The following is a 67938-nucleotide window of genomic DNA, read 5'->3' as shown; positions in this document are numbered from 1 at the left end:
CCCTCACTAGCACAAATCTCAAAGCATATTAGACGGCTTAAAATTTAAAAGTTTTTACCCCCTATTAACTGTCGCCAGTTGTATAGCAAATCCATTTTTTTTTAAACCTCCAAGGTAGATACTCGACGGACGTCATAAGATTTGCTTTCGTTTGTTTACTCACTGTTTACATGGTGCAGCATCGTGCTTGTCGATACTAGTAGATATTTGGGCGTACAACACGACAAAGAAGGTTCCGAGGCTTGGGAGGCTGGCCCCCGGCGTCCGAGGCCTTGAGGGTAGTAGGGTGGCTCCGGCGGTCTGCTTCGCTGTTCCATGGTTCTGAATTAAACGGGCCTCTGATGGGCGATGTCGCATATTTTTTGGGCCAGAATCCTAAGGCCTACTGTTGAAGTGGACGTGCGGGTTTGTTTAGGTGGGCTCGTTATCCACATACATGGGTTGGACCGTCCAAGTAAATCGATTCTTTTAGGAAAAAGTACACCGGAGGTCCCTCAACTTGTCATCGAGTTACAAAATCGTGCTCCAACCACAAAAGCAGATATAGCACATCAATCATTTTACAAAAATCAATCATTTTACAAAAAAACATTCACTTTAGGTCATTCGGTGGTTTTGACCACAGTTTTATTCTACGTGGCAGTTGAGTCAGCGTGGAACCCACGTGGGCTCCACATGTCAGCATGGCCACGTCGGGCTCATTCTCTGTTTTCCTCCTCCCCTCTCTCTCTCTCACATTCTTCTCTCTTCTCTGGGCAAGCCGACCGACGACTGGGGCGGAGGCCACCGGGGCGAGGCAGGAGAGCAGGAGGCGGCTGCGGCTGCGGCGGGCGTTGCGAGCCGGGGTGGAGAAGTCGCGGGCGCTCAACCACGCACTAGCAGGGCGGGGCCCAAGCTTGGGGAGATCCAGGCGAGGTTCCCGGTGATGGAGACGGCGTTGTGCCCGATCACGCCCCGCGGGACACACTCGAGGGCGCTGGGGAGTACATCAACCGCGCTGTGGGGCCGGCCGTCGCCGTGCGCGGCCTCGAGCCGCCGTTCCTCGCGGCCTCCGCCGTCGCCGACGACCTCCTCGGATACCTCGTCGTGTTGTCCCGCCTCGAGGAGGTGCTCCACTTCCTCTCCGACAACTGCGGCATCGCCTCCCAGTGGCTCAGCTTCGCCGAGTACCTCGGGGACCGCAGCCTCGCCGACCCCTGCTTCGTGTCCGACCTCGCCGAGGTGCTCTCTCACCTCAAGACCCCCTCCGCAAACCTGGACGGCGGCCTCCTCGTCGCTGCCTTGGACATTCTTGAGGACGAGTTCTGTCGCCTTCTCAAGGAACACTCAGCTTCGCTCGCCATGAAAGAACCCAACTATAGCCGGCCCCGCCTCCACCTTCGTGCCCACTGCCGCGGGCGTTCGGCCCCGCCTCCGCCTCCGCGCCCAACACCGCGGTGCCCGCCTGCACGGGGCCGCTTCACCGGCGGTGGCGACACAGCGCGACGACGCCATTCGCAACCGGCCGCCGCCCTCGCCTTCTCCTGCATCGCAGCTGCCGCCGTCACCTCCTCTCCCGCCTCACTCTAGCGGCATCCGCCCCAGCCGCCGTCCGGCTTGCCCAGAGAAGAGAGAAGGGTGAGAGAGAGAGAGGAGGAAGGGAGAGAATAAGGGAAAGAGAGGAGGCCGACGTGCCACGCTGATATGTGGGGTCCACGTGGGTCCCACACTAACTCAGCTACGTAACGAAAACGGGTCAAAACCACCGAAGGATCTAAAGTGAACGATTTTTATAAATTGAGGGATGTGCTATATCTAGTTTCACAGTTAGGGGACGATTTTGTAACTCAGATGACAAGTTGAGGGACCTTCGGTGTACTTTTTCCACTCTTTTAGCTTTATTAGGACTGTGTTCTTCCCTTTCTTTTTCAACTCATCTTCATTTTTTTTACGTGTATGTTTTTCAAATTACTAAACAGTGTGTTTTTTTCGCGCCGAGGTTGAAGAAGCTGGTGAGCAGGACCGAAACAAAGTTTGTTTCAAACTGGCAATGCCAACTATACCGTCCCATTACCACACTAATCTTTTAGGCCCTACTTGCCTGATGCATCTGCCGAATTTAAACCCCGGAAACGATATTATTTGCTGATGACGCTGGCGAAAATTCCCTTGTTTTAGGCATATAAAATGCAGAATTGCAGATACCGTGCAGTATATCCAATACCAGCTCGAACTTATTCGGCAAAAAGGGGTGCCCAGCATCGCAGTGCAATGGGCTGCGACAAAGCGGCAAACATAAAGCAACATCACAACCGTGCACAACCCCGAAGCAGTCAGGTGGTGTTTAGATCCAGGGACTTAACTTTAGTCCCTGTCTTTAGACACTAATTTAGAGTATTAAATATAGACTACTTACAAAACTAATTACATAAATAAAAGCTAATTCACAAGATAAATTTTTTAAGCCTAATTAATCTATAATTAGAGAATGTTTACTGTAGCATCACATAGGCTAATCATGGATTAATTAGGCTCATTAGATTTGTCTCGCAAATTAGTCCAAGATTATGGATGAGTTTTATTAATAGTCTACGTTTAATATTTATAATTAATTTTCAAACATCCGATATGATAGGGACTTAAAAATAGTTTCATCTAAACAGGGCCTCAGTCGTCTCTCCGGAATTTATTCTGGTGAAGTCACCAATCTATCGCAACGAAACAAGACGCGGTTGACCAATGATCAGCAATCAGCGGTTCAGCGTACGTTTCAGTTCAGCACTTTGGGCTTCCCGGCGAGCATGAAGGCCTTGAACACGAGCTTCCTCGCCACCGCCGGGTCTCCCCACTCCGCCTCCACCCCCTTCATCACGTCCTTGGTCACCGCCTCCAGGTCTACTCCCTTCTCCCTCGCCGTCGTCACGACGGAGCCGGTCTTCAGGAACCCGACGAGGTCGTCCAGCGTCATGTCCACCTCTATGTCGACGTCGGCCGGCTCGCCCTCGCGGCCCACGCCGACGGGCTCGAACGGGAACGGCAGGTCGCGGTACCTGTCCATGGCCAGCCTCGTCCTCGGGTCCATATACGGGCGCATGGCCGGGTACAGCTGGCCGTGCAGCTTGTCCTCGAACGGGTGGATCTCGTAGTTGTAGCCCCACACCGCGAGGACGCCGCCGGGCCTCTTGAGGACGCGGTTGGCCACGGCGTAGAAGAGCGGGATGTCGAACCAGTGGATGGAGGTCGCCACCACGACGAGGTCCAGCGAGCCCTCGCCGCCGACCATGGCGACGAGGTCGTCCTCGGAGAGGTCCACCGGGGTGTGCAGGTACCGCACCTTGGGGTGCGCGACGGCGTGGCGGATCTGCCCCTCGCTCGCGTCCGTCGCGACCACGCTGTCGTAGTGCTCCGCGATCTGAACGCACACGGAGAAACACTGATGATAAAGACGGTCGATCGCCGGCGAAATTTTTCGTTTTTTTTCAGAGTTCAGAAGATGATGAAGCGGCGAGAGTGGTTCAGAGATTGGGCGCTTACGCTGATGGAGGCCTGGCCGGTGCCGCAGCCGGCGTCCCAGGCGCGGTGGTGGCCGGCTGTGAGGGCGGCGAGCTTGGAGAACCAAGCGTCAGGGTACCGAGGCCGCTTCTTGGTGTACGTCTCCGACGGTCTCTCATACAGCCCAGCCATTCTTGCTCTCTGCTTCTTCTCTATAACCTCCACCGGACCACAGCTCCAGTCCTGGACTGTGAAGAGCGCGAATTGTTGGGGTGGATCTGGATGGAATTTATAGATCACCGAAGATGACAGATTCAGAGTCAAAGTCAAAATCAGCAGTTGTCATCTGATCCATCTCAGTGAACAACTTTGCATTTGCATTATCCACTAGTGTATTCTAGTGGCGGTTACACCATTTTTCTCCTCCTAATAGTACACCACCACATGCTGAAACTGCTGCAACAAAAATTATGCACAAGATAAAATAATTTTCAAAGGCAATCAGGAAAGTAGAAGCATGCTGCTAACAGGACAAGGAAAAATATGGGGTAAAAGGTAGGTAAAAACAGGCAATGCATCAAATCTGAAAGATGTGGATTGTAGAAAGATGAGGTAAAGACAGGAATAGCAATCTGAAACCTGTAGATTGAAAAATAGCCTGGGTCTTGCAAGTCAACCAGACGTGGGCAAGTTGCTTACTTCGATTTGTGGCTAAGATGGCCCTCCACATTAGTCCTGCGCTGAACTAACTGAACCCAAAAAGATGCTTCAGCAGCCGTATATGGGAAAACAATAAGATGCTTTATAACATGGATCATCTGCCAGATGAAGGCTTTTACGGTTAGGTCTTGATTACATCTTCACAGTAAAAACAGATATCTTTGGTTTCATCAGCATGGATATAAACATCTCTGCACAAATCAGAGTGTTGCAACCTACTATAATAACGCTACAACTTAGGAAATAGAGGATTCTGAATAACAAGACAACTATACAACAATAACATGGGAATTCCAGAGTCTGTGACTGGGAATTTTAGACTGGCACAGCATATGCAGGGACTGGAGGTGTGCCTCTGCCAACTTCAGCTGAGGTTTGGAGGTTTAGGTAAGTGCCTTGGTCACTACATGTAAATATTTAGCTTAGGTACAGCAATATTTAACCAAATACACTTAAGTATTTAACCGTGTCTTATTTGTTCTTTTAGATAAGGGTTAAGTCCGATTTATTTGTTAGCACTTGAAGACATGGTGACAGTAAAAAAGGCATGACATTAGATGATAACTATATAAGATAAAGAACCGCTCATTTTACATAATTACTCTTTTCAGCGATACCTGAATGTTATTCTTACATATTTGTAGTCTAGTGGGTGCAACAGTGCAAGCAATTCCTGCACTGGATCAAGTCCGCAGTATCCACAGACCACAGTCCACACTGCCTGACTTAGAGGTGCAACCGTGCAAGTCATCTGGGAACCTTCTGTGCCGTTAGAACACATCACCCTGTCTGCAAAATACCTGATTCTTTTCCAGGAGCAATCTGATAATGCAGCTTTGCATCTCCAGGAGTTCCCAAAGGTGCACCAGTGCAGGAACAGTTATCAACCATATAAAGCTCCCACTTCTTGATCCCACACTTATCTAAAGCAGATGCCAGTCTTGGGTCATCCAAATCTGGACAAGAGCCATCTGGGCTAACGAGCACTGCTCCAGTGTATGCTAGTCCAGCGGCCTGAGCGGCTCCGTGATAATGGAACAGACCCCAGCTGAAATCATCTGAAACATCAACGATTGTCCAAAACTCCTTTGAAACCACACCATTATCCAGCACACTGAAGTAAAATGTACCAGGGATGAGAGCTCTTCTTACTCGGTACTTTCTGCGCCTCCAAACCAGTTCCCCTTCCAGGGTTCTGACTTGAAAAATTGGCTCATACCAAAATGAACCTTTAGCTTTTCCCCTGTAAAATAATTGATACTGACATGGGAATTGATCATATGCTGGATTTTGTCCAGCTACAACTCTCCAACTCCATTCCAAGTTGTCCAACCATCCAACAAACATGTCTTCTGCAAGTTCATGGCTTAGCATTTGTTCTCTGAACATGGTTAGTGGGGGTACAGAGGGCTTACTGGGGATCTCGGCATTGAGATCAAGACAATTGTTCTTCTGCAAAACACATAAAGAAAAGGCCTCCAGATGCGGACTCTCATACGACGCAATGCAGCGATAGTTGCAAACTTGATCAGTTGGAGAACATGAATTTAAACACTGAAGGGCTTTCCTACAGTTGGGATCGAACAGACAATTCAGTATCTGAGGACCACAATTTCTTATCATACAGCTTAGGGTAGACAGACCTTTTGCCCTAAGGTTTTGCAGCATATCAACAGGTCTTATGTACGCATTAACCACAACAAGTAAGCAAAATCTAATGTCATCTGAATTATGCCTTTCCCAGGCATTAGATACAGCCTTAAGGACTTCAGCAGATTCCTTCATGCCACCTGTTTCTCCAATATTTGTTAGCTTGCAAAACATGTCCTGACGTCCAGTGTATTGAACATACCTGCCACCTAACTTGTTTTCTAAGGTTGGAGATGATTGAAAGCAGATTATATTGGGAATGTCCTCACTGTTATTTATAAGCCACTGAACAGTCTCCTGACTCGTTATTGCAACATTGACTAGCATATCACACTGTGCCAGCTCTTTCCTAAGTTCATCATGGCCAATTGACTTGTCTGTGAAGACAAGCATTTCAAATCCTTCGTCAACCCACTTCATCCTATTAGCCTAAAAAGACAGAAAAAACGAGATGCATGGTTACTGGCAGTAAATTTATGCAGAGAGATATTCTGCATATTCATATTAAGTACGACAATAAATCAGAGGACCTGTTTCTTGCTTTCTGAATGAACAAATGTGTCATCTTGTAATCCTCAGATGCACAAATAAGCTTGGACTCTACATGTTTTTCCTTATGTGCATGCTAACTCAAAAAACAAAAAGTTAAACAATTTCGATGATACTACTATATTAGATTGAGTTCACATGAGTGGCATCTTGGGTTTGATCGTCATCCACAAGACCACAAATGGGAAAACAAAGGAAACCAACTTACAACATATTTCCCATGAATGGCTCTGCAAGGGTTGCAGTTTTGTACACTATCACTAAATAAATGATGGCCAGGAAAGACTGAAATATATGTGCGGATTTTTTTTGGGTGATTCCACGCACATGCCCCTTTTCATAAGCCCACAGGTATGACACACAATTGTATTATGGAAATTATGTAAATCCTACACAAACCATGGTATCATATATGGACATATCAATCCACAAAACTTGAACAGAAATTCCACACTTGCATTGTATAGCGTCACATCTTACAGAATCTAAGATTGTGGCATCGATAGGTTTATTAAATCACAAGGCAAACAAGGTAAAATAAGCGATACAAAATTATAATCAAGTACTAAAACAAGGTAAAATAAGCGATACAAAATTATAATCAAGTACTAAGTACTAACACATTTTGGAGGTACCAGAAATTTAGAATGTTCGTGCCCATATAATCACATATACTTGAATACTTCTACAACTAGTTCTCCAAGTGAGCGTGCGAAATGGTTCTGTGTGAGTGTGCAATTGACCAATCGCGTATTTGCATGTGCTTTGCCGTTACAACATTCTATCTATAGAAGTTCTTCAGTTATCAGCATATTCCGAATCGGCTTATTGCAATACTGTCGAGTTCTCCTTTGCACTGCGACTCCGCACTAGCATTTGATAGCGGTGAATCGGTGCTAGGTTCAGAGCTCAGAGCGGAAGCATACCGTGTGGCGCATAACCTCCTCCCATGGCGTGTCCTTCAGCGGGCTGATGCTCCCGTCGCCTACTATGGAGACTATGCGGACGGCGCCCTTCCCGGTGATGGTTCCGCCGGCCCCGCCGCCAAGCTCGCCCGCGGCGGCGCGCGGTGGCCCGAGAGAGCGGACGCCGCCGGAGTAGCGGCGGGCGATGGTGCGCGAAGGGGCAGGCACGGAAGCGGTTTCATGGAGGTGGCGGCGAGTAGGTAGGAAGAGGCGAGTGGTGGCCGCCGCGGAGGCGGACGTGGTGGGCGTGGCTGCCATGGGAGTCTGGGAAGAGGAGGTGGACGAAGCGGCTGGACCTCGAGTCTCGAGCCTTCGAGAACCTTTCGACTCATCCCTACCGTTCGATCAGAAAATCGACGGTGGATACTAATCTCAGGGAAAAAAATTCTGGAAAACGTTTTTCTACACAAACAAAATACGAGTTATAAAAACTAGCTGGTGGCCCGCGCAATTGCGCGGCAAACCCCAAACAAAATTATATATTTTTAAGTATGATTTTACTTAAAAAATTTATTAAATAGCTATCTCATTGTCTTAAGACATTGAAAGGCCAAACCTTATCATCATCGTGTTTCTAAATATATAGTTTTTAAAAGTCACACCAGTTGCTATCCATTATGTCATCCTCTTCTTTATTTGCTTGCTCGATTATCACTATTTCTATTCATTCTTCTTGGAATCATTAAAAATTGGATTTTATAGTTTTAGAGTTTATTGTCATGTTGTGTTTCGTTTTTACAATTCCTAGATGTCCCGTCAAATGTTGCCATTATACACCTCTACGGCCAGTCCACTGTCTCTTCTCTTTATTATCATTGAGATTTTAAAAATCGAAAATAATTATCGTTTGGTTTATTTTTTACTTTCTAAAAGTCCTGCCAAACCATCAGCGGCTTTGCCATTATACTCCTATATGACTCGCCCGTTGCCTCCCTTTTTTATTGTCATTGAGATTTCAAAATCGAACATGATTATCATTGGTTTTTTTTACTTTTTAAATTGGACTTGTAGTTTCATTTTTTATAATTTTTAGAAATTCCATCAAACGATGCCACTATGCCCCTCTACAGCCCATCCGCCCCCTACTCATTATTGTCATTGTGATTCTAAAAATCGAACATAATTATCGTTGGAATTTATTTTTTATTTTCTAGAAGTCTCGTCAACCGTCGGCGGCTCTGCAACTATACTCTTATACACCCCGTCCGCTGCTTCTCTTTTTATTGTCATTGAGATTTTAAAAATCAAATATGATTATCAATGTGGTTTATTTTTTTTACTTTCTAGAAGTCCCGATAACCGTCTTACTCGTTTGCTTCACGGCCTGCCTGACATCCCTCCTTTTAATCGTCATTAGGATTCTATTTGGTGTTTTATTAACATTTTTTATATGTCGTATCAACCGCCAACACTCTACTCTGTTTTAGATGGTATTTTCTTTCAATAGTCTTTATTTTTATCACAAATTTTAGTTATTTATAAATTGTATTCCTAATTGAAATCTTATTTTTCTTTTTCTAATTTCAGAATTTTTTTTAAAAAAAATTAGTTAGTACCGTATTGTGTTATCTTAATGTTTTTATTTTTTATTTTCAATTTCAGTTGTTTTAAAAATTGTATTTCTACTTGAACTCTCTTTAATTTTTCTAATTTTAGATATTATTTTATTTTTTACTCTAAATTTTAATTAATCTCATATTGGGTTCTTATATGGATTATTCTTTCAATGTTGCTTATTTTTAATTCCGAATTTCAGCTAATTTTAAATTGTATTACTACTTGAGCTCTTCTTTTATTTTCTTTTACTAATTTCGGATTTATTTCTATTTTTATTCTGAATTTAATTAATCTCGTATTGAGTTCTTATATGGACTCTTCTTTTAATATTCCTTATTTTTAATTTTGAATTTCAGCTATTTTTAAATTGTATTCCTACTTGGAATCTCCTTTCCTTTTCTAATTTTGGATTTTATTTTATTTTTATTTCGAATTTTGATTAATCTCGTATTGTGTTCTTATATGGAAACTTCTTTCAATATTGCTTATTTTTAATTCCGAATTTCAGTTAATTTTAAATTGTATTCCTACTTGGACTCTCCTTTTATTTTCTTTTGCTAATTTTGGTTTTATTTTTATTTTTATTCTGAATTTTAATTAATCTCGTATTCGGTTCTTCTATGGACTATCTTTTAATATTCCTTATTTTTAGTTCCGAATTTTAGCTATTTTTAAATTGTATTCCTACTTGGACTCTCCTTTCCTTTTCTTATTTTGGATTTTATTTTATTTTTATTTTTATTTTTAATTAATCTCGTATTGGGTTCTTATATGGAAACTTCTTTTAATATTGCTTATTTTTAATTTCGAATTTCAACTATTTTAAAATTGTATTCCTACTTACACTCTCCTTTCCTTTAATAATTTTGGATTTTATTTTATTTTTATTTCGGATTTTGATTAATCTCGTATTGGGTTCTTATATGGAAATTTCTTTCAATATTGCTTATTTTTAATTCCGAATTTCAGCTATTTTAAAATTGTATTTCTACTTGGACTCTCCTTTTCTTTTTCTCCGATTAATGTGGGAATTTCTAACCCCCACAGCGAACGTGGTGTCTCCTTTCAAAGCTGTTTTAATAACATAATAGATAGATACCCGCGCAATTGCGCGGCTAGCACCGATATAAAATTATCTAATTTTTAATATAGTTTTACTTAAAATTTTGTTAAATAGATATCTCGTTGTCTTAAGACTTTGAAAAACCAAACCTTATCATCCCTGTGTTTCTAGTTTTATTTTTTAAAAAGTTATATCAGTTGCAAATCCTAAATTCTTTGTCACCCCTCATTTATTTGCTTTCTCGATCACCACTACGTCTATTTGTTCTCACTAAAAACCTCTAAAAATTAGACTTATAGTTTTTAGAGTTTATTGTCTCGTTTGGGTTTTGTTTTTATAATTTTCAGAAGTCTCATCAAATGCTGCCACTATACTACTCTACGGTCCATCCACTGCCTCTTCTCTTTATTTTCATTGGGATTTTAAAAATCAAACGTAATTACCATTTGGGTTCTTTTTTTACTTTCTAGAAGTTCCACCAAGCTGTCAGCACCTTTACCACTGTACACATGTACTGCTCGCCCGCTGCCCCCTCTTTATTGTCTTTGAGATTTTAAAATTCGAACATGATTATCATTGGGGTTTATTTTTTTACTTTTTAGAAGTCCCGTCAACCGTTGTAACCATGCTACTTAATGACCCATCCATCGTCCCTCCTTTTAATCATCATTGGGATTCTATTTGGGGTTTTGTTTATAGTTTTTAGATATTCCATCAACCGCCACCACTCTAATCCTTTACATGCATGTTGCTTCTCCTATATTTGTTGTCATTTGTCATAGTTTTATAATTTTTAGAAGTCATATCAAACCCTGTCACCATACTTCTCTTCGGCCTATCCACTGCCTCTTCTCTTTATTGTCATTGGGATTTTAAAAATCGAACATAATTATTATTTGGGTTCATATTTTACTTTCTATAAGTCCCGCCAACCGCCATGACCAGGCTGCTTAACGGCCCATCCATCGTCCCTCCTTTTAATCATCATTGGGATTCTATTTGAGGTTTTGTTAATAGTTTTTAGATGTCCTATCAATCGCCACCATTCTACTTCTTTATAAACTTGTTGCTTCTCCCCCTCTTTATTGTTGTTTGTTATCATTTGTGTTCTAGATGAAGTTTTTTAGAAGTCCATATTTTTCAGTCCGATATTTTATTTACAAATTATATTCCTACTTAAACTCTTATAATTATTTTTCTATTTTCAGTATTTATTTTTTTGTTATTTCAAATTTTAGTTAATCTCGTCACATGTTCTAGATGGTATCTTATTTCAATAGTTTTTATTTTTTTATGACGAATTTAAGTTATTTATAAATTTTATTCCTAGGTGAACTATTATTTTTTCTTTTTCTATTTTTGGAATTTATTTTAATTTTGATTTAGAATTTTGGTTAATATCGTATTATGTCTTATATGAATTATTTTTTAATGTTTTTTTATTTTCAATTTTATAGTTGTTTTATCCTACTCAAACTATCTTTTTTATTTCTCTAATTCCGGATTTTATTTTATTTTTATTCTGAATTTTAATTAATCTCGTACTGGATTCTTATATATACTCTTCTTTTAATATTCCTTATTTTTAATTCCGAATTCCAGTTATTTCTAGATTGTATTCCTATATGGACTCTTCTTTTTTCAATTTCAGATTTTATTTTATTTTTATTCCGAATTTTAATTAATCTCGTATTGGATTCTTATACGAACTCTATATTGCTTATTTGTAATTCCGAATTTCAGCTATTTTTAAATTGTATTTCTATTTGGACTCTTCTTTTTTTCTTCTCCGATTAATGTGGGAATTTCTAACCCCCATAACGAACGTGATGCTTTTTTTTCGAGCAGTTTTAATAATATAATAGATAGATAGATATCTTCGAAACTCCCGCCCGCCACCGAGCGGGATACGCAAAAATCTCCAAAATTTTCCCCAACCCGCGCGCCCCCAGTTTTCCTCTCCTCCGAATCCCAATCTCTCGCAGTTCGTTCGAGGAGCTGAGACGCTGCGACGGCCATGGCGACGAGTCTCTTCCTCGCGCTGCAGTGCGTCCAGTGCTCCACTATGCAGGTGCGCGTCCTCGCCCAAATCCCTCCCCCGAAAACCCCGCGAGTTTCTTCAATAGCTCACCCGGTTTCGTTCTTGCGGCTTCGGTTTGATTTCCCAGGTGAAGCCGCAGAAGAAGAGCAGCAACAAGTGGGTGTGCGTGGTGTGCAACCAGCGCCAGTCCGTGATGCGCGTCCACGCCCGCGGGCACCGCGCCGCCGACCTCCGCCGCTTCGTCCAGGAAGCCAACCTCTCGCGCGGCCGCGCCGCGCATGTGCCCGTGCCCGAGGAAGACTGGGTCCCTGCGGTGCCGGGGGAGCAGCGGGATGAGTTCCCGAAGGAGAGGAAGAGGCGGATGGACTGGTCCGACTATCTGGAAGATCCGGGGGAGTACGATGGCGGCGGCCACCACGAGGAAGCTCGAGATGAAGGTATGCGCGAAACCTGTTTGATGTGATGTCGCAATGTATGTGTATCACAGTATCAGTATGATATTGGGTAGCGTGTAAAATGATATGCTCATTAGGACCAATGGTAAGTTGATTTTGCTAGGGGCCTAGTGTTACTACTTAAAATCAACTTGCTTGCCGCATGGTTTAGTATCGTGTTTTCAAGCTTGGACGCAGTGAGTACGGGTAATGATACTTGTGGTTCAAGGCTTAACAAAGGCATTGCTGAACTAAAATTATAAGCACCTGTTTGTGAATAGTCTTGTATTTCATATTCCATGCATGAATATAAATGTTATTGGGGCAAGCTATACATTGCTTATGCAGCGCTAGCATGATCACAGGTCTGTTACGCAGTTACAATGGCTAGTACCTGAATGCTCGGCTATAAAAAAGTTGAATATCTGCATTATGTTTCAGGATGAGGTTGTATTATGTATAGCACTTCTAAGTCTTGAGTTAGTTCTCTTCATCTTTGTTTATCTGCACTTATCTGGGAAGGAATGACCAGTCTTTAATGCATGATCTAATTGTTTTCATACCTCAATTTACAAATAGATGTAGGGATTCAAGTAACAACTGAATTACCTGAAAAGAGGCCTAAAGTCACTTCCTTGAAGAGGGCCCCCAAAGCCCAATTGGGATTAGGTGGAAAGAGGCCCAAGACACCAGTCACTTCCACTTTACCCAAGAGGCAACCGATCGAAGAAGGTTCACTCCCATGTTCTGCAGCTCCTACTGCTGAAGGCACATTCAAATCCTAACACATATTGTACTTGTCATTAACAAAACATGTAAGTTAAACGGGTTGTATGTTTTCTGCAGCACAAAGATCAAAATGGAGCAATTATTTGGATACAAGTTTCTCTGAAGGGGGAAGTGGGTTTGAAGACTCTGAGCGACATTGCAGTGAACTGGAATGCTCCATTACTGATGTTGTGGTGGATGATGAGGTACACCCTGATTTTGTGTGATATATATGTGTCTTGTCTTGGTCTGTAGCATTTTATGCTTTGAATAGTGCAGTAGTTAGAAAAGATCTGATGTGCAGTTGGCAAAATATTATCATATAGGATGGGCACTTTATTATGCACTGAATCGCAACTTGCTATGTTAAAATTGAGGAGAAATTAAGATGCATGCTAACCTTTTGAAACAATGATGTTAACAGTGCATCTGCTTAACCTACTTTCAGAGTTCTCTGAACTTAGTCCTTTGAGTTTAAAATGTATATGTATAAGGTGACAGGCTTATGTCACAACAAGAGTTTCAGTTAGTTGTATACTCCACTTAACAATACCCCCACCCCTGTAATTTCAAAAAAATCCCTGGCAAAAAGAGAGAGGATGGGAAAACACAAGTGGTGACTCTTTTCTTCATTTTGGAACTCCACAAAGTTATCCTAAAAGGTACCCCGTATAAAATCTTCTGCAGTACTTCAACTGGAAGTAGGGATATGTAATTCCGAGTTAACTGAAGATTTTGTTGGATGTATATGGGGATTATGCACTACTAAATAACTACTGATTGCATGCTTCATTTGTTATGCTTGTGTCTGGCTGAGTGCATCACTGCATCTTCCAAACATAAACTGATATTCCGAAACAATAATCCCTACACGAAGCCTGAATCACAATGAACAAATTTGAAACTTGCTGATGTCTGAACAATTCAACAACTTCTGATTTCTGAAACCATTGTTAGTTTAAACAATTTTGATCATTGACCATGATGAAGATGTGCACTCTTCTGACATGAACCTATCACCGATCACTGTTTCGCTGCCATCAACCTGCTAAGTTATGTTATAACCTATTAACTTGGTAAGTTCATACGTCTCAACATCTTTCTAAATCCAGAAGAGGGACTTGAACAAATGGTCATTATGGTAGGGCAGTCTGAAGCTCAAGCGGGAATATAAAGCATCATATCTGTGTCCTGCTACTTTGTAGAGAGGGGTTGGATAAAGAATACCTTACATTGCTTTCAACCCAGTTCCACCATTTCCTTTTCATCATTAACCCTCTTTTGCATTTATAATCAAGTGAAAGTTCACATACCTCCCTTATTTGGCGATACAAGCCACATAATGCTTTTTCTGAGCCCTGCCGCCAGACACGCAAAGAACCAAACAAAATACTTATTGCCCTTCTAATCTGGAGCAATAGCTCCTTCGGTTAGCCAGTCAACCACTTTTTGGTCCAGTCAATCATTTCGTTTCTCCCTGAATCTGTTGAGTGGTCACACAGTATTTTAACCTCGAATTCAATTTGGCATATTATTTATTTGCTATTTAGAGTACATTGGTTTTAGATTATTACCGTGTAAGTTATTGCAATATATTTACCGTAATCCTTGCTTCCAATTATGCATAATTTCAATTTTTTGTTTTCATGACTCAAAAACTGTACCAAATCCAGATCATTCAATCTTGTACTCTAAGAGAAAAAGACCATTCCATCGTTAATACGCTACTAACAAGTCATGCATTTGGTCATACATATGTTAAATTTCATTAGACAACTACCAGATGCAATTACATTCTCCTATTATATCCTCACCACAGTTCACTGGCAAGCACATAGTTGTGCCTGTGGGGTGGCGTGCTCTGAAGTGCGCCTATAAAGTTAGCAAGAGCCGACAGCTCTGCTTGCGGTGATAATCTCCGTTTGGTAGCGAACAATTTTGTACGACCTCCCGCAGACCCACTGCTTGCCGTAGCCAGCACGACGGCAACGTCTCAACTGCATTTCCTAGTAATTCATCACTTGTACTGGCCATGTCTTCCTGGTGTTTGTTTACAGTCTGTCAGTGGCAGTCAGATGAACCTGCCATTTGGTGTTCTGTGTGTCGTTACGGCTTTACGCGATCTGGGTGGATTTGGTGGTAGTTGGAAGTATAACGGACTGAATATCTTGACATGTCAGCCTGTTTATTCAGTAATTCTAGAACCGTGGGAGTCAGTGCAGCATTGATGGAATTTCTATCCCGCAACTTGAGGCACTTGGCCATGTGTGGTACTAGCATAATCAGTACTACATCTTGAGCACTTGAATATCTTTATATTGTGGCCTGTGGGAGTCTGGGAGATCTATACAACATAGTTACACAGTAGTGCCAACATACACTGATATTATCCTATTACTGTATTGCTTAACTGGGCTCGTGTCATTCTGACCTGACGCTTCGCGTCACAGCCTGTGAACAAATATGTTTTGCCGTCTCATGGTCATGGGCGATAGGTCATATAATGATATAAAGCTGTGCAATGTGCCAAACTTGTGTGATGGCACGGGCTGGCGGCGTAAGCGGCAGCCGACACCGTCAGCCAGGTTGCCCCAAATCGTCGCGGCCCGCCCGTGCTCGGGGCAGTGGCTATCGCGACGCCGCGGCCGCGCGGGCGATCAGGCGCCGTGCCGCGCGAGATGCCAACCGCGAAGCGCGTCGCGCGCGTCGCATGCGGCTGGGGCGAAATCATAGCCAACAACGACACTCCCAGCAATGGTACGGCACAATCATGGAGCATCAACTGGTGCGTCCAAGGATCTCACCCCATGATGACCCCGCCGCAGCAGCTGGGTATCGCGTGTTGTGGGCTCGAGTACCTCGTATACGGTCTCTAGTCTCAGTTAATTGTTGCCACCTACGTACGGCCCTATAGGCCATTACTGCCCTCAACAACGCGCGACGTCATCATGTTTATTGCTACGCATAATCGTTGAAATCAACCATGTTGCCGCGCTGTTCCGCCCGTGCGTGCCGGCGGAGGTCAGGTCGATCGAGCTCGCGAGCTAGCCGACCGGGGTTGGTAGTTGGCTGGTCCTTTTGGCCCATCCGGTCGGCGTGATAATTAGGTATTTGGATGTGTATTAAATCACGATGCGATGCCCTTATCCGTCTCTTCCCTGTTGCCTCCGGATCTTTGGACTTTGGAATTGGAAAAGAGCTAAGGGAGATGTCATGCTTTTGTTGATGCTCCTAACTACCGAAGCTTCGGTGTTTCTTTTCTTTTGGCATCGTCGCAAGTGATGGTGACTCGACTTAACACTCATCATCCTGCTGATTGATGCCTTACTTTACCGTTAACACGTCGATGCGTTCGACGAGGTGCACGCGCCACCGAACGCCCGCACTATCACGGCGGATGGCAATGGCTGTACTTCCATACTAATCATATTGTTCTCCCCGTATTCTTGTGCTAAAAAAAACCGGCTGTAGTAAGTATCCTTACCAACCTAGCTCAAAACTGTCTGTCTGTCTGTCTGTCTGTTGTAGTGGAGCATTTGCTCCGTTCATCTTGCCCTCCCATTCCGTCGTCGTCGATGTTACCGTGAATACTTTTTATGTAGTAGGGGGCAAGATTGGAACGGGGAATCTTCTAAATCACGTCATTACCATAACTATGTAGGCTCACATAGGCATGCTAGACAGCACGGCACTGGTCCTCATTGCCTCAGGGCAAGTATAATAGTAGGTTATAAGCCGGCTAAATGCTGAGTTGGAAGAAGAAGCGGGCTGTAAATTAACAGCCGGCTTGAACACAGGAACTAAGAAACTTTGTGAGAGAGACAAGTGGGTCCTGTATTAATTGTGAAGAGCTAACTATTATATGGATAGGATGAGAAAAGGCTATAAAGAACCTTATAGTCAGCAGGTCGGCTGTATTATTAGCCTTGCTCTCACTGGCTCCAAAGCGAAGCCAATTTCTAATCTTCTTTTAAGCGCGCGGATTAGGATGCTTTAAACCTTAACCAGTAACACGATGCAGGGGTCCCACCACCCGACACCAGCTTTCACTGACAGGCGGTCCCAGAGGCAGCGCATGTAGTAGTACTATTACTACTCCGGAAAAAGAGTCCTGGCAGCCGTTGGAAACGTTCGTTACCAACCGTAAAATTTTGCATGTGTCACTGACAGCTTGTCCCCGAAGTATTCTGGCCCCACCAGCCGGCGTCAGGGGCTCATCGGATGTCGGTGTTGGATTCCTTTTCCTGTGGGCCCCCGCGCTGCACTGTTCCTCTGTCTGTCAGTCACTTGCGCTGTGTGCTTCTGCTCGGGCTCAAAGTCGTCAGCTTTTTCTGTGTCTTCCCCTCGCCGTCTCGCGCCTGAGCCCTGAACTAGACAGACCAAGCCTCTGTCTACCAATGGAGGCCTGAGTCTTAGAGGCCGGATTTGGTCGTTGGAGAGAGAGAGAGAGAGAGAGAGAGAGCGAGCCGAGCCTGTGCGGTGCGGCGACGCCTGCTCCTCTTCGCTCGCGCGCGGCATTCCGGTCGTGTTTCTGAGGTGATTTTCCTCGTTAGATTTTTGGCGTAGTGTTTGGTGCCTTGTTGATGGCTTCGTGTGGAATGGTGTAGTTTGGTCGTCAGATTCGTGTCTGCTCATACTTGGCCCCGTTCTGCTCGGCTTCTGGTGGTTCTCTAAGTTTTCTTCGTTGTCCTCGGCCTCTGGTGGTTTCTTGTGCTGGTTGTTTGCTCGGGCAGTCGGGCCTGTGTGATTTTCTGCCGCTGCATTCGCATCACCTTCTCCCAGTCTGTGCCCTGTGCTAGTGTGCTACTCTCTCTACTGAGCTCTCTCGCCTTTCCGCGTTCGACATTCTCTTCCAGCTTTGTCTCACGCTCGCAACTGGTTTTCCCGGTTATTTCGGGTGCGTTGTTGCCTTTTTGTTTTGTTCAGGAAGGGGAAAAAGAAATGTTGTTTGAGGTTTGGATCTGCGTACTGATGTCTGATGAGCTGCTCTGTAACAGGATCCGGATTGCACGGTGTTCGGGCTGTTTCGTCAACCATGGGGAAGTCTCCGGCGAAGTGGATCAAGTCTGTGCTCCTCGGGAAGAAATCAGCCAAGTCCAACTCTACCAAGGCCAAGGATTTGGCGGTAAGTACTTCTTTGTGTTTGCTGCTCCGAATTCGTGGTAAAAGATGATATCTGTTTCCTCGCAAAAAAGAAAAAAGATGATATCTGTTTCCCTGTAAAAAAGAATTATCTGTTGGTAGCACGAAAAGAGAAGTCAGAAGTGTATCTATTTAAATTTTTCAAAGAAGTAATCGACTTAAAGTAAGATACTAAGGCTTGAAATTGCCATTACGGCTCCTGGACTGGATTGTACAATGAAAAAGTTGCGTATGGGTATGGGTGCCTTTTATATGAAGCATTGCAGCATTCTTTTTTGTTTTATCCATGTTGTAGGTCTGTAGCATACTTTGATTCTTCCTCCTACTTTCACTGATTGGTTGGTTGAATCACAATTTTGTTGCTGATATATAGAAGGCTGCAAATAACAAGCCTGTGCTTTCTGAGGATCCCCCTGTGATTTCTGAGCCAGCTCTTGTTAATTCTCACAACGATGGAAATGCTGAAAATTGCAAGTTACCAAACGGAGTTGCAGTTGAAGCCATGGGTCAAGGAGTGGAGAACCAAAACATTGTTGGCTCCAAGGCACCAACTAGTCCAGAGAAACTAAGCGAAGAGCTAGCTGCAGTGAAGGCACAAGCGGCCTTCCGAGGTTACCTGGTAACACCTTTTGCTTGGACTGATCCATTTTGTTCCTGCCATCTTGCCTCTTGTTAATGCACTTTTGATCTGGAGCTCTCTGCAAATGTTGCTGCTAGCTTGTCCCAAACCTTTCTATAGTTTTATGGGGTCATCGTTTTTAAAAGTTTCAGAAAAGGAAACATAAACAGCCAGCCCTGCAGAAAGAAAATTTGTGTCCTAAAAAACTGATGAGTTGGCTGTCTGATCTATACCTAAACATTAGTAACTGCTGACACATTAGCACCTCTTCGTTTTCTTTTGGAAGTTATAGAAGAACTGATCAGATAATATGTCCCAGGCTTTTTGAAGTTATATAATTTGCCATTGTTTTGGACCTTTGGTGCAGGCACGTAGGGCATTCCGTGCATTAAAAGGTATCATAAGACTCCAGGCACTGATCCGAGGACATCTTGTAAGGAGACAAGCTGCATCAACCCTTCGTGTGACATGGTTGATCGTGAAACTTCAAGCTTTAGTTCGTGGAAGAAATGTTAGACTCTCCGGTGCTTCCATTCAATTTGTTGTGAAGTCCGGCCAACATAAGTTTCTGGTAAGTATCTTGACATGTGGCAGTTCAAATATTTGATTTCTTGTATCCTTCCCTGCTTTTCTACCTGTTCTATTTGTATTATGTTAAACCTCTGTTTCAAAGAATGAATGTATGCAATATTGAAAGCAATGTAATTAGTCTGGCAAACTGAAACTTTTTTTTTGTCGGGACGGCCAAAGGTAGGCCGGCCAATTTCATTAAGATTGGGGGAAACAAAGTTTTAATTACAACGAGGCAAACTGAAACTTTTCACACACACTTCAGACATCTCTTCAGTGCTGCATAAAATCAGTAATGACACATGTTCAGAACTACAGATCTTTTGGCTAAACCCCAAGATGGACATATCAGCCAAGTAACATTCAGTACGCCCCAGAAAATAGAGAATTAGCTAGATACTAGTATTTACTGGTGGTTGATGATTATTATTATGTACCTGGATTTTTATAAATAGCATGGCAATAATGTTAATTCTGTGCATATCTCTATCATATTGGTACTTGGTACAATGTTTCGTCATTGTTGTGGGAGCAAGTTCTGGTGTATTATTGTATTGTACTAGGTTGCCCTTTATTCTTTAACTTAATTTTCTACTTGATTTGTGGTTTGTTCTCACAGATCATTAACTACCTTCATGTGGTCATATTGCAACTGAAAACAATACTCCCTCCGTTGCATATTATAAGGTGTTTTAGTTTTACCCTAAATCAAAGTTCTCTAAATTTGACCAAGTTTATAGAAAAATAATTAATGTCTACAATACCAAATAAATAGACTATCAAGAAATATTTCATGGCGGATTTTGTTGAAACCAATTTGATGTTGTAGATGTTGGTGCATTTTTCTATTAACTTGGTCAAAATAGAAAAGTTTGACTTGGACAAAACTCAAAGCCTTACAATATGGAACGGAGTGAATACACACTTTCTTTTGGTATTCTTTTATTCAAACATTAAATACCTCCCTAACTATCCTATCGAATAACCCACACCGTTCCCTTCAACACAATATAGAAATGCAAACTGTCTTTTCAAAACTATAAATGTCGAAGCTTTTCATCAGATAGGTGTCTTTCATACTCAAAAGTTTACAATTAAATATTTACCTTGTTATCCTGATTGAGTATGGAGGTAAATCTGCTGAACTACAGTATAACTTAAATTGCATACATCATGGAGCATGCATTTATATTTTCTTTTCATGATTCCTACTAAATGTATGACCCATATGCAATATTTTCTGCTTGATGTCTTTATGTGGCCAAAAATCTAAAACATGTTCTGTTTGCAATTATTAGAGTGATAAACCATCGGACGCTTGGAAAGAGAAGGTATCTTCAAACGCATATGTTCGAAAGGTATGCCATTTGTTTTAAAAAAACAAGACTTACCAGTGAGATTTGCTGTATGTCTAAAAAAGGTGTCATGATCCTGCTCATTTCATCTATGAGAAATGCATGAGCCCAAATCAAATCGCTCACCATTTATACATTTCAGAGGTGTGCTCACTCACTTTTGTACATTTTGTAGCTTCTATCTTCATCAATTGGGTTAGAAGCTCTTCACTTGCAGTATGACAAGAGGGACCCCAATTCATTGTACAACTGGTTGGAGAGATGGACTATAAGCCAGATTTGGAAGTCCTCTTCCCAACCAAAAAAAGTTGCTGATGGCAAACCACAAGTAAGGAAGGCCAGTTATGCAATGGAAACTGAGTCAGCCAAATTAAAGCGCAATGTTCGGAAGAGTTCTGCTGTCACTGTTGATAGCTTCCAAACTAATATGACAGTTGAACCTGAAAAAATTAAACGAAATTCAAGAAAATTCTCTAGTTCCGCTGCTGATTCAGTACCAGATAGCCAGTTATCTGAACTTGAGAAGGTTAAGAGGAACCTTCGGAAGGTAACTAATTCCATGGCTGAAGCATCAAAGATATCTAGCTCCAGGGCAGATGCCTCAAAGGTATCTAGCTCCATGGCTGATGCCTCAAAGGTGTCTAGCTCCACGGCTGATGCCTCAAAGGTATCTGATTCCGTGGCTCAAATCCCACCTAGTCTCGTGAATGGGATCTCTGATCATCAAGACAACCAATGTGAGGAAGCACAACAGAATGCATGCGTGTCATTTCCTCCTGAAACTCAGGAGTTGCACAGTGGCATTCTGTTGGAGGACAATTCACATATGAATCTGTTGGAACCTGATTTAATATCTAACCCGGAAACTCCTTTCACTTCGATTTTAACCTGGGAAAAATTTAATGATTCTACTGCTGATGCTCAAGAAGTTGAAGTTCTGCCACTGCAGAACATTGATAATGAAGATAATTTCCCAGAAAATGGTGTCTTAGGAAAGAAAGAGAAGCCAAGGTCCAAGGAAGAACCTCTGTCTAATGGAAACCTTAAAACTAGCAAGAGGAGGTCTTCGTTCTCCACCAAATCAGATTACCCGGAAAATGGAGCCCAGAATACGCCAGTTCCACGAAGGAAGCCAAGCTATATGGCTGCAACAGAATCTGCAAAGGCAAAGTTGCGAGGACAGAATTCACCAAGACTGGATTCTGATTCACCAGCAGACATGAATGGCTTCACACGCCGCCAGTCTCTACCTTCTTCTACAAACAGTAAGTTGAACCCACACTCACCTCATACACAAGGACCAATCTATTTCAAATTTGACTAAGTCCATAGACAAATTAGTTTCATCAAATCAATAATTGAATATATTTCTAAAACTAAATTAGTTTTATCAAATCAATAATTGAATATATTTTCATAATAAATTTGTTTTGGGTTGAAAATGTTACTACTTTTTTCTACAAACTTGGTCAAACTTAAAGCAGTTTGACTTTGACCAAAGTTAAAACGTCTTATAACCTGAAACGGAGGAAGTAACAGTTATGAACTAAAAAGTGATAAATCCATGTTACCAGAAAAAAAATGTCGCTGTTAAACATTAAGCAAAGGTAACCATCTGAAAAGATAAGATGATGTTCTAGGCTATCAGAATGTGACAAATTTTGAGTAATGATAGCAAAAATGTTCACAGGGAGTTCATGGTATTATTCTATTGATCCCAGAAGAAACACAACTGTTTATTCCATGTTTAAAATACTCCCTTTTTTCTAGTACAACAGGGGCTTTTTGGGTAATATTAAATCTGAGAATAAATAAAAATGGTTGCACACATTGTATTTACATTCATATTCTGAAGTATTGCATGGATTATAAATCTGTCGCCTTGACTATGCATCTTTCTGAAGTTCTGCAACTACCATATTCTACATAGTCGCACCGGGTGGCCTATTGCCACATTTGTTAGCATTGTATGTACTTGTGTTATTTAGGCTTTTACTGACGTTAGAATGGATCTGTTTGCATCTGATCAGTTTAAAATTCAGACTTCACAGCTCATGAGCCAACATTCAGTTTTTCCTTTTCGTTTCTGAATTCTGATGTCCCATTTTGCTTGTTTATTTTTTATTTTTACCATCTATCAGACAGAGCGATCAGAGCTGAATGGAGACGGTGGTGAGGACAACCAACTTCCATTTGAACGGTGCAACGTTGTGGTGGATGAAGTGCCCTGCTGTCCGTGAGATTGTCGCCATTGTTTTGTTCAAGATGTAAAAATATGTTGGCCCTGTGTTGATCTATTATCTGTTGCATATTTGAGTTGTTAATTTATTATCCATTGTTTCTTGTGCAATGTCTTGTTCATAGCTACATCTTACTAGTTTCGGGCATATGCTCTCGTTTCCACCCAAGGCACCCTGCCTGATAAATGGTCAGGGGGCTGATGCCCTAAGCGTGTTTTAATAGAACGGCTTCATCCTACTTTCATGCTTTCCCAAGTTCCCTTTGTGCTAACACGTACTCTATCCGTTCCTATAAAATATAAGATGTACTTATTTTATGGAAAATCAATATTTTAAAATTCTAAGTAAAGAGTAAACTATGTGTTGACAGAAAACACGAGGCCTGGGAGATTTGCTTAACTCCAGTGCAGGTCCAAAGCTCGCCTTTGACTCCACCTTGATCTAATCTCTTTTTCCGATGCTGATATTACCAAATTTGGTCGTTAACACATGTCCCCCAAGTCCGGGATATTTGATAATGTTCCGGATTTGCTGTGTACCGACTCCGAGCAAGTTTCGCACTCTGCCGTTTTTTTGACCGTTATTCTATCGCTTTAAATACCAACCGTTGCCCTCAAAAAATCTCACGCCGTGACTTCCGTTTTCACCGCTCAAGTGAAACTTTGTCCTTTCTCTATCCGGCGATTCCTCCGACGTAAAAGCAATCCCCAGGCGATTTCGCTTTTGATCAGATCTCCGTCTGCGGCGATGTCGTCTTCCACTAGCCCATCTACTGCGCCATCGGCCAAGTACGCTGAGGTAAGTTCTCACCGGCTAGATCCCTTTTCCTCGCATGAAATCGATTTCTCCTTTTCTCATTATGTTTTATGCTCCCCGATTCCTTTGGATTTGCAGCACCTTTTCAACCTAGTTGCGATTCCCAGCCTATCGCACAAAAACCACTATTTTCTTGGCCCAATCGGCAATCTTGACCCCACTGATTTCATCATTGGTGAAACCAATAGAATCCCCTTTAGACTAGCCAACCCTAACTTGGGTCACTGGAAGAATACCTTCAAGTCTTGGCCATCTCTCGAAAAGCCTACCCCTGATAAGAGCTGGACCACCTGGTACCAACGCATATCGGCTAGTAAGAAAGCCCACTGGGATGAGATTGGGATCGGCCAAGCGCTTGCTCTCACCATAGCCAATTCTTCTAAGGATGAACCTCTGATGGCTGCCGCCACCTATTTCTGGTCCAACACCATCAATGCCTTCTTATTTAACCAAGGGCCGATGACTCCAACTTTGATCGACATCATCATGATTACTGGATTAGATGTAACTTCATCGGCTAACCCTATGAGTATGAATACCAAGAACCAATTTGACTTCAAGACCAAAAGCATAGGAGGGTGGTCTGGTTATGTAGCGGCATACATGGGCAAAGGGCCTGTCACTCCTCGGGAGCACGTAGCTTTCTTGCTAATGTGGCTAGAAAAGTTTCTCTTCTGTGGATCCAGCTGTGGTCCCACAACCAATTGGCAATTTGTAGCCGAAGCCTTAGGATCAAAGAAACAATTTCCCTTGGGCAAAATCCTTCTCAGCTATCTATACCAAATGTTGAACAATGCATCGGCTAAGATAGCCGTCGGCTCAATAGTTGGAGCAGGTGGACCATGGTGGCTACTGCAGACCTGGCTAAACCTGGTAGTCATGAAAGTTGTCAATCGGCCATCTGTAACAGACGCTGAATTCCCACGGTTGGAACCAATTGTAGAAGACGATGGAGAAGAACGCACCCATCGCGGATGCATGTCATATGGAGAATATGCATCCACACCAGCCGATGCTGGGGCAAAACTATCGGCTGAGCTGCTCAAAGATTGGTTCTGTAGCTTTTATGAAGGCTTCCAGAAAGATGCCCGGGTTTGGTTTCTTTATGAAGACTCAGCAAACCTTGAGCTCCCATTAGACTTCAGATTTGAAGACATCAATCATGAAAGATATCAAACGCCCAGGGAAGTCTTTATAGCTGCAATCAGCCCATGCATCCTACCTGTCGGTATTCACCAAGGAAGAAATATCCAAGTCTCCTACGAATTCTATCACCCTATAAGTTCAGTTAGACAACTTGGATTTGGCCAACTCCCAATCGGCTTAGTCTTTGCTGACAAGATCCAATGCCGAGGAGAAATTTCTTCAACTCTAATGATGGATCGACTGCTTAACCTCCAAGGACCCCCCTTAGGCAGTATCGACAATATTGAGTTAGCAGGATTCAGGAGCAGGAACTTTGACAGATGGTGGGGTGAATGGAAGTTGCATCTATTTCATCAATCGGCCACAATGTACATGACAGATCTATTCCCTGACATCATACCCCAGGTAAACTTTGTCATCACTAAATTTCATAACGGTTAGCTAATTCATTACTTGACTAATCTTTTGTTCCTGTTTTGCAGACAACAAAGTCCTCCCCTCCACATCAGAGCAATAGTGGTAGAAACATTGAATATGCCCCAGGTCTGATTCCTAATGGAGGCGAATTGTCTCCCCCAAGGTCTCAACCCTCCTCCAAGGCGCCATTAGGGAACCAACCGATGTAACCAAGAAAAGAAAAACTAGATCATCGGCTATGAACACCTTGACTCTAGTTCCAAAGAAAAAAGGCCAAATCTAAGAAAACCAAGCCAACCGACGACCTGCCTGCTTTGGATCCATCCATTGAACATGCTCTGGATGAAGAAGATATTGAGGATGATGTTGATCAGGCTACAGCCGAAGCAAGTGATACTGAAAAAACACCATCGGCTTCGCCTAAGCAGATACCTTCAACTCCTTCTGCCCCCACTCACTTCTTCAGAGTAAAACATCTTTCCTTGCAAACCCTTTTATAATCATTATTTTTCAGCTGACTACTCATAGGTTTTGTAGTTGCAGAAGAAGAAAACTGCTATAAAGAAGAAATCGGCAGCACCAATTCTCAAACCAGCTCCACCAGTAAGACACTCTCAATTTTACTAGTTGATTTCAGCCGATTTTGTCTAACACTTGTCTTTTTACAGCCTCCTCCTCCTCCTTCTTCTCCTGTACAACAATCATTGAGTGACTGAACTCCATCGGCCGTGGGGAGTCATCATATTGTGGAAGAAGAACAACCGGCTGCTCCTGCTATCCCAGTAAGCTTTCCTTTAATGCAAGAATTTAGATCGACTATATTGACTTAGCTCTCAAACTTTCTGAACTTATACCTGCAAGTTCTAGCCGATCTCTTTTCTTTTGATATCAAAGATTATCTTGATGAGGCAGAAAAAGATACTTCAAGCAAAGCTCTAGCTCCCTTATCTGATGATGCAAAGAAAACACTGGAAGATATCTCGCGTCGGCTAGAGGCCTCTTCTCTGGATAGCTTAGTGGTCGACTATGGATCGATTAGGACACGATTGCACGAAGTTCAAGCTCTAATTCCTGAAGAACTGGCCGATGTCCTAACTCTAGCCACTTATCTTGAGCAACATCAATTTAAACTAGAAAAAGCCAAGCTAAGATTAGCCGAACGCCGTGAGCGCAAGGAGATTGAAGCCACAATCCAAGTCAATCGGCAGCTTGTGCATGAAGAAAAAGTCAAACTCGATCAACTATCCGAAGGTCCGATCAAATCCAATATCGATCGGCTTGAAGCCCGCAAGATCAAATCCAATATTCTCTTGGCACAGCTTGAAGAATGCAATGCTGAATTGGATATGGAGCACAAAAAACTAGCCGATCTCCCAAAATTTGTCGAATAGCAAAAAGCAAGGCTCAAATCGGCTATCAAGAATGTTGCTGACCTAACCAAGTTCCTGAAGATCATTTCTGGGACTGATGCTCAAGATGCCCAAGCCATTGAAGAAGTCGAACAAATTAGGCAAAGAACTATTTCGGCTATCCAGCAGTACTTGTCTCAATAACTTTTGTGTAATCGGCTAAGATACCTTAATAACAATCCTTTGTGCCGATTAACATAACTTCTAATTTTCACTTTCATTTTTGTATTTATGTGCCCAAGCCATTGAAGAAGTCGAACAAATTAGGCAAAGAGCTATTTCGGCTATCCAGCAGTACTTGTCTCAATAACTTTTGTGTAATAGGACTTAGAAATTCTTGTAATCGGCTAAGATACCTTAATGACAATCCTTTGTGCCGATTAACATAACTTCTAATTTTCACTTTCATTTTTTTTTGTATATATGTGCCTCCCAATTTTATAATGTCAACAGCATTGATAAAATTAGAAAAACAACTAAGGGCGATATAACAATATTGGCCGTTATATATCGGCAAACCATAACTGCTTACAATTGGAAAAACGACTAAGGGCGATATAACAATATCGACCATCTCAAGACTATGTAAAACACATCGGCTGTCATGCATTAGCAACACTAGCCGATTATGCGTCAACCCAAACACTTCGGTAATACTTCTTCAAGTATTTGCCATTGAGCGCTCATCCATAAACCTCACCATCAAGCCCTTGCAACATATATGCCCCTTTAGACACAACTTTATAGATTTGAAACGTTCCTTCCCAATTTGGTGACCACTTGCCGAACTTGTTATCCCGAGTTCCAATCGACAAAATCAACTTCCATACAAGTTCACCTTCCGAAAAATCCTTAGGCACTATTTTCTTGTTATGATGCCTAGCTACTCGTTCCTTATCTTTGGTAACCTTAGCAAGGGCTCGTAAACGCCATTGAACCAAGTCCTCCCTCTCATCGGCCATAAGGTTATAATACTCATCGGCTGTCAAACCGTCTTGCAATTCTATCCTTCTAGAGCCGATTCTAACTTCCCATGGCAAAACAACTTCATGTCCATAAACAAGCTTATAAGGAGGAACTTGAATTGATCCATGACAAGCCATCCGATAAGACCACAATGCTTTGGCCAACCGAGTATGCCATTGCCGAGGATAATTAGAAATCTTCCGCTTAATTAATTTGATCAAGCTCTTGTTAGATGCCTCGGCCTGCCCATTAGCTTGTGCATAATATGGTGAAGAATTCAACAATTTGATACCCACGCTATCGGCAAACCGAACAAACTCATCGGACACGAAGATTGAACCTTGATCAGTTGTAATAGTTTGAGGAATACCAAATCGGTAGATTATATGTTCTTGAACAAATTGAATTGCATCCACAGAATCAACTTTCTTCAAAGGAATGGCCTCCACCCACTTGGTGAAATAATCAGTCGCCACCATACTGATGGTGGCTTTATCATACTGATCATATCAATTCCCCAACCTCTAAATGGCCATGGTTTAATAATAGGATTCATAGCCGACGCCGGCACTCGTTGAATTGCCCCAAACTTCTGACAATCTTGACACCCCTTATAATATCTGAAGCAATCCTCCAGCATTGTCGGCCAAAAATACCCTGCACGCCGAAGTAACCACTTCATTTTATGGGCCGATTGGTGAGTGCCACAAATTCCTTCATGAACTTCGCCGATTGAAACTTTAGCCTGATCGGCACTCAAACACTTAAGTAACACTCCATCAATCGTCCGATAATAAAGCTCATTATCCAATAGAGTGTACTTCAACGCCTTATATTTTAATTTCCTAGAAGCCGATTGATGGATTATGTAAATATTGATGCACATCATACCTCCAATCATCGGCTGTTATTGCTGCAATTTCAACCTTAACATCTTTGATCATCGGCTTATACCCCGATGCCCCTTGGGCTAAATAATTAGTTTCAATATTTTGTTCTCGAGATACATGCCTTAAAGTAACCAGCCGAAATTCCTTCATCAGTTCTTGACACTTCTCATTATAAACTATTAACGTATCATTCTTGCATTCATACTCCCCTGCCAATTGACTGATTACCAGCAAAGAATCTCCCATGATTTCAATAGCATCGGCTTCAACTTCCTTAAGCAATTGCAACCCTTTAAGCACTGCTTCATACTCAGCTTGATTATTAGTCGCATAAGGTTTAATAGTATAAGCAAACTCGAAACATGCCCCCCTAGGGGAAATTATAACTAGGCCGATACCACAACCATGAGTACACACCGATCCATCAAAGAATAAAGTCCATGGCACCATTTCAACCGAGCCGATTGAATCATCACGATGTTCCACAATAAAATCGGCTATAGCTTGTCCCTTAATCGTCTTCGGAGACTCATACCAAAGATCAAACTCAGTTAAGGAAAATATCCACTTTCCAACCCTTCCTTTCAATATTGGAGCCGATAACATGTACCTAACAACGTCGGCCTTGCATATAATAGCACATTCATTGGACAGTAAATAATGCCTTAACCTTGTGCATGAAAAATATAAACATAAGCATAACTTCTCCACAGGAGAATATCTAGTCTCTGCATCCAAGAGCCGACGACTGAGATAAAATACAACTCGTTCTTTTCCATCCAACTCCTGAATCAGGACTGAGCCGATTGACTTCTCACCGGCCGACAGATACAATCTAAAAGGTATCCCTTTCTGTGGAGGAATCAAAACAGGAGGGGAACTTAGGTATCCTTTAATATCATCCAAAGCCTTTTGCTGCTCTGCCCCCCAAGTAAACTGCTGATCGGCCTTCAATCTCAACAATGGTGTAAAAGGTTCTAATTTTCCGGACAAATTAGAAATAAACCTTCGAACAAAATTAGTCTTGCCGATCATCTCCTGCAATTTGGTCTTGTTTTCCGGAGGCTTAATCTTTTTGATCGCATTGATACTTCTCTGAGTTATCTCAATTCCCCTCTCATGGACAAGAAATTCCAAGAACTGGCCAGCCGATACACCAAAAGCACACTTTGTCGGATTCATCTTCAAGCCATATTTCCTGGTCCCCTCGAAAACTTTTCTTAAATCGGCTATGTGGTCTTTTACTTCCTTAGATTTAACAACCACATCATCAATATAGACCTCAACCAGCCAGCCGATTAGATCATGATAAATATAATTCATGGCCCGTTGATATGTAGCTCCAGCACTCTTCAAGCCGAAAGTCATAACAACCCATTCAAATAAGACGATTGCACCAGGACATCTAAAAGCTGTCTTATGGATATCTTCTTCAGCCATAAAAATTTGATTATACATTGTGTTTCCATCCATAAAACTCAAAATTCTGTTCCCTGACGTAGCATCAACCAGCTGAACGGCTACTGGCATTGGATATTCATCTTTCGGTTTAGCTTTATTCAGATCTCTAAAATCAATGCATACCCTCACCTTGCCGTTCTTCTTGATGACAGGAACTATGCTAGAAACCCACTCAGCATATCGGCAAGGACGAATAAAACCAGCATCATATAAATGTTTAATCTCAGCTTTGACAGGTTCAAGCATATCGGCTTTGCATCTCCTTGGAGGCTGCTGGTGCGGCCTAACCCCTAACTTGATAGGTAGCCGATGTTCTACAATTGATCGGCTGAGTCCAGGCATCTCGTAATACTCCCAAGCGAAGCAATCTCTAAACTCTTTTAAGAGCTCTATCAGCTTGGTTCTAAATTCTGGAGACAAATTCTTACTAATAAATGTTGGCCTTGGCCGATCGCTTGGACCTATATATATTTCTTCCAAATCATCGGCCGACATAAAACCTTGACCTTGCTTGTCATCGAGATCATCTACCGTATCCTTAGTGTAGATACTTAAACCCTCCACGACGCCCTCAAAATAATAGCTTGGGTTCTCCATCTTCAACTGCCTGTATATCAGAATCGGACACTTTTAGAAAATCTCCATTCCAAACTTTTCCAGATAAACAATCAAGGCCATCCATCTCCCAAAGAGCTAAATCGGCACTGGCAACATTAACTGACCTGTCGGCTGGTACGATCTCTATTTTGTCGCCTTGCCACTGAGTCAAGCATTGATGCATAGTTGAAGGAATACAACAATTGGCGTGAATCCAATCCCTTCCAAGCAACAAGCTGTAAGAACCCTTCCTATCGATGACAAAAAACGTGGTAGGAATAGTCTTACTGCCGACTGTCAGCTCCACATTTAGAACACCTTTGGTTTCCGATGGATTGCCACCAAAGTCCTTGAGCACCATATTTTTCTTGATGAGATCCTCGGCATTTCTACCCAGCTTCCTGAACGTAGCATAAGGCATCAAATTCACCGCGGTCCCACCATCAACCATCATTTTAGACATCGGCTTCCCATTGACATAACCATTTATATACAATGGTTTAAGATGCCGATTCTCTGTCCCCTCAGGCTTCTCGAACACCGCCTGCTCTGGTGATAGAACCAACTTAGCCGATTCCTCTTCCACCTCGTCGACATCGGCTTGATCGATCCCGAATTCGGCTGGCAAGGTAAAAACCATGTTAACTGGTGCCGTCACAACACTCTTTCCTTTTGCCAACCTCTTTGCCTCATCAGTTGCAACATCGTCGGCTACAGGAGCCTGATTCTTAACACGCCACTCCTGCCTCGGTTTTGCTTTCTTCAGCCGATGATTAATTTCTTGCTCGACCTCCTGGAAGCGTTCCCTACTCCTCAATCTTTGAACCCTTCTTTTCTGATTCTTCGTAAAAATACCAGGAGGACACCATTGAGTCTTCTTATTTTCGTCATCTTCCAAATCACCATGTTGGTTTACTGGGCCCAATCTCTGATGGACATGCACTCTTGTCTGTTTTGGCCAATTGCCTCCATCGTATAATCGGCTTGAACCCCCTGCAACATCACTGCATCCAGGACAATCCTCGATAGATGGTAACCTCATACCTTCATTCCAACAGAACCTAAAGAACTCACAGCCCCAATGAGGATCAAAGCCACCATTATCTTCTTCATGATGCCTTTCCTGTTGCTTGTCGTATTTCCTTTGATATTTGTTTATAATTCTAGCCGAACTTACTTGATAACCCCTCATGCGCCCCGTATCGGTTGTTCGGCCAGCTGTGTGTACCATGTTAACGGGAAATGGGTTACCATCGACCCTCATCGGCTTTTTGGAATCATCAAACTTAATCTTGCCTCCCTCAATGGCCACCTGAATCTGTTGTCTAAACACCTTGCAATCGTTAGTAGAATGGGACCCAGAATTATGCCATTTGCAATATCTCTTTTTGCCTAATTCCTCAGCCGATGGAATCGTATGACCAGCAGGGAGTTGAATTTGCTTCTCTCGGAGTAGCAGATCAAAAATCTTGTCAACTTTAATAATATCAAAATCATACTTCTCTTCCTTTCCAGAACTCTTTACCCATTGGCACGGTATGACCTTTTTACTCCTCACCCATTCGGCTGTAGCTATCTCAGAGTCATCCTCATCATCATCTGACCCATACATGTAAGGGCAAACATGATTAACCTTTTAGAGCTTTTCCTAGCCTCCGCAGACCTATGCTCGTGCAAGGTTACCTTTTATATCAGATGTGACAAGCTATCAAAGTCTTCAGATGAGAATTTCTCCGTAATCGGAGCAATCATACCCTGAAAGGCTAGATCGGCTAACTGAGCGTCAGTTAAACTCAAGCTGAAGCACTTGTTCCTCATCTCCCTGAATCTCTGAATATACTCGTGCACGGGTTCATCATGCCGCTGCTTAATCGCTGTCAAGTCAGATAACTTCATCTCATGAACCCCACTGTAGAAATAGCTGTGGAATTGCTTCTCCAAATCGGCCCAACTATTGATCGACCCATACAGCAAAGAAGAAAACCAAGTAAAAGCCGATCCAGACAAAGATAACCGGAACAACCTAACCCTCAGAGCGTCCACAGCCGATGCTTCACCACACTGAGCTAAAAATCGGCTAATGTGCTCATAAGTTGACATACCATCTTGTCCCGAAAATTTGGAGAAGTCTGGAACTTTGAACCGATTGGGGAGAGGAACTCTCTTAAACCACTCAGGGTAAGGCTGCCGATATAAGCTTCCAGTCTCTTTTGGTTTAAGCCCAAACTGTTCCCTCATTACATCAGCAATCACATCGGCCCACGGTCGTTGCTGAGCTGCTCCCTATGACTGTTGTTGCATGGGCTCGAACTGACTGTACTGAGACGCAAACTGAGGTTGAGCCAGTCCCCCTAGCTGATATTGGGCTTGCGGGGAAGGATGCTGATATTGATAATTCAAGTTGCCCCTCTGGTAATTATGAAGGTTCAGCTGCATATTACGTGCCAAATGCTCGGGAACAACTTGAGGCATTATTGTGCCATCCGGCTGTACATGGTGAACCAAGTGTTCTGGGACGACTTGATTTAAAAATTGTTGTACAGGCTGTCCACCAGGCGTCACAAACCCAGCCGATGCGCAGGCTTGGTGCTGAATCGGCTGAACGATTTGCTGTCTTAACGGCGTTTGCTGAATCGGCCGCGGAGGCTGTTGCCTTGGTGGCGTTTGCTGGACTGGTTGCACAACTTGTTGCTGGACTGGTTGTACAACCTGCTGAATCGGGAGTGTCTGTTGAATCGGCTGCTGCTGTATTGGATCAACAGCAGGTTGAGGCGGCAGAAACATGGCAGCAACCTGATCTTGCGTCGGCCGATTCACAACCTGCCCACTATGCTGTGGCTGCTCTCTCATTAACAACTGAGGGTTCACCAGCTGGCCTGGTGCCAATGCTGACGGAGCAGGTAAGGGAGTCGATGCCGGCGCCGTCGGCTGAGCTAATGGTGCGACGGGGGAAACTACCTGAATAGATGGCTGGGCATCAGTGATCAAAGGCCGATAATTTGGAAAGACACCTCCTTGCAAATAAACTGGGCCTGCAGCCTGATGCTCAGCTATTGATCCATCGGCTATTGACTTCATCATGTTTGATAAGGTATTGACTAACACCCCAGACTGATTGATCAAAGCATGGTGCACAGCATAGTCGACCTGGTCTTGGAAATTATTGAAAAAATCTTGTGCCGCATCACTATTCTGATTAAGATTTCCCCCTTGCAACCCCTGAGCACCATCACCTTGAACTCCATGCACTCCATCGCCTTGAACTCCATGGACCCCTTGAGAGTTGTCACCTTGACTTCCTAGAGAACCGCCGGTAGCACCTTTGTCACTCAGTTGAGCCGAGCCATCTGGAGCTTGTTTCCCGTCTTCACCTTTGGAAGAACTGGTCCTAGGATCATTGGCAACTACCTTTACTTTATACTTCTGAACTAATGTTCCCTTGCGGGTCTGCATGAATGAGTTTAAGAACTGATCCCGGGCTTTCTGCAACATTGCTTCAAAATCCTTCTTCTGCTCAGGTGTGAATTTCTCTGGATCGATGGGCACGACGTTTCCTTCATTGACGTCAGTCAACCCCAACTTCTGGATCTTTTCTTTAACAAGGCTTGGGCTAGTCGAGGATGGCGACAGCGGTGGCTTCTCGGCCATGAGGAAGAATTGCTTGCTGACTTCTAATCGGTCCCACCAGGAGTGCCAAAAGCGTGTTGAAAGAAAACACGGGGCCTGTGAGATCTGCTTAACTCCAGTGCAGGTCCAAAGCTCGCCTTCGACTCCACCTTGATCTAATCTCCTTTTTCGATGCTAATATTACCAAATTTGGTCGTTAACACTATGACAATACATGTCATGCATATATCATCGTTACTTTCGTATTTGAAAATATTTTTATATGATGTTAAGTCATAGCTGATAATATGTTAGAAATGAAAGTTGTTGATAATATGTCATGAATAAAACCAATGGGTCAAGGTATACTCTTAGACACCGTGTAGAAAAAACTAATACTTCTATGTTTTACGCAATTTAGAACGGAGGAAGTAACCAGAAATCCATGGCGCAGCGAAGTGGCCGACCTTCATGAATCGTCAAATTTGAATGATGCTAACCTGTTCTAAAGGAGAATTTTGCTGTGAGCCTGTGATACGAGAATTTTGCTCCAGTTCTAAAGGAGATTGAACTATTTTCTTGGAAATTCCACATAAATTAAGTGAAATCAGGCGAAAAATGTGCGTGATGTGTTCTTTCTTGTGGGTTTCCAACAAGGTAATAAATAGCGTATAGCGGGTTGTTAGCGGATTAGTGTCTGTATAGCGGATTGCGAATAGCGGACGCTATTACGGACGCTAAGTTCCAATAGCAAATATAAGAAAATAACCATAAATATATCTATATTAACATCAATTTCACGTAAAAATTAGAATTTATAATACATTTTTTATTACTCATATATTTCATAACATAAAAAATATAAAATAACATATAGATATATAAGATAAATAAGATAAATAATGAAAAGTTCTACAATCCATATATGAAAAACAACATTTAAGCGTTATAGCGGTCCAACAAAGTCAATAGCGGACTGTTATAGCTATCGTGAAGCGCTATAATAGACTAATATAGCGGGCGCTAAGTTACAACATGCTATCTTCAGTCCGCTACCTTGTAGCAGCAGCGGTAGAGGTCCGCTACCGCTATTGTGGCCGCTACTGCGGCCGCTACGAACGTTATTTATTAGCTTGGTTTCTAACCCATTTCCCTCGTTTTCCGCGTGCATATTTTTCAAACGGTTAAACGGTATGCGTTTTGCTAAAATTTTATATAGGAAAGTTGCTTTTAAAAAAATCATATTAATCCAGTTTTATGCGTTTTGTGAAAAGTTTATATATGAAAGTTGCTTTAAAAATCATATTAATCAAGTTTTCAAGTCTTTTTATAGCTAATACTTAGAGCAGGTACAATAGCAGGCTATAATCCAGCTATAAATATATTTTAAAAAGATAAAGGAAGAGAGAGAAAAGCAGCGGGCTACAGATCTATAGCCAGTTGTAGCACGGGCTCCAAGACGTAATATGTGATATTAATAGTATAACAAAAAACTATGATATGAATTGGTTATTACATTGGTTATAGATGATTTGGAGTTAATAGTAAGCTATACTATTAAACTTGCTCTTAATTAATCATGTGTTAATCTATGGCTCTTTTTTTTTTCCGCCGGAACGGTTCCAAGTCCCAACCCCTCAGAAGGCTGGTACTGGGCTACTAGTCATCTTCTGCCTCTTCCTCATGCAAACACAACAAACTGCCGTAATCAGACTATCAGAGGAAAGCGTTCCGCGGCGCCGCCGTGGCGTCCGGCGTCCGGCCTGTCACCTGTGAGTCGAGGCCGCACTTTGGCGCCCGCGGCAGAGCCCGCGACATGCCTTGCCGCACCGCGCCGAGGCGTCCAAACACACGCTCCGCCCAGCCCAGAGAGCCCACTCCCGCCGCCGCGCGTCCCATCCAAACCTCCCTCCGCCTCCGCGTCCCGCCGGCCGCCGCCAATGGAGGCGCCGCCAAGCCTCCCCTACCGCCACCTGCCGCAGCATCTCGCCGGCCTCCTCAAGACCCGGCCGCTCCACGACCTACTCTCCGACGCGTCCACCTCCCGCGCCGCACGCCACCTGTTCGACGCTGTGCCGCGCCCGACCCCCGCCCTCTGCGGCACGCTCATCTCCGCTCTCTCAAGGCTCTGCTCGCACCAGGAGCTTCTCGACGCCTTCTCATCGCTTCACCGCAGGGGCTCCGACGTCCCGCCCGGCTGTGTGCCCCTCGTTGTGAAGTCGTGCGCGATCTTGGCCGCGTCACGTCAGGGAAAGCAGGTGCACTGTCACGCCATTGTCCGTGGTCTCCTTGGGGATATCTTTGTGCAGACTGCTCTGGTGGATTTCTATGCAAAGAACGGGGACATGGATTGTGCTGTGAAGGTGTTTGACGAGATGCCGGTGAAGGACCCGATACCGATGAACTGCTTGATCACTGGGTATTCCAAGTCCGGTGATGTGGTGAAGGCGAGGAGGCTATTTGATGGCATGGTAAGAAGGACATCTGCATCCTGGAATTCAATGATCGCCTGTTATGCGCATGGTGGGGAATACCAGGAAGCTTTGAGGTTGTTCCGTAGGATGTTGAGTGAGGGTGCAAGGCCAAATGCGATCACTATTGCGACGATGTTTTCCATTTGTGCCAAGACTGGTGATCTTGAAACAGGAAAGTGGGCAAGGTCTTTGATCGCAGAGCAGGATTTGCAGAACATGATAGTGCACACTGCCTTGATGGAAATGTATGTCAAGTGTCGGGCTATTGACGAGGCACGCCGTGAGTTTGATCGGATGCAGCAGAGAGATGTCGTGGCATGGAGCACTATGATCGCTGGTTATGCACAGAATGGGAGGCCACATGAATCTCTAGAGCTGTTTGAGAGGATGAAGGCAACCAGTTGCAAGCCAAATGAGGTGACTCTTGTTGGTGTACTATCTGCCTGTGCTCAGCTGGGCTCTGATGAATTAGGAGGACAGATTGGTAGCCATGTCGAGAGCCAGAACCTACCACTCACCAGCTACCTCGGATCCGCACTAATTGACATGTACACAAAGTGTGGGCACGTTGGCAGAGCTCGCAGTGTCTTCAACCGGATGGAACACAAGGTTGTCATAACCTGGAACTCCATGATGAGAGGCCTAGCACTGAATGGCTTTGCGCAAGATGCAATCACCTTGTACAAAGAGATGACAGAGGAGGACGTCCAGCCAAACGAGATTACTTTCGTTGCGCTGTTAACGGCGTGCACCCATGCTGGATTGGTAGACCAAGGTATGTCCTTTTTCAAAGAGATGAAGACAATTCACCATGTTTCCCCTCAAGTGGAGCACTGCGCGTGCATAGTGGACCTCCTCTGCAAATCTGGAAGGCTGCGGGAAGCGTACAAGTTCATCTGCGACATGGAGGTCGAACCAAACGCGGTGATCTGGAGCACGCTGCTGAGCGCCTGCAGGGCTCACGCCGACGTCGAGCTGGCCAAGCTCGCCGCGAGCAAGCTCCTGGTTCTTGAGCCGGACAACTCCTCCATCTATGTCCTGCTGTCCAACATCTACGCGGATGCCGGCCTCTGGGGCGACGTGAGGGAGATCAGGGACCTGATGAGGAGCAAGAACGTGCAGAAGCTGTCTGCTTATAGTTGGATAGAGCTGGACGGTGAAGTGCACAAGTTCCTGGTGCAGGATACGTACCACCCGAAATCAGCTGAGATTTTCAACGTCGTCGACGGCATGGGGTTGCATCTGGACGACGTTGATTCTGACCCCGATTTATTTGTTCTAGAGCACTATTGAACATTTGAACATGCTAACAAACAATTGCAGCAGGGCATCCTTCGTTCACTGCAGATTGATTGTACTTTGCATAATTTATATACATGCATGATCCATCGATTCGATTATTATTAGTTAGTACTAGAAAGTATGTAGAAAGTATAATTGGTAAGTGTTGAATTGTTGGGCCTTCTTGCCTAGCCCAATAAGAACAATGACTACCAGTAGGCCTTATTGATGATGAGCCCAGTTCTGAGTTATCCCGAGTCCTGCCTGATAAAGCAAGCAGTCCAAAGCAGGAGACGGCAGAACACCAGGTTGTCAGATCCCTTCGCCTCTGAACCCTGAGTCGCCGATCGAAACAATCCGATGGAGTCCGAAGCTGACAAGGCCGCCGCGCCGGCGCCGGCAGCGGCGGCGTCGGTAGCGGAGACGAGCGACGACGCGATTCAAGAGGAGTCACCGGCACCGGCTCCCAGCGGGAAGCCTGGATCGGAGGCGGCGGCCAAGCCGGAGGTCGAGGTGCAGCTGTTCCGGCGTGGGCGGGGGCCGGTGGCCGTGTTCCGGTCGCCGCTGGGCGGGTACACGCAGGACCAGCTGGAGGTGGGGGACATCCTGGAGCAGCACGGCCTCAAGTCCGTCTTCGTCTTCCACCCCGCCTCCCGCACCCGCGGCGTCGCCATCCGCTTCCACCCCCGCAACGGCCGCTCCCTCCTCACCTACGTCGCTGGTTCCACCATCTTCCTCGACGGCGAGCCCAAGGTAAGCCTTACGGATCGGTTGGCTCTCTCTGGCTCGCTCAATTTTAGGTAGTCGAAGTGATGTGATCATGTGAGTACTTGATGGATTGGTCTGTTTGGTTGGTTGGTTAGGATTCTTTGCTGAAGCCCGTCACGAAGGTGATGATTGGTGTGGCAGCTATGACAGCAGTTGCTGCAGTATTGCTGAAGGAGGGCAAGATGCCCGAGTGGCTTAAGGAATCCAAGCTCGGCAATCTGAACTTCCCACCATGGGTACTGGCTTGCATGGTCATTGTGTTCATGAGGCTCCGGAAGAGAACCAAGGATGCCATGAAAAAGTTTGGCTGGTCTTCATGAGGTACCAAAAGTTTTACCCCTTTTCCCCAGATTTGTGATCGAACAGTTTCCAATTTGGTTTTAATCTCTTGTGAGTATAGCATGATGCACAAACGGTTACTACCAAAACTCAGTGCTGTTCTATATGTGCAGTAGTATAATGAATGAAACTTGTAGGTAGTTGTGACATGGTTATTCTAGAATGTTAAGTGTGCTTTAAGGTTTCTTGTACTATAACAGCATAGTTTATTAATCGTCGTATCATGGCAGTGTTATTTTTTCTATTCTACAAAGCATATATAGACAAAAATACCCACTACTCCTGAGTTTTGATTATTAAACAGAATAACTATCCGCTCCTAGTTACCCCTCTCCAGTCTCCAAAGCGTGTCGTTTTGGACATATATCTCATCAAACTTTTGAAACTTTGAATATCAATACATTTTTAATATTTAGATTTGATACATGGAAATAATGTGCATATTTGTCTCTTAAGTACTCTATGATACTATAATATCTATCAACATTTGTAAATATATTCAAAATTTGCAATAGAAATTAGTGGTGAAAGATGCATTTTGATACCATGTCAATGTTCCAAACATGTTTTCGCAACCAGACGGAGCATTACAACACAAAACCTCCGTAGAGTACTAATTAGTCTATTCAAAACATTATTCATGTATCATGAGTTCTTGGCGAAAGGGCATGTAGTCTAGTAGTTACAGTGACCTGAGTAACACCCCAAGGTCCTGAGTTCAAATTTTAATAGGAGCGAATTTCAGATTGGGTTGTTTGAGGAGCTAAGTTCCCAATTTAAATGGTTGCATATATCTGGTTGGATGTAGAGGCCGGGTAAAAAATACCCATCTCTAAAAAAAGAGTATCATGAGTTCTTGTCATTCATAATTTCTGCTGAAATATACTTATAGGCTGTTCCTAGAGGAACCAAAGTAAGTATGTCACGCATGTGCTTCCGCCTCATTCATTGTATTATTAGGATATGGGAAACTAACTGCATCTCTGAGTTCTTTTACTGAATTTTATCTAAGCTGTATTTCAATATTCCACAGGTTCGTAATGACAAATGTGTGTTTTTGGCTGCTGCTTCAAATTTGTTGCCAATACTGGAGATGTACCAAGCGGGTGACACGCTAAGTGAAGAACTATTACACAAAAAACACTAGTTTTACCCTTTATTTGCATACTCGATGCCGGAAACTCGATAGATTTTTACTTGTACTTATGTTCATGAATAAAAAATAGCAAAACAATCCTTATCATATCTCTTCCTGCTCGCTAATTGGTTTATCCATTTTTCTGGAAGGCTTCCCAGGTACTCCCTCCGTCCCATAAAAAACCAACCTAGATGTGACACATCCTAGTACTACAAATCTGGACATTCTAGATTCATTATACTAGAATATGTCAAATCCAGTACTAGATTCGTTTTTTTTTTGGACGGAGGGAGTATTCCTTATATGCTGGTAGATTCATAGTTCATATCCTGTAGCAAACATGGAGTTTCAGTTTACAAAACAATGATCCTTGATATATGCTATTGATGATTTTTGCATCTGTGCATTGGCACACTTCGATGTGCCCATCTTGCTTCGCCCTTAATAAAGAGCTATTGGATACCACAAACTGTATTTTCTTGTGCCTAAGCTAGATCTCGGCTTACCATTATCTATAGGATTTAAACACTGGATTTACTATAAAATGTCATCCTGAAAATTGTGATTGTTTCAATTATCATACAGAGAAATCATCAAGTAATCCCCGCATGAGAATGCTTTAGGTTTTGTCACATAGTCGAGGGGCACACTTACATTGTCATTTGCTACTGGCAGAATGTCACAAAGTTCTGTGCCCATTTGCCAGCCATGTGAGAATGGCAAAGTTGCCCATATCTCCTTCCGATCTATCTATCCGCTAATCTCTACCTTCGACCATCACCGTGCCTTGGCTCCAGAGTGATGCTATTCTCGCGCATTTATATGTTAGAATGGATGCGCTAGAATAGCATCAAAATTGATCACCAGTAATCCTTACAGGAGCATGCTCCATCCTTGAAATGGTGAAACCTATTCCTATCTCTCATAACAATCTCCCTGTTGAAGACCTTGGATATCATCTTGGTATAATCATGGCAGTCCTCACATACTCTCAGGTTCTTCACTATCCTAATCTCCATGTCTTCCGGCAACGCGACTAGGCCAAATGCAATGGCCAGCTTCTCACTATGCAAGGAGATTGCATCTTCTTTGTCCTCTTCCTCGATATCAAACAACACCTCTTTTGTGTTCGCAATGTACCCTTGCAGCCTCAGCCTCTGATTCATCTCTGCAAGCATCATCTCGATCTCCTTGTGTCTTGGGTGTGTCTTGCCTCCAACAAAGAACTCATGCACCTTGCCACCAACCTCAATGGCACTACACCCAGGCACCTTTTTCACTCCCTTGGCCTTCATCATGTTCCGAACATTGCTGACACCCTTCCAGTTCTGCGAGTCTGCATAGATGTTAGAGAGCAGGACATGGGCGGCATCATTCTTGGACTCGATCGCCATGAGCTTATCCATTGCATATTTCCCCAGTTCAACGTTTTTGTGGATCCGTGACGCATTGAGTAGTGCTCCCCACACGCCTTCGTGTGGCTCCAATGGCATGCCATTGATGAAGTTCACGGCATCATCCAGACGCCCAGCTCGACCATACAAATCAACCATGCAACCGTAGTGTTCAAGCCAAGGATCAATTCCATGATTGCTCTTCATCGAATCGAAGCATGCTCGTCCCTCATCTACCAACCCAGCCATGGAGCATCCACGGAGGACCACGACAAAGGTGACACCGTTAGGCTCAACCCCTGTGCTCTCCATGCGCTTGAACAGCGCAAGGCAGTCTCTCCCCATGCCATTCATCGCAAGGCCACTCACTGCACTGGTCCAAGTGTAAACGTTCCTTTCGCCCATGCTGTCAAACACCTCCATGGCTGCCGCCACCGCGCCACACTTGGAATACATATCAATCAACGCGGTGCCGAGCGTGACCGACAGCCGCATCCCACGGCTATGTGCACACGAGTGCACCCACTTGCCTCGTTCCAGCGCGCCCAATTGCGCACAGGCAGTGAGCGCTGACACCAGCGTCACCTCCCCCACGGCAGCGCCAGCATGACGCATTTCGTCGAACAGCCTCAAGGCCTCCCTTGACCGGCCCGTGTGCACATACCCGGCGATCATGGCGTTCCACGCGACATGGTCCCTCTGAGGCATTCCGTCAAACAGCTCGCGCGCAGCGTCCGCTTCGCCGCCAGTGGCGAGAGCCCCCACCATCGCGGTGACGCACACCACGTCCGGGCTCGCGATCTCCGCGAACGCGGCCCGCGCGGCACCCACATCCCCGGCCGCGGCGTACATGGAGACGGCCCCGCTCTGCACGTGCGGGTCGCCCGCGTGTCCGTGGCGGAGCGCCGACGCGTGCACGCTCCCCGCGATCAGGGCCGCGTCCAGCGCGGACGCCGCGGCGGCGGCCAGGGCGGTCGCGGCGCGGACGAGGAAGGTGAAGGAGTAGTTGTCGGGCGCGAGCGGCAGGTCGCGGAACGCGCCGAAGGCGAGGTGCGGGCGCCGGCCGCGAGCGAGGGCGCGGAGGAGGGAGTTGTGCGCGAGGAGCGTGGCGGGGCGCCGCGGCAGGAGGAGGCGCGCGTAGGAGAGGTCGCCATCGTCGTCGTCGTCGGAGGAGGAGGAGGCGAGGGAGGCGAGGAAAGCGGCCAGGTGGGACGGGGACGCGATGCGGCCCGAGACGAGGAGGTGCGCGTGGATCTCGCGGAGGTGCCGCTGCGAGGAGGCCGCCGCTGCCAGCTTCGCCGGGTCGCGGAGCGGTCGCATTTGGTTTGACACGCTACGGCCTACGGCTTGTGAGCTACTCTGACGAAAGGACTTCCCGTTTCGAGCATTCGCCGCGCGCGGGCTGACGAGGCCGAACGCGACTACGAACCCTGGCCCGCGTGGGAGTGGCCCGTTCCATGGAAATTGCTATACGTACGAGATACAACTCAATTATTGGAACTGAGTTTGATCGACGGCAGCCATGCGTTGAACATCTGCTCCTTTCATTGATCAGTGGTTGCATTTGCATATGATTGCGCCCGTCCATACCACTACACTCGCAGGGCTAACCGACGAAGGAAGAGTGAAAACCAGTGGATTATCGGGGAAGGCTCGGCAGAGCCTGCAAGCAAGACAGTAACATTTTCACGTTGCCACGGCGAATAGCGGCACCTCGCTTTAGGCCTGGTTTAGTTCTCGAAACTTTGGATACATGTATGGAGCATTAGATATAGATTAAAAATAAACTAATTGTGCAGTTAGGGGGGAAATCGCGAGACGAGTCTTTTGATCCTAATTAGTCCATGATTAGCCATAAGTGCTACAGTAACCCACATGTGCTAATGAGGGATTAATTAGGCTCAAAAGATTCGTCTCGCAGTTTCCACGCGAGTTATGAAATTAGTTTTTTTATTCGTGTCCGAAAACCCCTTCCGACATCCAGTCAAACATCCGATGTGACACCAAAAATTTTCTTTTCGCGAACTAAACGTGCCCTTACTCTGAAGATTGATGTGCCTTTCAGCAAGCCTCCTGGAAGGGACCAAGTTCACTGAATCACGGTCACAGACATGCAAAGTAGAGGGGAGTAAAAAAGCCAAGGAGATACTCTGTGAAGCCTTGCAAAATCAGATCAGAATGGTAACCTGCAAACTTGCAAGGGCTGCTGCCTACTCCAGCTCTTTGGCGTGTGTAAAACAAACCTGACAAAAGTCCTGGACAGATGTTTTGCTGTCGGATTAATCTTACTTCCTCCGTTCAAGAATCCTTCTGAAGAGACCCCCTTTTACAAGCATCTTGGCCTAGAGTTTGATCCATGCAAAGAAGTGATAGGTTTTACAAGCATCTTAGCTGCAGGATAGAGTTTGATCCATGCAAAGAAGTGATAGGATGGGCGGTGGTAAAGTTAAAAAGATGCAAAACTGGGGAACCTGCTAGCTTGCAAGGATTGACGGCCACAAATTCTTCAGAGAACAGCTGATGAAGAGCATAAAGAGAAGTCGTAAATGCAAACCCTGAGCAAAGATGATGCAATGTTGCTATTTATGGGGAAAACGCAAAGCAAGTTTCACCGAAGCACTCATTCCAGTCTTTTGCCATATTTGGAGAAACATGGAAAATCTGGTGAACTGTAAATGTACATCTCTTCGTTGCTTGATTGCTTCCTCCACAATTAACTTCTTTATTCTTGCCTTCGACCTATCAGCTTTGTAGGACTGGTACATTGCAGGAACCTGGAGCAAAGTTTTTTTTTTCCCGAGAAAATGACAGCAAACCTGAAAGGACAATAAACAGCACAATTATCTTTTGAACAGCATACTTTCAAAGGAATGAGCCCGTCACTGCACTCCAAATGGCAATTTGATCAATTTACGAGGATGTGAAAACAATTGATATATTCATACATAGGATCAGTACAAGTAAGGTATTGTAGTCGAAATATCAGAATTTTTTAACAGCATGTAAACAGAGAGGTGAGGCCGCCATACGGTCTAGAAACCAATGCACAACAACTCAAATATAAACTTGTGTAAAAGTACAAATCAAGTGAGTGCTGTTCACGGTCAAGTGAGACCGTGAGGACCACAATGCCACTACTAAAATTTAACGCTGATGATCAGTGAAACACCAAACCGACAAGCTATGCCAAAGCTTCTGTGTTATTTGCTGGAATTGTCACCCAATTTCTTTTTCTCAAGTCTTGTTCTGCTGACTAGAAACAAAAAGAAAAAGAAAAAGAAATGCTATTCTGACTTTAAACTGTTGGAGCACATGCTTTGGTCATTCTACTGCTTAGCATGCTGCATAATGTTTCCCTACTGATAAATCATGGGGAAACAAACTGGCTGCAGAATGTAGAAGAGACATAGTCCATTAAACACGGCCTGATTTCGCACATCATCAAGACATCTTTGCCGTGATACGTCAGTCCAGACAGGCAATGCAACATGTAACTCTGTCAAAGTCACGAAAACAGTTTCTTTGCCCTAAAAAAATCTTAAAGAGTATAAAACATCGAGAGTCTCTTTTATGCAAGCTCTACCTGAAGGCCACTACAAAGATTGAAAGGTTCATAAAAAATACATCAGATTTTCTCTGTTATGGCATTAATGTTAATAAATATAGAGGTCTAAAGGCCCACTGAGTCAACAACATAAAGAGAAGAATATCAAAACTTCACACACTTTTTGCACTGGGTTTTCACCATTATTCTGAACTGGGTTTCACTGTTATTATGTCTAATAACATAAGAAAACACCAGGAGACTTTTTGCAGATTGAAAACAATGAATCAGGATTTAGTCCAAGCAGTGTTTTACTTCTTTAGAATTCCACATAAATATGGTCAAATCATTATCATTATTCACTCAAACAGATGTCCTTACTGCACACATAGGAACGATAACGGAACTGGCATTTATCCAGCATGGGCAATTTGGACAATTTTTCCAAAGACTCTGCTAATGCTAAAACCTGCATGGAAAAGTTTGCACAAAACCTGGCTTCTGTCTGTGGTCTATATAAGACAGCTACAGTATGCCCAAAACTTTCTACATCCCAGTTGGGCAGGAGAGTTGGAGTGTTCTTCAGGTTCATCCATTATGGTGTCCTGGAAGGACATCTACCTCGTTCTTGAAGCGACAGTTCCACTATATGTAGCTATGATACTGGCCTACCTATCCATAAAATGGTGGAAGCTGTTCACCCCAGAGCAGTGCTCTGGGATCAACAAGTTTGTGGCGAAGTTTTCTATTCCTCTGCTCTCTTTTCAGGTCATTTCCACAACCGATCCTTATGACATGAATATCAAGCTCATATACTCGGATATCCTACAAAAGTCGCTTGCCTTGCTGGGATTTGCAGCCATTTCCAAAGCATGCTGTGCAGAGAAGTTTGACTGGCTGATTACTGGTTTTTCTTTATCAACACTTCCCAATACACTGATTGTTGGCATCCCGTTGCTGAAAGGAATGTATGGTGAGCAAGCCGGCAAACTACTAAGTCAGATAGTAGTCCTCCAGAGCCTAATTTGGTACACTCTTCTTCTATTTTTGTTTGAACTTCGGGCTGCTAATGGAATGGCCACCACTACATCATCTGAAACTACAGGTACGTACCTAAACTGACTGACTCGATTTAGGATGAAATTTGAAGTTGCTTCCTCGAAACAGCATGGCTTAAACACATTTACATCTTTATTTAAGATTAGAAATCCAAGATCCTGGCTCCAATTCGAAATAACATTGTTCAAGTAATGAACTAGTATTTGAGCATCGTTTCCTAGTACCAACTATATTTCTTCTGATTTTCATTATTTTTTTTGTGTGTGCGCCCATGCTAACCTTCACAAATAGTTGCAAAAATGAAAAACTCCTGCAAATGTTATAGATCTTACTTTCCAAACGAAAGAAGCCTGCTAGATACTCAAATAAATGTCGTTTAAGTGACCAATGTAAGAAAATATGCATTCTATGATGGTAGCTCAAACTGATCTTATAGATGTCGTATAATGCAATCATATTATTGTGAACTGAGAATACACTAAGCAAAGAGAACATAGCTAATTCTCCGTTTAATAGAAGAACCAATGAAGTGAAATACTGTTCTACTTGCATCACTTCTATTTTAATCTGCAGTAGCAACTATAGTGTCATACTAACAGGAACTGGCCTACTCTGCACAAATATACAACTAAGTAACTATATTGTCTAGAAACCACCTGTAGTATTTAAAGTTCAGAATGAAACAGAGATTTGAATCGCTACAGCCCAATTTAAAGTTGCCTGTACAATCATTTAAATTACTTCATTTTTTTAGATAATCCAGCCTCTATATCCAAAAGTGGATATACACAGCCAAGGAGAAATTGCTTCATACTTTTTCATTGTAATGCAGTTCACTTTACGCAATAGATTTGTCTGAAACATTGTACATGAACTTGCTTGAATTATCCAGTGATTGAAGTATATTTTGAACTTCTTTTTCATATACGCCTCACCAGCAAGCAGCTTAACTTATCTTCTGGGAATTTAACTTATTATTCTTTATTAAATTAGTTCGATGGTTTTTATCCCATGTCATGTTTCAAAATTGAAGCAGAATCAGGTACTAGAGGACCTACACAGCAAAGATATGGAGATGTTCAGGCAAAAGGTGTATCAGCAAGATGTTCTTGTGCTTTTCGCTTTTTGTTGGTGGTTGGTAAGAAGCTAGTGATGAACCCCAACATGTATGCATGCCTGATAGGTTTAATTTGGGCACTGGTCGGCTTCAGGTATGTTAATGAGTTTATATGAATCAATTTGGCTTCAAGCAGAAATGCAGCTGTTATTGACTTACTTCATACAACTCCATAACATACCCACAGGTGGCACATAAGATTACCGTTGATTGTCAGCAATTCTATAAGGATGCTCTCGGATGGAGGGCTGGGAATGGCAATGTTCAGCCTAGGTAAGAATAGCAGGATATCTGATTCAGCTTGATGCAATGCAGATAAACTTCTAAATACGTCTAAACTTTGCGAAAACCAATTATGTTATTATAAATTCTAAATACTTCTAATCACAGGCCTTTTCACTGCTCTACAAACTAAAATTATAGCCTGTGGAGCTAAAAGGATGCTACTAGCATTAGCCATCAGGTTCTTTCTAGGACCAGCACTAATGGGTATGTCTTCTTATGCTATTGGAATGCGTGGAGTATTGCTGAAGATAGCCATTGTACAGGTATATTCTAGTTCTTTCTTTGGACGAGCTATTATTTGTAACTTTGAACAATTCAACCACAGAAATTACGATTAACCTGTCAAAATCACATTCAGGCAGCTCTACCTCAAGGAATAGTTCCGTTTGTGTTTGCAAAGGAGTACAATGTCCAAGCAGATATTCTGAGCACTGCGTAAGTAGATCACCTACCACGATACGATCCTATGCTTGTATATATGAAGAAGCAGGGAAGCATCATTAACCAACACCTTACACTGATCTCTCTTATGGCAGGATAATTGTTGGCATGATGGTTGCAGTTCCTGTGGCGCTGGCTTACTACTTTGCAATGATCATCCCAGCTATCAAATAACTATTTGCAGAAGCTAGCCTGATTGTGTTCATTTGAGAAAACAATGACGGCTCGCTGTGGAGAATAAGTTCAGTTATGAGTGAATATTTTGCTAGACTGTATATATATGTGCCCTTGGGTTTGTGGTGAACCATAATAAGGATATCTGATTTGTATCTTAGTGCATAGTGGCCATACATAATTCTTACCGTTTCAACTATGAACAACTCTAATGAACAGAACATGTAGAGAAAGCTCACATTCCCCGGCGACGCGGCGTGCTCTGTTCCTGTCAGGCGCTCCGTCCAACAGACGGTGCACCGTGCACCCCGCCCATGAGCTGCTGGCACCCCTGTGGGGCATTCTGCCGAACATCTTGCAGGCGTACCCAGGGCTGAATAGCAGATTATCTGGCTCAGCTTGATGCAATGCAACAGCAGCCAAGAGCTTCATGTGCATCAACCATTTCTTGGCCTCATTTTTTCCTCTCCGGAGAACAATTACATGGCAATATGGCATTCACACACCGTTCCCTTCCAACTGTGGTGTGGAAGAACAAACAGTTCGCTTCACCGGCAGCGTGGAACTTGCAACTGTTCGACATTTTGTAGTTGGGAATAAGTTCACTTTATTACCCTCAAAACTGATCGAAATCGACCCTAAACCACAAAACCGGATATCTCGACCCCCAAACTTTTAAAATCGGTGTAATTTGACTCTCTAGGCGGTTTTGGAGGGCGGTTTCGCTGACGTGGCGCCTACGTGGCAGTATTGACTCGGTATTCTTTCCACGTGGCATTGACGTGGCGCTTAGTTGGCATTAGAAATAAAAAAATTATGCATGGGACCCATTAGTCATTCACACACAAAAAATTGTGGGGCTCACTGACATGTGGACCCCACATGTCATCCTCTCTCTGCCTTTCTTCTTCCTCCCCTCTTCCTCCCTTCTCTCTTTCTTTCTCTCTCTTCTCTCCCCTTCGGCTGGCCGCAGGGAGCACGGGCGACTGAAGCTGGAGTGGCGGCGGTCGGGGGCCAGAGCGGCGGCGACCGCGGGAGCTGAAGCGGCGGCGGCGGCCTCGCCATCGGCCTCACCAAGTGGAGAGAGGAGAGGAGAGGAGACCAGGTGAGGGAAGAACGGAGGTGGTGGGTATGACGTCCGGGGCGGCGGCCGCGGCGGCGGGGAGGAAGCCGACGTGGAAGGAGAGGGAGAACAACAAGAGGCGGGAGCGGCGGCGGCGGGCCATCGCCGCCAAGATCTTCATGGGGCTCCGAGCACTCGGGAACTGTCGTCGTTGTCGATCTGGTCTCGAACTGGTACTCGGCGTGGTCGGAGAGGTCGGCGGTGACGACTACGAGGAGGAGATGGAGGGGGCGGGCAGCAGCCGGACGGTCCAGCCCACCGCCGACGCGTACAGCAACCTGACAAACGCGTCGTTATTCCCCTCTTCAACCTTCCTCGATTGTATACATGGCAGCAGCGCAGCACGTCGTCGTCCGGCCATGGACGTCACGGGAGCTGGTCAGGCCATGGAGGAGCAGTGAGCGGAGGGGTCGATGGCGGCGTTGGGACGGGGCGATGCGCTCGGAGCCGAGGGCGCCGTGGGGAGCAACGCGGCGGAGGGGGCCCGGCGACGCTGGCCGTGGACCTCGGCGCAGAGGGCGGCCGTGGACCTCGACGCAAAGGGCGCCAGGGCGGAGGAGATCCAGCGGAGACCGAATAAGGGAAGGAGATCAAATCAGAGCAAAGGGGGAGAGAGAAGGGAGAGAAAGGGAGAAGATGACACGTGGGACCAACATGCCAGTGGGGCCCACAATTTTTTTATTTTGTGTGTGAATGACATATGGGTCCCACGCATATTTTTTATTTCTAATGCCACGTCAACGCCATGTGGAAAGAAGACTGAGTCAATACTATCACGTAGACGCCACGTCAGCGAAACCGCCCTCCGAAACTAACTAGGGAGTCAAATTACACTGGTTTTAAGAGTTTGGTGGTCGAAATATTCGATTTTGTGGTTTAGGGTAATGGATTAGATTTCAATCGCTTTTGATTTGAGGGTCATGAAGTGAACTTATTCCTTGTAGTTGCGCAAGATAAAAGCCCAATGGGTTAAACCAAGCCCAGTGTCACCCACGGCTCACCAGTATTGTGGCCCACTGGTTTGTGGTCTTCGGATTAGCACAAAAGTGGGCCCAGTTTAGTCTAGAACTTTTCTTTTTTCTTTTTTTTTTCTTTTGCGAAAGTTTGGTACTACAATCTTTGAGTTCTGGACACGTATAGGTAATAATTAACTGTAAGTAAAGTTTTGTACTGTAACTTAATACTAGTAATTCGTGGGGAATCTGTATTACTGTAGACAAAAGGGGGAGAGGGGATGTGATAATGACACGGATTAACTCAGTATAATGCCATTTTACCAAGCCACCAACTCACTCCCCAAGAAAGCACAAAGCCACATCAACCTCACCTTCTTGCCCCCGAAGAAAAAGAAGGCCACGGAAGCCACGGGAGAGTGATCTGGGCCGTCCATCTCACAACAAGCCACGGCGGGGAGAGATCTGTGCCGTCCATCTCACAACCAGCTCCTCCCCCACGGCCCCACCCCCGCCGCTATAAATAGACGCTTCCTCTTCCTCCCCCCCTCTTCCCCACCACTCCAAAGTTCCAAACCCCACACCACCACCGCGCGCCCGCATTTCTCCCCGCTCCTCGCGCCGCCGCCGCCGCCGCGTAGTCATCGAGTCGAGCAGAAGCGTTCCTCCTGCCATGGAGGCGGAGACGGAGTGCAAGGTCCCCGGCGTCTACTCCGAGACCGGCATTCCCGTGGAGGATCCGGCTCCCGGCCTCAACTCCGACGTCAGCAAGAAGGACGCCCCTCCTGCCGTTGCGGCGCCGGGTCCCGGCCTCTACTTCGAGATCGGCAAGAAGGCCAGAGGTGTACACGCGCTCTTCATCTTGTTTGGTTCTCTTTTTTCTGGGTGGTTTTTGAGGGGGGGGGGATTGGTGGTGGCGGTTGCTGGCTTGAGCAAATTTTAGTGGAGTGGTTTGCTGATTTCTGCTGCTTTTCCTGGTGTTTTTGCAGATCTTCTGTACAAGGACTTCCACACGGACCAGAAGTTTACCCTGACCACCTACACCAACAATGGAGTTGTGAGCATTACCGATTTCCGCATGCTTTTTACTGGTTCCTTTCTTGTGGACATCTTGGCTCGCTTGCTTTCGATTGTTTGTGTGTATGTGGTGGTTTGGAATGGTTTGAGTAGGAGGATCTCGGTGGCTGTGTGATGTGCGTGTCGGAGTTGTGTTGGTTAGCGGGGCTCGGTGTGGTCCGAGCTTGTGTGTGTGGCGGGTTGCGGCCAGTGTGTTTGTGGAATTGACCTGCGGGTTTACTGAGTTTTGGTCTGATTTGATTTTGAGTTGAGTTGGGTTGAAGAGTTGATGGATAGTGCATTTTACTTTTTCTCCTTCCTGGTGTTGGATGAGATGGTGAATCGGTGATCGAAGCGTCGATTGGGTTTTTCTGTTCGATTGACAGGTGGTCAATCTGTCAGGTTGATGTTTGTTACGATGTTTCCACTGGGTTTTTTGTTCGTTGGATGGTTGGTAAATCTGTCAGGTTTCGGTTTGGTGATCGAAGAATTGACTGGGTTTATTTGTTCGGTCCATGGGTGGTCAATCTGTCAGTGTCAGGTTTCGGTTTGTGATGGAAGAGTCGATTGAGTTTTTTCTGTTCGATCAACAGGTGATCAATCTGTCGGGTTTCAGTTTGTGATCGAAGATTCACTGGGTTTTTTGTTGGATGAATGGGTGGTCAATCCGTCATGTTTCGGTTTGTGATGGAAGGGTCGATTGGGGTTTTTGTGTTCGATCGACAGGTGGCTAATCAGTCAGGTTTCGGTTTGTGATCGAAGAGTGCTTTGGATTTTTTATGTATTTCTGTTAGATCGATGGGTGGTCAATCTGTCAGCGTCAGGTTTCACTTTGTTATAGTAAGATGCTTCCATTCCGTTGCCAGTTTAGTGGGTTTCTTTTTGTTAGAATTTACTACTAATTTCGTAGTTCTTAAATTGTGCAACGAGTTGACTTGTTGATAATTTTGGGTTTCAGTCGAGAGGTTCCCAGTGATAATTTTTTATGGTTTAGCTTATACGAGTACTGCTTTGTTTGATCTTTCCTTCAGTAGATGCTGCATGTCAACGTCAACTTGTGTGTGTTTGTACGGATCAGAGGATCTCAATCCGTGTTTGTACTGATGCTTTGTATCATGGGTGTCAATTGCAGATTGCGTTGGATATCTTGTTGTCTACTAATATAATAATCAAATATGACTCTTATTATTTGATTTCTGTGATTCTGTCTATAGGTAATCACTGCTGCAAGCACAATGAAAGATGAAGCTATCTTTAGCGAGATCCAGACCAAGCTGAAGAGCAATAATGTGATGCTGGATGTGAAAGCTACTTCCGATTCTCAGGCAAGTTTCTCCTTGAAAATGCCCTTCATCTATCAAATGTTATCTGATTATTACTTCCTGATTAAACTCGCTGGTGATGGACTATAAATTGAGTCAGTAGCTTATCTACTGGTGATTGATTTGTGTTTAACTTTTCCCAGGTGTTAACTACAATCACAACTGAAGACCTTGGTGTATCAGGCTTGAAGCAAATCGTATCACTTCCTTTTCCATACCAGACAGCTGGGAAGGTATATGCATCTTCATCTCTGCTAGATTGGTTGGGTCTTTTAGATTTCAAATTGACTTACCGTTTGTGACTCTCTGCCTTGTGGTTGCAGGCTGAACTCCAGTACCTGCATGACTACGCTGGTATCAGCCTCGGTGTTGGCCTGACCTCAAAGCCTTTGGTTAACCTTTCTGGTGTGTTCGGCAACAAATCTGTTGCTGTCGGTGCTGATGTTGCAGTTGATACTTCTACTGGGGACTTCACCAAGTACGATGCTGGACTGACCATCAACAATTCAGATCTTGCTGCTGATCTGACGCTGTAAGTGTTTTCTTCTAACGTGCCCACTGTAACACTGTTAAGTTGCTTGCAATTTTACGATTCATGTCTACAATATTTCCATGTGCGTACCTGTTTGCTAGCTTGAGGATACATTCCTCTTAATCTGACTTCTCAGAAACTCCTAATCGAAGCAAATTTTCTGTAATGTTGCAGTTTCTCTTTTGTATCCATGCGTGAAATCCTTGGCTTCCCATTTTCAGGAACAACAAAGGGGACAGCCTCACTGCGTCCTACTACCATCTGGTGAACAAAGAGTCAGGTACGGCTGCTGGAGCGGAGCTGACCCACAGCTTCTCGACCAAGGAGAACACCCTCAGCTTCGGGATGCAGCACGCCCTGGACCCTCTCACTACCGTGAAGGCGCGCTACAACAACCACGGCATGGTCAGCGCCCTCATCCAGCACGAGTGGAGACCCAAGTCTTTCTTAACGCTCTCCGCCGAGGTCGACACCAAGGCGATCGACAAGGCCTCCAAGGTTGGACTGTCGCTGGTTCTCAAGCCCTGATGCCCCCCCTCCTGATGGCGATGATTCGATGATGACGATCCCTTTTTTTGGTATACTAGTAGGACAGGATGGTATCGTCCCGTATCAGCAGCTCCTGATGTCTAGTGAAACTAAGTCTGGTTAACCTCTTTGGTGCCGTGGCATCTTTACTCTGGAAACTTGGCCTCGTAGCATCATTCTGAGTATTTCCCACCTAGTAGTAGTAGTAGTAGTAGTAGTAGTAGTAGTAGTATAGTGTTTCCCCGTGGCATGTTTTAGAAGTTAAAACTGAATCCATACTAATGTTCTTGTCACTGGCATCTTGTCTATTGTTGGATATCTTACTGTAAGCTCCATGTTGGTTTCAATACTACATCGAAAACTGGTGCAATTTGAAATGGGAGATGTCTCAACCTTTTATGATCCACTCACACACACTGCAGGAAAAATTGGTACTAACATTTGCAGATAGCAAGAAATGCATGCACTTCATTTATTTATCGCCAAAGTGTATCACATAGTATTACATAGCTCCAACATGGTGGAGGTATCTCTGCAAAAATGTATAAAGAACATGCATACATCAACAGGCGAATTGCCTGCAGACAAATTATTCACAGGATAACCGGTGATTCTGCATGATCAAATGTTCGAATTTACAATGTAATTTCACTGCATTGGTGAAATCTTTTCGGTAGGACAAGTGGTTCCATTGCCCTTGCTGTCCACTTCTTTTCTTGGTACCATCAGCAGGATGCCGAACTCTAGCTTTGTGCTATTCAGTTTTCCTTTTGTGAGCTATACCGAATGGTTGTATACTGTCTACAATAGAAGTTCTGCAAGTACCAGCGCGGCAAGTCTACGATGACACTTCCCAGACCTTGTAATCCTGTCCCTCGGCAGCAACTACCCAGTTTGTGGGGCCGCTTGGCTCAAAATGTCCTGCGCCAATCTTCATTGTTACCCTCTCATCAATCTCTGCCGCATATAAATTTCCCTCTGCTTTCAGTATCTTGATCTGTAAATGTTATATAAATTCAAGCATTAGAGAACATGAATAGAGTGGGGAAGGGCAAGGAGGGTAAGAGGGGGTACCATACGATACAAGAGGAAGTTTTACCTTGCTACGGCAATGGATCTTTTGGCGATTTCTAATAGAAATTAATTTAGCAATCTCTGGCTGTAAATGCGAAAATATATGATCATAGAAGATTGCAGGAGTGCCTGGGTGAGTTAAGATGTAGACATAGCCTTGCAACTCCATACCAAAGGGGAATCTCCAATGACCCTACAAAGATATCAAAGAAAGTTAGCCATGATTTTGTTCGAACACAGCTTAACAGCTCCAGTTATAATTTGATTAGTATCCATAAAAGCATTCCAGTTTCAAAAGAGTTCTACAAGGATGGGCTGAGCAAAATTTAGTTGTTTGAAAACAAGAAATTAAGCAGCGTTCAAAAAAAGGGACAACTATCTGACTATTATTAAGAAATGCATGCAGGTCGTTGCACATTTGTGATGTTTCTATGCAAATATAACAAAAATATGATGTCAGATTTGCCAGAATCATGCTGCCATATAGTAACCTTCTGAAGATAATGCTACGGAGTAATACTTATTTGTGTATGTAGGGATTTTGTAATGTACCTGAGTAGAACCAGTGTCATGATTTTCTATAAATGTGACAGCACGCGAAGGCCACCAACCTAACACTCCAGGGGGTTTTCCTTTTTCATCAGACAGACGCCAGTACTCAGATCTTTCCAGTGCCTGTATACCAGAAAAGATGTGTAAGACAAAATATGCATGGCTAATCCAGAGCAATAGCATCCTTCTCAAACTGGCAGAATTGGCTATTACAATCATGGATGAGTTAACTATCATCAGAAAACCACTTTACAACAGATTAATGAGACTTTAAATATTGCCATGGAACAGGAATACTGCCAAAGATGCAAGTTTAATTAATGTGGTTCAGCATGCTGCGTCTTCATAGCAGCAATAAAACTTTAATTATCAAATAATTGAAGGACAAAGTATACCTCCACCCAAAAGAAAAATGCTAAAGGGCAGGAAATTCTTCATGATGCATATCCGAACTGAGAAGCTCAAACCATGGAAAGGCATATAAATTCTAGAGTTTCAAAAATACTAAATCACCCATAAGCACTATTATAAAACTTGGTAAGAAAATGGAGTCTCACAGAGTGAAGTATTCCTTTCGTGGTAACATCAAATGCACCAGCAGTTCCATTTGTAGCATTTATCCAATCAACTATTCTCTGCCTGTGGGCATCTTGATTATAATCCATTTCACCATAGGTGTAACTGAGAGAATCCCAGTACTCTCCTACTGCAAAATATGGTTCGCTTGCTTCCAAGTAATCGTGGACATATCCACCCCAAAATCCGCGAACAAAATCAAGTCGCCATCCATCGTATCCAACTTCCTTTCTGCAAGTCAAGCAGAAGCAAACATACAATGAAGTCATCTGATGCTAACGTTTTCAGGAATGCTGCTCTAATGCTATGTTCTATGATTTAATTTATCCTGTTCAGCTAATGAAAATATGCAGCAACCACATTAGGACTAGTAAGCTACTGTTCCCAACAATACTCCCTAATAAATTGGCTCCAAGAAATAGTTTCAGTATTAATGAGGGTAAAGCTCCTGCAATATCTTCCCCTTTTTTTTGCATATGTCCAAGCACTACACAATTACATAGATACAGAATCGATCATCCCTAAGCTACATGGCAAAAATATATATACATATATATATGGTGGAACCCATGACAATTTGCAGATATTCAGGTGTAGCATTTGTCCAATCCAGTTTGTTATTATAGGAGCTTAGCAGCCTACAATATATACCTATTATCGTAGCATGAAAAAGAATCTTGTGATATTGATGAGGATGTGCACTGTGTACATTCCATTTTGTGGTAAGAGCAAGGTAAACTAACATATATGAAAACATAGCTTTGAAAAGAATGTGATATGAGGAAAGAAAACTAGCACTCAGCTAAACACGCCATCCAGAAACAATGTATGTACATCAAATCTATTTAATCTGTTGCATGGGGATGCTATAACATACAACCCTTCGCATGGGGAATACACATATATAGTTAAGCATGAGCAACAAAAGGAGTTTTAGCCAAGAAAAAACAAGATAGCATACCTCATCCAACAAAGCCATTCTTTAAGATCACTCCTCACAAACTCTTGCGAGTGATCAATGTTTGGGGCTGCATGGAAGTTATCTCCACTGCTCTTGTTTCCTCTTCCCTACAAGGACATATAGTTTTACCCAAAAATTAGAAAGTAAGTCTAGTACATCACATAGTGCATTGTTAAGTAAAATGAAATGGAATAGGCATGTAGAACAATATTATGATTGATCAATGTTCATGGCTGCTGAAGTTTGAGTATGTCTTTTTTCCATTTTGGAACTATGTCAATTTCTATGTTATTTCGGATGCTAATCTGTGTTTACTTCCAATACTAAATGTATGCAAGTTGAAAAGGTGGAGTCTATCAAAGTTTGTAGGTCACTCAATGAGACTATCTCCAAGCATCATTTGTTGGTTAAATTAAGCTTATTTTCGCATAACTTTATCAAGCTCCACTGGAGGAAAATATTTGTGCAAATGAAACCAGCAGTTCATGAAGAAAATCATAATGTTGTGATACTTAGTTAACATAATGAACATTCATGAATGACATTTTCAAATAATTCTAATTAAATAGTTTGCAAGGGAAGGTGGAACCTCACCTGGAAATGTGGATCATCTGCAACAACTGCTCGATCATCCCAGTTAAGGCGTCCACCAAAAATATTCCAGACGCCATTTTGGTTCTGAAATTGAGCACACCTGTGATTCAGGACGGCATCACCAAGAACCTTCATACCGGCTTCATGAAAACGTTTCACAGCCTCCTTCAACTCTTCCATGGTCCCATATCTGAAACATTGATGATATCATATTAATGAATGGCATGAGCTGACATGATGGGTTCATACTATTATGCTGTATAAAGGCATAGATCTTTCAGTGTCATAATTTTCCCTTTGAAAATCATTGTTTTTTTTTTTTTTTTGGAAACAAGGAAGACAACAACTAAGAAGCTTCATAAGGGTAGTCAAAATCAAGTAGGATGAGAGCCAGTTTTCTGGACAAGCTATGATGCACCGATACTTCAATTTCTTGCCGTACCGGTATCCGATACGGCGATACGTCCGATACTCTGTCGATACGGTATCGGAGGAGTATCGGTCATTAAACAATGGAAAAAAAAGAAAAAATAAATACCGATACTCACACGATACTTATCAGATACTTCTTTGATACCTAGCAGTGTAACCTCCTTGTTCAATAGCACATTAAAGACCCAATGCTATACTTCTGATATATTTATAACTTTAATATACTTGCTATATTTGTAATACAAGGCTATATTTGCTATATTTTTTGTAACAGGCAACAATTCATAGAATATATTTTAAGATAATCTTATTGCTTTACCCTTTTGTAGTTCCCTATATTTTATTTTTAAACATATTTTTATATATACTCGCCGTATCGACGTATTGATGTTTTTTAAAAAATCTCGTATCGCCGTACCAGTATCGCGTATCCATGCATCATAGTGGACAAGTGATGCCTCAAGCGACATATAAATATTTATTGCATAGTGGTGGTAGTGTTAACCATAGAAGAACAACAAGCTACTGCAGCAGTAATAGTGCCTTTAATAGAGATTTTAGGGGTATAAAAGGGGTTTTCTCCTTTAGAATCCATATGTGAATTTCATATGCTACCCAGGTTTTCGTTTCTACTAGATAGCGTAGTACTAAAATCTTCAGCACAAGTGCTATATGCTAGATTGTAGAAGGTTAGCTGAGGTAGGCAATGGAGAATTAGCAGTAGATTGGTTTGGAAACAGCAAGGAGGAAGAAGCTTTGGCAACGGAGAAGAAGGAAACTTAAGGTAGGGTAGACTGATTATCCATCATAATCAACTCATGTACACAGCATGGCTTTACATAAAACAAGCTGGAGCATAGCACCATCTTAGCTCTAACTTGGTTACTAGCTTTATCTCTAACTTACCAACTATCCCATCTCATTTTTTTGTAGATAGCGGAAGTGTAAACTTCCAGCTTAGCACCAATATTACTAATATTTCAAATTTCATAGAAAACATTACTAAAGTAACACAATAATTGTGCACACAGAGATATACCTGGAATTTAGATTATACAAATCCCTTGGCATGTATCCTTCAGGCGACACAGAATCAGTAGGTGGTGGTGACCAGACAATGGTGAAACCCATCGATGACAACTCCTTGGCCTTTGAGCCAAGTTCCACATACCATTTTCCTGACTTATGAGATTCCCAGTTAAATCCTTGACACAATATTTCAAATCCAGATCCAGTACCAGAACAAGCAGGCTTCACAATGGATGAGTCATCAATGTAAACAGATTCCTCTACAGTATCAATTGTGGGGCTCCTAAAAATGCTATAAGCTTCTGCCGCTAACCTCTCAATTTCTTGTAGGATATCCTCTTGCAGAACTTTATTCTTCGCTCGCTGACCTCTTCTAGACGACAGCCCAACCACCAGATTCCTTATATCACTGATTAAGCCATCATCTTGTGAAGACTTATCATCGGCTTTCTGTTTGTCAGCCTCGGCGTCTGCTCTTGTAAGAGGAATGTAGAAATCAAATCCATTCTCCACATTTCTCAACCAAGTATACTCATCAAGTTTTACCACAAAAATCAGACCAGAATACTCTCCATCCAGTAAGAATGATAGAGAGTTGCCTGTTCCATCAGCTTTTTGCTGCAGTATGATAAGAGATGTGTGAAGAGTGATACTTAACTGATTTCCCACAGCTGAAACTATTGAAAACATTAATACAAAACCATCTTGAAAAATGAAAAGGCATCAATTGAGGCATTTTCAGTGATTTTAGAGAACATAGTGTACTACTACCAAAATATCCCCAAAAAACAGCACCTACATTGAAGATGTAGGATTGTTGAAAGAGAATTGCTGATAAGAAAATGCTTGCCCTCACTAGACTAGTAAAGGAAGAAATCAAACCCAAAAAGAAGCCAGTCTGTCGGTAATGGAGTAGGGAGACAAACAAAGAACTTCACAATTTCCTTCAGATTTTCAAAATGTTGACTTGAATCTTGATATAAAGTTTTGCACATTTCCCCTGATCAAAGGGAGACTAAAAGTAACCCTCTTAATAATGGATCATTTGAAGGTACCATTCAAAAAGGAAAACAAAGAAGAGTTTTAAACTTTTCTTAAGCAATAAGAAAAAAGTGAAATCATTTCTGTACACTTAAAAAATGTTCCTTTTTTTATTTTTCTATAGCGAGCATTCTTTCATGATTTACCACATATGCATATGCCATAGTGGTAAATTCAAGTTCAGACAACCTAAGAAGTGCAAATGATACAATTCCCTGTTTTTGGAGCGCAGATAGAATCAGGACATACCAAAAATACAAATGAGCCTGACTTACTTTTCCAGAACACCTTTACTTGTTAATTTTTATATAGCACAGCTTGTAAGTACATTTATCTTGTACTTTAGCTTGATACAATTAAATGTCATTTCTTTGCCTCTACCAAGGGATCAAGGTCCTTACTTGTAGCATGGTCTGAAGAGCTTTCTGTCGGAATATCTTCGTTGCAGGTGGATGTGGTTCTGGGGGGATCTCCCATGTCATGGTATTGTCTTTGCAAACTCCCCAATGAATGATAACTTCTCCAGGAATATCAGTGTCGAATTCCACAGCATGTTTAGTTGTTCCATTGTTTTCCCTCACATTAACAGTTATAAAATTCTGAACATACACCGTTTTTAAGATTGGGTATTCCTCATAGAAACCTGAAATGTGTTTGGTTCTTGAACCTTTATCATCGGGTACAGTTTTATGAGGCTCAGCAATAGGTCCCTCAGGTTTCTGTAACACGTTAGATAGGTGACCTAAAGCCCCTAAGAAATCAGAGATGTGAGTATGTTAGATAACTGAAATATGAAAGGTGCAAATGGGGTAAATTTTCAATGTGGTAATATTCATGATCAAGCATCCTATGAAAATTACTAAGATTTTAACCCTAAATAAGATTATTTTCTTATAGAAGGAAATGCATTTTTATATAACATAAAAACCAACCAATGAAAAGAACAAAGTGCCAAACCACTATAGTAATAATCTAAAACATGATTCACTAAAATACTTCCTAACCTGGCCTGACATCAATATCTTGTTCTGTTCCTAGTAGATCTCCACCAAAGGATCCACTTAAAGGTATTCTGAAATCCTGACCCTTGTGCTGAAACCAAGCACCTGTTTCCTCTTCCTAGCAAAGCAGCAGTCCATCGAGACATTCAAATCAAAAGATGAATGCAAAAATGTAGTAATTAAAAGAAAGAGTAGTGCATTTAACAACTAATCTATAGATCTAAGAGGCATGTGTTTAGTATATCCGCTCCCAATACTTTAGTATGCAGATATACCTGTAGGGGTTATATATTATTCTTTTCTTAGACAACTAAAAAATGGGAAGACAACTTCCCACCTTAGGCACTTTCAGCAATTTTACGAATCTAATGGGCCAGTCGTAGACTTCTAGGCCTTTTGACACATGGTACAGAATGCCTAGGAAATAAAACTGACAGCAGAGAAAGCATACAGCAGCGTAAAATTTGAACCTTTAGAACAAAATTGATAGCAGCAATTGATGTGCCCTTATCAATTTTGATTTGCACTTCATGAATCGTCTTGCCTTCTGAATTGTGTGGAGTGTCCAAAGATGTTTCAATTGCATAGTCCTGAAAGTTTGAAATATTGTTCAGCAATAGGAAGATCAAATGAGAAAAAATATGGCTACAGGATGCAACGAGCTTTCGACTCAGACATCAAACAAACTTAGAGATCCCTGGGATGTGAATGTCAGTAGTGAGTTCTTTAACATGTTTTTCATAGGATTAGAACAACCTTAATAGGCACTGAACCGGGAGGTCTCATGTCTGAAGGAGGTTGGTCCCATTCTCTGCAAAAAATTATAGAAACAAGTGATAACAATAAATTGGGTCACTAAATAAGGATAAAGAATGCCATATATTTCAGGAGCTAGATCATTTATTTTTGCATTCAAGGAAGGACATTACAGCAACAACTAAATCTGAAAGACGACAAAATTCAATTTTTTGCCTTTTACAGAAATGTTCTTTTTTTTTTGCGGGGAGAAATGTATGTATGTTGAAGCTTGAATACATACAAAAACAAAAGATATGACAAATATTAATTCTAAATATTCCTTGCAAAACTATCGTGCCATTTAAGTAACGTATAGAATATTGGAATATCAAGACAACTCCAAAGGAGATAAGGAGACATAACACCGGGCAACCTGCAATTGAAATTTAAGAACTTATCATTCCTATCTTGCAGATATGCCTATTTCTAATCACCTCGCGCTTCAACGCTATATCGAAATTCCAAATAAAAAAGAAAAACAGGATAAGAGCCAACCTACATGGTTACGGCACTACCCCGTCACCTAATCAAAATTCTCTTTTCGCGCGCATTTTCCAAGTATAGCCATAAATCAATGGCACCCACCTTGTAAGAATTTTTCATAATGAACCTGTTTATAATTTCCTCTAATCGAAGCCAAATAAAGATTAAGGGGTTGCATTGACACTTGACAGTAATTTCACTATATACATATACAAGTGCTTAGACTGGACCGGTGAGGCTACATAGATATGGAAAGCAGCCTACCATGAGGACATACCTGCCAGTCTGACAACCATCGTTGATTCAAACGACGCTCTCAACAATGCACAAATCAACTCCCCACGGATGATCAAAACAAGGATGCACTCATAGTTCATAAATCATGCAAACAGAGACACAGCTCGGAGAGAGAATCAGCGAGTACCTTCCCTGCTCACCATCGTAGGAGACACCCCAATGCAGCACCCACTTCCCCTCTACATCACACCCGATCACAACCTTGCACTTGCCCTCCCCATCCGGCTCCGCATCGACCCTCACCCACGCCTTCCCTTCCACCTGAACACCACAGACCCCATCACCAACAAAAAAAAAACAACGAAGCATAGCTTCGCCGCAGATCACAACAACAGAGCAGAACAAGTTACCGTTCGGGATCGGCGCAAGGGGAACTTCTCGGAGAACAGCAACCCGGCTTCCCCGGAGCCGGCCACCGGCGTCTCCGCCGCACCGGCACGGGCCACCACGCCACCGAGCCTCACTCTCCTAGGGAGCGTGGCCCGGCACCGCCACGCCACGGGCGGCCGCGCGGCCGTCACGAAGGCGCCGCCGAGCAGCACACCCCTCGCTGTCGGACCCGCCCGCGGGATCGCCGGAATGCTCCAGCTCGCCACCGCCATGCCGCCGACCTGCCTCCTCCTCCCCCCTGTGTGCGCGCGCGAGCGAGGCGTGTGCGTGAAGGAGCGTGAGCTATGGAGAAGGGAGGTAGAAAAATGGGGGGAGAAAGGGAAGAAACGGACGCGAAGGGGATGAAAAGCGAAAGAACGAGCGTGGAGTACCGAAAAGAAAAAAAAATACTAGAAAAAGGGGCGAGATATCCCACGGGTCGGTTTACGTGGCAGGAAAGCGAAAAAAATGAAGAACGGCTAGATTGTCTCGCGGGCCCACTGGTCATCGACGACAGCGAAGGCCCGGTGGGGGGGTTTTCTTGCTGTAGCGTGCGATGGATCGGGAAGGGGGGGGGGGGGGAAAGTAAATTACTATTTCGGGATCCCGAAGAGGACGCGGCCCCCGATTTAGGCTGTGAGAGATGGTAATAATTAAATTACTTGCCCGTTAATTAATGGCGCGGGGGGAAGCTTGGTTAAGACAAAAAGGAGGCGCGCCCGGAAGCGTGGGGGATGGAAGCATGGGGCCACATGTGATGTGTCTGGATCGTCCTGAATAGGCGGGTTTGCACGGGTGGGCGTTGGCCGAAATGATAGGCCCGGGAGGCATCGTTTCTCCGGTTAAATGAACGGTTAGTTTGTGTAGCCCACGATGAATAGAAAATGGCCCACAACATTTGTCGTACGCATGTGTAGATTAAGACGACGTAGCAATCAAACCAAAGCACCTGAAACTGACAAATACTAGTAGTGAAACGAGTAGTAAGAGATTAGGGTCCATGATAAAATGGTACTACCTCCGTTTTTAAAATAGATGACGCTGTTGACTTTTTATCACACATATGACCATTCGTCTTATTCAAAAAATTTACGTAATTATAATTTATTTGTTATGAGTTATTTTATCACTCAAACTACTTTAAGCATGATTTATATCTATACATTTACATATTTTTTTAATAAGACGAATGATCAAATATATGTTCAAAAGACAACGGCGTCATTTATTAAAAAACGGAGGGAGTACTACCTCCGTTTTAAAATAAAGCAATCAAACACACACTATAATACTTATAGTATTATGAATTGTATTATATCCTATATTAGATTGTAATAGCCTAGAATGAAAAGAGTATTAAGCACTGAGTAGTAATGAGGTTCAAACTAAAAAACTGAAACTTCAATCACATCCCGGCAAAATAAACTCCAGATGATACATGCAGTTGCAACTTGCAAGTGCGCATATTAATGACCCATCGTTTCGCCTAATAAGTCAAAGAAAAAAAATTAAAATTTGAATTTTTGAACTTGATTTTGAAGTTGATTCTAAAATATTTTCAACATAATTCCTTTTTAGCATTTGCTTTTAAATCATTATGAACAAATATATAAAAGTTTTACTTATAAATTAATTTTTATTCCCTAATAAACCTTTTGGCTTATTAGGGAATATGGGTAACCGATGAGGTTCATAGAAATTTCATAGGATTTGGAAAACTCCAATCCTTCCTATCAAATGATTAAATAGAAAAATTTTCTATAGGATTTAAAATCCTATGAAATTTCTCCACAAATCCTTTGATTAAAAAAGCCTTGAAAGAATGGTATGAAGGCCAAATGGAAAAGGAGATCTCTGTGTGAAGAAAATGCTTAGAAAACTGTGACTGGAGTTCTGGGCCTCAAATGGTGGCGAACTGGTGAAGGGGTGATCTTCAGTCCATAGAAGGTAATAAGGCAACAAAAATTGGCCTCTGGAAGAAATAGCGCATTTGGTATGAGGAAAGCTTGTCCTACCAGGCTACCACTCGAGCACGAGCGCATGACTATGTGTCAACAAGCTCATCGATAAGAGTAGGCTGACCGCCCACTTAAATAAGTGAGTAGCTCAACAGATTATTCACTTATTTGTATTATAAATGTGTTCACGGACTGGTCCACTTGCATGTCGCAGAGAACAGAAATATGGTGATATATGGCAATCAGAATCGAAGTTACTAATAAAAATATTAATGAGGTACAAAGTGCAAATTAAGAGTTGGGAAACTATTCTAAACACCCGAGGGGACGTCTCTTCATTGTTTGCATGGTTAGGAAAAAATTTTAAAAAATTCAACAAGATAGATTATCATGTGATAGATCACTTCACAAATATGCAATGTCAAATTTAATATCTAAACATTGCAACGAAAATAGCAAATTTGATTCTGAATATATGTTAACTAGTTATAGTTTAATTTCTTTTGCAACTTATAAAAGTTGAATTTTAATTTGTATGTTTGTGGAGTAATATATCACATGTTAATATATATTCTCATTTAAAAAAATATAACTATTTGAGTGACATCAAACAACGAAAGGACACCCCCCTAAAAGCTCTTTTTAGAATACAGTCTCATTCATTCATAGTTGACTATGTCTAGACCAAATAACTTCAGATGACCAGCATGCAGTTCTTGGAACCACTTCAAAGAGTTTAGAGAGAGGGAAAGAGCAGGAAACAATGGAACAAAAACTGCAGGGCTGCAAGTGCGCAAACTGATTGGCTACCTAACACCTCAGTAGCAGGGGTAGTGATCAAGAGGACACAACTCCAGCTGCACATTCGAAGAAGCCCTCGGCCAGAGATGGAGATCGCTTCGGATTGCTTCAAGCTTGGCTGCATGTTCAGGCTTGACATCCGAGCGGAGGTACTCAATGCTCACTTTTTGAAGGATCCTCGCGTTCATCACCAGGAAATGACAAAGGCCCGCACAAGGGTTGCTTTCAGAGAGTGCATCGATGAAGAGGATGACACTAGACAGATGATTCTTTTTTGGGGAATACATAAGAAGCGTATTTTTTTTCATTAAAAGAAATAAAAATTATTTACAATGAGAAATGAAAAACAAGCACGGACCGATACTGGAGACTAGGGATCTAACGGGATATCTTGGCTGCACAGATGATTCTGAACACAGCAATCTGCATCTATCTTCTCCCAGTCTCCCAGAAGTCTACGGCTAATGAAACAGTATGGCCGGAGCGATGACTACCCTGGTAAAACAGAAGAGAAACAATTTTGAAGTATCTGTTGAACAGAACTGGATAAGCATCAAAGGTTTATGGGCTTACATGGATTTTGAGATCCTTGAGGTTCGGAGAACTGTTGAGCAAGCATGAAACTAAGGTGGCAAGCACTTCATCATCGTAGTCCAGATCAAGGCAAAGCATCCGCAAACCAAACAAATACGTAGCATTTTTTGGGCAGTCTCTTCACCATCGGAACCTTGGCCGTGCTCAATACCTAATCAAGACAGATTGATGAAAACTTTGCGCATTTTTATAGAGGACTTTTATGGTACATTCTACTACAAGTACATACTTGCAGTATATAGAAGGGTAGGTTTGATATTTGTTAAAAATCTAAAAATGGCTGTTTAGTCATTTGAAGTTAGGATTTATTTTCATCGGGAGTAATTTTCCACCGGTAGTAGAGATTTTTTGGTCGCACTTGCATCTGAAAATATTTATCAGCACTGTTAAGTTTTGGCATGCATAGCCATGATCCATGAAATTGATAGATGGTGACTAGTTAGTCTATACTTTTTTGCCAGACATATCAAGTTCTCAGTATCTATTATGCTGATTTCTCATTTTATGACGGGATGATTTGCCAGTTCTATCAATCCCTGCACGGAGGCGGCACCAGGAGACAGTCATGCAAAATGAAAACGACTATGGCTATCAGTACAATTTCTCAATGGGGCTGGGGCTGGCGATCGGGCGAACGAGAGGCTGGGACGCGTCGTCGCCGACGGCACCGAGTTTGGCTCAGGCGCTTGGAGAGTTTTGGTTGTCGGCGACGGCGATAGCGCATGGAACGAAGGAAAGCTAACCTCTCGAGCGGATTTCTCTCAGGCCGGATCTGACAAAAAAAAAAGGAAATACGAAAATATAAAAATACCCTTTTCAATTTATACTGCAAACTAATTTAGAGAGAGATCAGATGAATCTATACCATTGGATCATTTATACTGCAAGTATATACTTAGTATAGAGTACCATAAAAATCATCACTAGTTCGTGTTCCGATAAAAAAACACTTGAATGAATTTGGAGCATATCTTCAGTGCACTACCGTTTACGATGAAAAAATAAATGATAGTCCTACTCATCATCTCACAAAAGCAAAGTGACTGATCTGAACATCTGGATTGTGCTACGATGTGAGAGCATCTACAAGGAAACAGATCGTCGCCGGTGTTGGTTGCTCCATGGATGGGAGAGATCCGAAATTAGAGAGGCGTGTGTTCGGTTCGGGGATTCGAGGAAATGGGAACGGTTTTGTTGATGACGTCGGCCGCGTTTTCCCGCCAGCGAGGAGGCTTGGCCCACTGGTGTTAGCTGAGATGGGCTGCTCGGCGTGTGAATAGTGTTGGGCCAAATGAGATGCTTCTGAGCCGAGCTGAGCTGAGCAGCCTGCCAGTGCGACGGTACGGTGCTCGATCAGTGAGCCTCAGATCCTCCAGAAGCAAATCTGGATAGGATAAA

At 43.3% G+C, this 67938-nt stretch overlaps 11 protein-coding genes across 17 annotated transcripts; 7 read left to right on the top strand and 4 right to left on the bottom strand.

Annotated features, from left to right (window-relative positions):
• Positions 1–2322: 2322 nt before the first annotated feature.
• Positions 2323–3732, bottom strand: LOC4325584 (uncharacterized). The gene is made up of 2 exons (XM_015766175.3): positions 3514–3732; positions 2323–3391 (listed from the first exon to the last, which is right to left on the bottom strand). The coding sequence occupies exons 1-2, from the start codon at positions 3661–3663 to the stop codon at positions 2750–2752; spliced, it is 792 nt and encodes a 263-aa protein (XP_015621661.1). The 5' UTR covers positions 3664–3732; the 3' UTR covers positions 2323–2749.
• Positions 3733–4722: 990 nt separating this feature from the next.
• On the bottom strand, positions 4723–7638 carry LOC4325583 (uncharacterized). Its single transcript, XM_015766174.3, has 2 exons — positions 7317–7638; positions 4723–6270 (listed from the first exon to the last, which is right to left on the bottom strand). Exons 1-2 carry the CDS (start codon positions 7611–7613, stop codon positions 4972–4974), a joined length of 1596 nt encoding a protein of 531 aa, XP_015621660.1. The 5' UTR covers positions 7614–7638; the 3' UTR covers positions 4723–4971.
• Positions 7639–11956: 4318 nt separating this feature from the next.
• Positions 11957–13569, top strand: LOC4325582 (uncharacterized). 2 transcript variants are annotated; one of them, XM_026020513.2, is made up of 4 exons: positions 11957–12046; positions 12144–12453; positions 13030–13182; positions 13297–13569. In XM_026020513.2, exons 1-4 carry the CDS (start codon positions 11993–11995, stop codon positions 13443–13445), a joined length of 666 nt encoding a protein of 221 aa, XP_025876298.1. In that variant the 5' UTR covers positions 11957–11992; the 3' UTR covers positions 13446–13569. The 2 variants fall into 2 exon arrangements, with proteins under 2 accessions (XP_025876298.1, XP_025876295.1); XM_026020510.2 differs by having other exon boundaries at positions 13030–13218.
• A 3969-nt stretch (positions 13570–17538) lies between these two features.
• Positions 17539–23382, top strand: LOC4325581 (protein IQ-DOMAIN 31). Of its 4 annotated transcripts, none has more exons than XM_015794173.3 (7): positions 17539–17754; positions 18216–18343; positions 18737–18979; positions 19347–19550; positions 20848–20907; positions 21080–22169; positions 23046–23382. In XM_015794173.3, exons 2-7 carry the CDS (start codon positions 18254–18256, stop codon positions 23078–23080), a joined length of 1722 nt encoding a protein of 573 aa, XP_015649659.1. In that variant the 5' UTR covers positions 17539–17754; positions 18216–18253; the 3' UTR covers positions 23081–23382. The 4 variants fall into 4 exon arrangements, with proteins under 4 accessions (XP_015649659.1, XP_015649647.1, XP_066161033.1 ...); XM_015794161.3 differs by having other exon boundaries at positions 18734–18979; XM_066304936.1 differs by having other exon boundaries at positions 17539–18115.
• Positions 23383–36105: 12723 nt separating this feature from the next.
• Positions 36106–38326, top strand: LOC4325580 (pentatricopeptide repeat-containing protein At1g08070, chloroplastic). Its single transcript, XM_015794153.3, has one exon. It carries the CDS (start codon positions 36393–36395, stop codon positions 38217–38219), a length of 1827 nt encoding a protein of 608 aa, XP_015649639.1. The 5' UTR covers positions 36106–36392; the 3' UTR covers positions 38220–38326.
• Positions 38327–38505: 179 nt separating this feature from the next.
• On the top strand, positions 38506–40850 carry LOC4325579 (uncharacterized). The gene is made up of 3 exons (XM_015794212.3): positions 38506–38960; positions 39071–39296; positions 40348–40850. The coding sequence occupies exons 1-2, from the start codon at positions 38568–38570 to the stop codon at positions 39293–39295; spliced, it is 618 nt and encodes a 205-aa protein (XP_015649698.1). The 5' UTR covers positions 38506–38567; the 3' UTR covers position 39296; positions 40348–40850.
• A 135-nt stretch (positions 40851–40985) lies between these two features.
• LOC4325578 (putative pentatricopeptide repeat-containing protein At5g40405) lies at positions 40986–43223 on the bottom strand. The gene has a single exon (XM_015794144.3). It carries the CDS (start codon positions 43164–43166, stop codon positions 41313–41315), a length of 1854 nt encoding a protein of 617 aa, XP_015649630.1. The 5' UTR covers positions 43167–43223; the 3' UTR covers positions 40986–41312.
• Positions 43224–45915: 2692 nt separating this feature from the next.
• LOC4325577 (probable auxin efflux carrier component 8) lies at positions 45916–48665 on the top strand. 3 transcript variants are annotated; one of them, XM_015794191.3, is made up of 7 exons: positions 45936–46158; positions 46250–46495; positions 47483–47660; positions 47754–47839; positions 47957–48114; positions 48210–48286; positions 48388–48665. In XM_015794191.3, the coding sequence occupies exons 1-7, from the start codon at positions 46074–46076 to the stop codon at positions 48464–48466; spliced, it is 909 nt and encodes a 302-aa protein (XP_015649677.1). In that variant the 5' UTR covers positions 45936–46073; the 3' UTR covers positions 48467–48665. The 3 variants fall into 3 exon arrangements, with proteins under 3 accessions (XP_015649666.1, XP_015649668.1, XP_015649677.1); XM_015794180.3 differs by having other exon boundaries at positions 45916–46495; XM_015794182.3 differs by having other exon boundaries at positions 45917–46495; positions 47486–47660.
• Positions 48666–49597: 932 nt separating this feature from the next.
• Positions 49598–49990, top strand: LOC107281066 (protein BZR1 homolog 1). The gene has a single exon (XM_015783603.1). It carries the CDS (start codon positions 49598–49600, stop codon positions 49988–49990), a length of 393 nt encoding a protein of 130 aa, XP_015639089.1.
• Positions 49991–51099: 1109 nt separating this feature from the next.
• On the top strand, positions 51100–54273 carry LOC4325576 (mitochondrial outer membrane protein porin 4). The gene is made up of 6 exons (NM_001401460.1): positions 51100–51384; positions 51532–51599; positions 52813–52923; positions 53064–53153; positions 53244–53452; positions 53674–54273. Exons 1-6 carry the CDS (start codon positions 51216–51218, stop codon positions 53978–53980), a joined length of 954 nt encoding a protein of 317 aa, NP_001388389.1. The 5' UTR covers positions 51100–51215; the 3' UTR covers positions 53981–54273.
• Positions 54274–54428: 155 nt separating this feature from the next.
• LOC4325575 (alpha-amylase 3, chloroplastic) lies at positions 54429–63523 on the bottom strand. Its single transcript, XM_015794134.2, has 13 exons — positions 63169–63523; positions 62946–63079; positions 61997–62051; positions 61711–61830; positions 61244–61358; positions 60641–60990; positions 59209–59816; positions 57738–57927; positions 57144–57250; positions 56164–56413; positions 55607–55729; positions 55080–55247; positions 54429–54977 (listed from the first exon to the last, which is right to left on the bottom strand). The coding sequence occupies exons 1-13, from the start codon at positions 63418–63420 to the stop codon at positions 54819–54821; spliced, it is 2631 nt and encodes an 876-aa protein (XP_015649620.1). The 5' UTR covers positions 63421–63523; the 3' UTR covers positions 54429–54818.
• Positions 63524–67938: the final 4415 nt, after the last annotated feature.

The sequence above is a fragment of the Oryza sativa genome, chromosome 1 (genome assembly GCF_034140825.1).
Source record: "Oryza sativa Japonica Group chromosome 1, ASM3414082v1".
Taxonomy (NCBI): domain Eukaryota; kingdom Viridiplantae; phylum Streptophyta; class Magnoliopsida; order Poales; family Poaceae; genus Oryza; species Oryza sativa.
Note: the sequence above shows the minus strand (reverse complement) of the source record. Positions and strands in the feature narration are given on the sequence as shown.

What these genes read in the sequence shown, in the direction of transcription:
- LOC4325577 (XM_015794180.3), top strand. Translation starts at nt 45,988, where the DNA reads ATGGTGTCCTGGAAGGACATCTACCTCGTTCTTGAAGCGACAGTTCCA. An exon ending in AATGGCAATGTTCAGCCTAG is followed by an intron (nt 47,840 to 47,956) that starts GTAAGAATAGCA and finishes TTCTAATCACAG; the next exon opens with GCCTTTTCACTGCTCTACAA. An exon ending in TGAAGATAGCCATTGTACAG is followed by an intron (nt 48,115 to 48,209) that starts GTATATTCTAGT and finishes AATCACATTCAG; the next exon opens with GCAGCTCTACCTCAAGGAAT.
- LOC4325582 (XM_026020510.2), top strand. Translation starts at nt 11,993, where the DNA reads ATGGCGACGAGTCTCTTCCTCGCGCTGCAGTGCGTCCAGTGCTCCACT. An exon ending in TCCAGTGCTCCACTATGCAG is followed by an intron (nt 12,047 to 12,143) that starts GTGCGCGTCCTC and finishes TTGATTTCCCAG; the next exon opens with GTGAAGCCGCAGAAGAAGAG. An exon ending in CGAGGAAGCTCGAGATGAAG is followed by an intron (nt 12,454 to 13,029) that starts GTATGCGCGAAA and finishes ATTTACAAATAG; the next exon opens with ATGTAGGGATTCAAGTAACA.
- LOC107281066 (XM_015783603.1), top strand. Translation starts at nt 49,598, where the DNA reads ATGACGTCCGGGGCGGCGGCCGCGGCGGCGGGGAGGAAGCCGACGTGG.
- LOC4325584 (XM_015766175.3), bottom strand. Translation starts at nt 3,663, where the DNA reads ATGGCTGGGCTGTATGAGAGACCGTCGGAGACGTACACCAAGAAGCGG. An exon ending in CCGGCCAGGCCTCCATCAGC is followed by an intron (nt 3,392 to 3,513) that starts GTAAGCGCCCAA and finishes GTGTGCGTTCAG; the next exon opens with ATCGCGGAGCACTACGACAG.
- LOC4325581 (XM_015794161.3), top strand. Translation starts at nt 18,254, where the DNA reads ATGGGGAAGTCTCCGGCGAAGTGGATCAAGTCTGTGCTCCTCGGGAAG. An exon ending in CGGCCTTCCGAGGTTACCTG is followed by an intron (nt 18,980 to 19,346) that starts GTAACACCTTTT and finishes CCTTTGGTGCAG; the next exon opens with GCACGTAGGGCATTCCGTGC. An exon ending in CCGGCCAACATAAGTTTCTG is followed by an intron (nt 19,551 to 20,847) that starts GTAAGTATCTTG and finishes TGCAATTATTAG; the next exon opens with AGTGATAAACCATCGGACGC.
- LOC4325576 (NM_001401460.1), top strand. Translation starts at nt 51,216, where the DNA reads ATGGAGGCGGAGACGGAGTGCAAGGTCCCCGGCGTCTACTCCGAGACC. An exon ending in AAGCTACTTCCGATTCTCAG is followed by an intron (nt 52,924 to 53,063) that starts GCAAGTTTCTCC and finishes AACTTTTCCCAG; the next exon opens with GTGTTAACTACAATCACAAC. An exon ending in CATACCAGACAGCTGGGAAG is followed by an intron (nt 53,154 to 53,243) that starts GTATATGCATCT and finishes TTGTGGTTGCAG; the next exon opens with GCTGAACTCCAGTACCTGCA.
- LOC4325583 (XM_015766174.3), bottom strand. Translation starts at nt 7,613, where the DNA reads ATGGCAGCCACGCCCACCACGTCCGCCTCCGCGGCGGCCACCACTCGC. An exon ending in AGGAGGTTATGCGCCACACG is followed by an intron (nt 6,271 to 7,316) that starts GTATGCTTCCGC and finishes CTGTCTTTTTAG; the next exon opens with GCTAATAGGATGAAGTGGGT.
- LOC4325580 (XM_015794153.3), top strand. Translation starts at nt 36,393, where the DNA reads ATGGAGGCGCCGCCAAGCCTCCCCTACCGCCACCTGCCGCAGCATCTC.
- LOC4325575 (XM_015794134.2), bottom strand. Translation starts at nt 63,420, where the DNA reads ATGGCGGTGGCGAGCTGGAGCATTCCGGCGATCCCGCGGGCGGGTCCG. An exon ending in CTATCAATTTTGTTCTAAAG is followed by an intron (nt 61,359 to 61,710) that starts GTTCAAATTTTA and finishes CTGCTTTGCTAG; the next exon opens with GAAGAGGAAACAGGTGCTTG. An exon ending in CGAAAGGAATACTTCACTCT is followed by an intron (nt 55,730 to 56,163) that starts GTGAGACTCCAT and finishes TCTGGTATACAG; the next exon opens with GCACTGGAAAGATCTGAGTA.
- LOC4325578 (XM_015794144.3), bottom strand. Translation starts at nt 43,166, where the DNA reads ATGCGACCGCTCCGCGACCCGGCGAAGCTGGCAGCGGCGGCCTCCTCG.
- LOC4325579 (XM_015794212.3), top strand. Translation starts at nt 38,568, where the DNA reads ATGGAGTCCGAAGCTGACAAGGCCGCCGCGCCGGCGCCGGCAGCGGCG. An exon ending in TCCTCGACGGCGAGCCCAAG is followed by an intron (nt 38,961 to 39,070) that starts GTAAGCCTTACG and finishes TTGGTTGGTTAG; the next exon opens with GATTCTTTGCTGAAGCCCGT.